The sequence below is a fragment of the Populus nigra genome, chromosome 1 (assembly GCF_951802175.1).
Source record: "Populus nigra chromosome 1, ddPopNigr1.1, whole genome shotgun sequence".
Classification (NCBI taxonomy): domain Eukaryota; kingdom Viridiplantae; phylum Streptophyta; class Magnoliopsida; order Malpighiales; family Salicaceae; genus Populus; species Populus nigra.
Window position 1 is genome coordinate 2487598 of NC_084852.1, and position 64365 is coordinate 2551962.

Here is a 64365-nt window from a genome sequence, read left to right on the forward strand (position 1 = left end):
TTGGGAATAATATATCGAAGTTTTTAGTGATTGGTGGGGCTGTTGCTCTTGCTTGTACTCTTGACCGGGGGCTCGCAACTAAGGCACTTATATTTGGAGTCGCCAGAAGGTTTGCAATTGGAAGGAGGATGTGATACATGATTTTTTTCTAACTTCATTCCGAAAGCACTGGACATAGATGATTGCTGAAGCAGTGAAGTGAGAAATAGTCCATTGCTGATCTCCTTACCCTTTCAGAAGGAACATGAACTTCCATTCTTTTTTCCCTATTTGAGCTTAAGCGCAGCTTCAGAACGGAAAACGACAAAAGTTCTTTAAACTGTTGTATTCACTAAGTTTAGCAATTCAATGTCATCAAAGAATCTCAAGCTGCAGAAATAACAAGATTCAGGGTTCTTTTCTTGTTCATTTAAAATGCCATGATTCATTCAGTAATTCTGTTTTTTTTTACCTTATATTTTTGGTTCCATTTTGCTGGAAGTAGGGGCAAAACAAATTGACCCACCATGTTATTTTATGTTTGGAAATTAGTATATTGGTGTAAAAATACTTTATGCTGGAAAATATATTAAAAATATTATTTTTTTTTGTAGATTTTTTATTTTTTACATAAGCATAAAAATGTAATAAAGTGATGCTTTTTAAAGTAAAATGTATTTTTAAAATACATTCAAAAACAAAAACAGCAGCAATTCCAAATAAGCTAGGCCTTTTCTGCTAACAAAACCTAGTTCAAGGAGAAGTTTCGCTAATAACCAGGCCAAAAACAAAATCCTCCTGCATAACTAGCATGGTTGTCATTGCATGTATGGCAATCTGGAGACGTTTCTCTCGTTGATGACTGGGATATTTCTCCCCTTTGCCCAGAATTCAACAAACATGGAGGTTATCGGCAAGTCTTACGACTGAAATAGACAAGGCAGTGCAGAAAGCAATTTTCTATGATAGACAAGGCAGTGCAGAAAGCAATTTTCTAAGTCAGCAAAACCCTGCCAACAACTGCCTTTGACTTTTTAATTTTGGACCAAAATGAGTTCACACATCCGTCCACACACCCGTCCATGTTGTTTTTGAAGAGACAGACATTTTGATCAATGCCTTTTCGTTTAAATAAAAAGAATACAGAGTCGGTGATAATCCTCTGCTTAGAAGAGCAAGGTTCGACATACTCCCATCAGAAATAATTTAAGCCTCGGAGAGAAAGGGTGGTTGTGGATGCGCATGGCATATGTTAGAAACACAGGCGACTAATAGTCAGATTACCTTTTGAGGGCTCAAGGGACATATTCGGATTCCTAAGTGAATAATATCAGGCAAGAGTTCTATAATTCTATGATGTCTTTTCCAGGCAAGTGATGCAGCTCACTCGAGATTCCTCGTCAAAGAATCTGTAATGCCTGAGCTAGAATTTTGGATGTCAAGCGTTTAAACTGGTCTTCAATCTTCACTGCCCATGCGTTGTTCTTCTGGCCCTAGAAATGATCATTCTCCTCTCGGTAGGTGGAGGCTTAAATAAATAAATAAATATACTTGCATTGGGTCAACAATTCTACAATAACTGTTTGATTAGTTGAGGCATTATTTTTAACGAGTTTCAGCCATTGCACGAGTTTGACATTTTCCGTTTGTCCACCGGATATAATCTCTCCTTTAAAATGCTTGTAGATACCACCACTATTATACTATACTTTAAAAGACATGGGAAAAAACATTTTACATATACTGTTGATATAGACTTAATGCATTATAAACTATACTATAGATATAGAGTATTTTTATTATGGACAACACTGTAGCACCATACATGCATTTACAGGTCTCCACAGTGCATTTATTATACTAAATTTGCTTTCTACATGGAGATGGAATTTACATGTGGAATTGGTAAAAGTTGTGATTTTTCAATACTTATTTTACATGCTTTGAATGGGGTGCTAAATAAAATATTACTTTATCATTTCTCTAATGGAAATGATATTTCTATATATCTTGTAAAAATATCAAAATATTATTTATTGCAATAATGTTTTTGTCATTTGATTTTTAAAAAAATCTATGTTTTTTTTTTAGAGATTGTCCTGGTCTTATTATCTATTTCATGGGTTTGGCAAATTCATCATAGTTGACTTGGGTCAATTTTTTTGTCTTCTTTAATTATTATTATTTTTAATTTTATCATTTAATATTAAATTGATTTAGAATTTCTGATTTGTTTTTAGATCCATCAAGTCATTCCGGACATATCTAATTATTAAAATAGTTGTCTATTAAATATATTAAAATACAATTTACTTTTCTAAATGAATTTTTACCATTACAATACACATAAATAAGAAAACTATATTTACATTATTAAAAAGTCATATTACTAATTTCCTCTTCTACGTATAATCTCTCCTTTAAAATGCTTATAAATCCCACCAATATTATACTATACTTTAAAAGGTATGGGAAACAACTTTGTGCATGTACTATTGATATAGACACAACGCACTATGAACTACTATGTAGATATAAAGTATTTTCACTATAGATAACATTGTAGTGCTATAGGGGCATTGTCTTTACTATTTTTAGTTAAAAAGTATTGCTAGGGTCATTGTCTTTTGTGTTTTATGTGTCAAAAATTGTTAGGTCTGGCTTAGAAGCAAGACTCAAATCGCTTCCAAGAGATGTTGGGTCTGACGAGGCAACCGGACCCAACACTAGTGGGCTTGGATAGCCGCCAAATATTTTCAATTTTTTTTTTTTGCCTCTTTAAATTTTTTATTTTTTCTCTTATTGAATTTTTTTTCATATAGTAAAGAAAAAATAAATTGATGTGACTTTTTTATATATTGTATAAAAGTTAGATGATGATATTTTTTTTCATTTGTGGTTGGGTTGAATTTTCTTATTAAAACATGTTTGTTTTTGCATTTAAAAAATGCTTTTAAAACAATTTATTTTATTTTTATTTTTTTCTTTACTTGAAAGTACTTTTGATTTATGTTTTTGTATTATTTTGATGTGATGACAAACCCAATGAGCCAGACCTGCATAGCAGAGTAGTACCCAATACACCGACAACTATTTTTTTTCCTTTAATTTTTTTCTTTTAAGATATTTCAAATTTTATTTTTTTTCTCTTTAATTTTTTTTCTTTTCTCTTATTGATTTTTCTTTTCATTATGTAAAGAGAAAATAAATTGATGTGACTTTTTTTATATTATACAAAAGTTGGGTGATGATAATATTTTTTTTATTTGAGGTTGATTTGAATTTTCTTATCAAAGCATATTTGTTTTTGCATTTTAAAAATGCTTACAAAAAAATTTTCAAATTTTTTATTTTTTTCCTTAATTCAAATTAATATTTTTTTGATGTTTTTGTATTATTTTGATGTGATAATATAAAAAATAAAATTTAAAAAATAAAAATATATGATCTCAATATATTTTTTTAAAAAAATATTTTTAAAAAATAATTGTTATATAATAATATAATAACTAGCATATTAGTCCGCGCTCCGTAACGAGTCAATAAGAATGTTTTTTCTCAAATGAAAAAATGATGAGTCGGGTTAAAAGTACGGGGTGTATTTGCATTATTCTCATCTTCAAATAAAGTATTTTCTACAGTTGCACCATGAATAGCGCATAGCAAAGCAACGCCAAATACAATGACAACTAATTTCTTTCCCTTTAGTTTTTTTCTTTTTAAGATATTTGCAATTTTATGTTTTTTTACTCTTTAATTTTTCTTTTCTTTTCTCGTATTGAGTTTTTTTTTCATACTACAAAGAGTGATATTTGATTTTTTTTCTCTTTAATTTTACAAAAGAACCTAAAATAAAAAAAAATAACAATAAAAATAATGAGGATCAAATTAAAAATTAAAACAAATGAGAGGTCATTTTACATCTTTGGATTGAAGGCTTACATTGAAAAAAAAATTAATTTCATAAAAGGATAAAGAAAATAGCATTAAAAAAATAAGGACTAATTTTTTTGTTAAAAATAAGAGAATAACCTGCAATTTTTTAATTAAATGAAAAAATTAAAAATAATTTTAAATCATCCTGCATGTGACATCCCGTGTGAAGGGGAATGACGTGCCACATTAAGAGACACTGTAAAAGGTTGAATTTTTGCCACTGAAGATAGTCGCATGCACCGCCAGAGTGTTTCATCCTTCCTTGCTCTCTGGCACATATACTTCATGACCCAACCAAACGTGCACTACTCGTTAACTACAACCTCTCATATTTGTTTAAGAATCTAATTTGGTCGTCGAATCTCTAATTGTTCTAAATCAACATGATTCAAATATATTTTTACAAACTGAGTATCGACCGAGCATCACACCTTTCCCTCAATATTACGAGACCTTCTATATCTAGGTAACCAAAATAAATAATTAAGTCAATTTCTAAAAAAACTTGAGAGGATCAATTTGAGAGAGAGAGGGAGTACCCAAAAAAAAAAAGAGAAATTATTTGCCTTCACCGTGCAACCCAGGCCCTAAAAGTATAAAATTAAAGAGGCTCAATGTTTATCGATTCTCAAATTCGTTAATCAAATCTTTAATTGCTATAAACCAATATGCATGGAAATATTTGAAAGGAGATGAACCAAAGTTAATGGTCTGGTGTATAAAGCCAATAATGTCTCTGAATAAGTTCACACCTCAAGAATCTGGCCGAGTAGCCAAGTTGTTAAATTGCAGAGTGCTCAGGCCCAATCTAGTTGTTGAATGCCACTGAGGAACAGAAATCTACCAGGAGAAATAAAATTCGAATGATGACATAATGCTTTAACTGTAGTATCAAGGATACGAGACTAACTGGCAGTTTCAAGGAGTCTACATGCCTCCAGTTTGTCCCTGTCAACATGTCCTCTGGTCTATGAAATACAGCTTGTCTGCATAAATGCACTTTCAGAGGCCAAATTGGATTGACCGAAAGCCCGATAGACTCAACTTCACTGGTCAAGTTTTGAACTAAAAGCTTATTTGGTTATTTATTTTTAGGGTATCGGAGAATTTAAAGTGTTTGTAAGCTGGCCGGACATCCATAGTTAAAAAAAAAAAAATAGAGAAACAGAAGCGGAAACGGACAATGCCTATACTACTGAGAAATAGGAAAGGATGCATCGTAATGAAACTCAGAAAATTAATTTGAAATGTTGTGACAGGAAAGCTCCAAGTGCCCGCTGAAACAAATGAGAAGAGCACCGAGAGCAGTTCTAGTTGTAACTTGTGTGTGAAATGCCGTCTGCATGTTTGCCAATAATCAATGCTTGCAGACAGGCTAATGGTCAGTCCTTCCAAAGATTAATCAAATAATTTCCTACCTAGTTAAGCAAACAACAACAACAAAAACAAAGGTTGATGACATGAAACGTACAACAGTTTCTTTATATCAGACATGGGAAGAAACTACTGTCAAAATTCTGCAGCCTTGCTGGCTTTAAACCAATTAAACAGTAATCTAAAAGGCGTGAAGAAAATACTGTTTTGGATGCCATTGTTTATCAAAAAAACAAATAATTGTAAATTGCCATGATGATTCGTTTTTTTTTTAGCATCTCTTCTTCTTCTTTTTTTATTGCACTCTTATAGATTAAAATTAAAAACAATTATTAAAGGCCAATTAAAACATATTTGTTAAAAAAGAGCAATATTCAAAGATAGAAAACTAAAATGAAAAACATGATAAAAAAAGATAGTTTTGCTAACATTGAGGCTAAACGTATACTATAGTTCTCTAACTTTTCAGATTATAATCTTTCACTCCCTAACAATTTATAAAATTAAATTTTAATCCCAAATTTTATTTTTCTTATTTTTTGATCCTTAAGTTGAGAGATAAGAGAGAGAGTGGGCGGATTCTGGTGATAGAGAGAAAATCTTGGTTAAGAGCTATTCCAGCCATGAAAATGTATGATTTTGGTTTCAATAAGTTCCTTTTGATGAATAAAGTTTAGACAAGGTGTTTTTTCTTAAATTTGCTTGAAATGGTAGATTTGAACCTAAAACCAATCTTGGTTTTCAAGTTTATTGTGGGTTTTAGAGATAATTTTTGTTTTTTAAAGGCTATACATACGTTTTACAAGGTATTTAGAGTGTTTTATGGTTTTTTCGGGTTGAAACATAGTTAAAAATGAGTTTTTCTTGGTAAAAAACAGACTATTCTAATTTTTCAGTAACTGCAGATCGGCGGAATCTAGGCAATTGAGGCAACGTGTTGCCTCTATTTTTTCCAAATTATTAAGGGCCAGACGAGGAGTGTTGGGCCTTCCTAGCCTGAGAGACTAGGCTTTTTTGTTTTTTTATCCATTAAATTCTTTTATTTTTTTTTATCTTAATTAATTGAGTAAATTTGTTTTTTTTTTAAAAGAGAAGGTAATAGTCAATAAGGAGAGGGAGGATGATGAAGGTGAGTAATGATATTAAAAAAAGAAGAAAGGAAAGTTAATAACAACGACTCAAGTAGTGAAAAGACTAAATTGGTTGAAATAAATTTTCAATTTTGGAAAATTATATTTAATTGATTGAAAAAAAAAAGTTTCGTTTGATAGAATCAATAATTTAAAAAGTTCTTTTGATGAGTTGATGAAAACTTAGAGGACAAATAATGAGTTTAGCCAAAAATTACATCGTTTTCAAGGAAAACCTGGGATGAGCAAGGAACCTTGTGTAGAAAGAGCATCCAGTTCATTCTCTAGTTTTGGATCCCCAAATGTTGTCCCTTCCATGAGGGCCAATCCCAAAGCCCATAGGGACCATAAGGACCAGAGAAAACCTAGACACAGCTAGTTATAGGTGGAAGCAGCCCTGCATTGGCAAATTCCACTAATTGCAATTCCATGCCATAAGGACCATGGAAACAAGTAAATCTTTTTTTTTTTTTAGTGACTTGAGGTATTCGGACCAATTTATATGTACTATAACTAATTCTTAAACTCACTGAACACCCTGCAAACTCAATAAACAAGTAAAATATCACGAGAGTAACAAGTATATACCCTAAGACTCGAACTTAAAAGACAGAGACAAGGAAAACCTTTCCTCTACCATGGGCCAAAGCCTCGGTGCAACAAGTAAATCTTAATTAATGGAGTGATCGAAGGGCACCGATGGAGGAGAAGATCTATGCAAGACGGGTTTAAGTGCATAAATCCAATTGATAAGGAGAATTTTATTGTATCAAGATTCAATAATCTTAGTAAATTAGTGAAAAAACTCCATTTTTTTTTATACTAAAATAATATCATTGATTAATCTGATTACCAATTTATGCTCGAAAAGGGTATTATAATTATGCATTATGTTGATTTTTTACGCCAAAGGTGAAGTTAAGCAAAAGCACGGATACATATGGGCTAACCATCCACTAGGCCTTAATTGCGATGATCTCATTATGGCTTTGGCACTAGCTGTGCGTCTCCATGTATTCACCAGACATAGAAACACTAGAGGCTAACCATGATGATCTTGATTCTTGTTTATAGCACCATAACTAACTAGGAAATTCTGCAAATTTGATACCAAAGAGAATAGCTATGAAGTTAGAGCCTTGGCGAATTTTGAGTGTATTTGTTTTAATAATTATGATTGAGGTTAGATATAGCTTAATTATACACAAAACTTAAATATAAAAATTAATTTTCATTTTTTTTAATTTTTTTTTATAAATTTTATATACAAACTCAACCTCAACCACAAAAATTAATGAGAGAGGAGATTAGAGCTGCTATGTACAGGGGATCTTGGCTCTGATGAATGTAACCGAATAACATGATTGCCATGATTACCTATCACCCTCGCAAGACCATAGCTTTGAGTATGTTTTGAGAATTTAATCCATCAATTAATAAAAACTCAAAATTATTTCAAGAAGATGAACAAAAAGAATATTCTAGTCATACAATAGTATATTAGAATCACATTTTAACATTACATCACCACTCCAGATAGATCAATCAAAGAATAATTCCTACCTTTTTCTTTCTCTACATATCCCTATAAATAAAAACACAACTTCATTGCGTCATGTCATCGAATCTCAATAGTTAACAATGGTCTCGAAGCAGTTGAGTCCATCAAGCTCTGGTGCAAACCTTGGCACCTTCTTCTCTTGTTTCCTAGCAAACGATCTCGAGGAGCTTCCTTCTCGATTCTTGATCAACTTATCTTCTGCCACCTTACTATCATCACCAGCAGTCAAAACCCTCTTGGTATTGCAATCCATGGTTGTAAGAGCGAGTGAAGACCTCACTTTTTGACCCAATAACTCAGCACAGAAAGCATCAAATGAACTGAACATAGAATTCATGGTCTCTTCAAGAAAATCTTGATCGCCCCAAATCTAAAGTAGTAGAAGACCCTTTGAAAGCTAGAGAGGAAGATTCTAGTTTGCCTTTCTTGGTGTGTTTAGGTATTTGACGAGGAGCAATTTCAAGAAAAACTATATATAAGGAAGGAACCTTGACATCCTTTGGAGAGGGGGAAACCTCTTTAATTTCCAAGTTGTTTCCTTTTCGCTGTAGGAATGGGTTGGGGCTCAAAAGCGTGTGGACGCCAGCTTGTGGGGGCAGCTAGCGGAGACCAACTAACCATGTGACCATGTTCAACGATCAAAGGGCATTGTCTCGCCTAAGCATGTAGACTTGCTTGGGATTTGGAGATGCTTAGCTACGACTTGGTCCCAATCTCAATTCTCAAATTTTCTTTTGACCCGGAAAATATAAAAGAAGAAAATATGCCCTTACCACTTTTACAGGTTGTGGATTATTTTGTTCATTATATTATTGTTATTGTTTTGCTAGTGATGCTCGGTAGAGGTTAGTGAATTTCTATTTTATTTAATACTGATGCAATAATATGCATGCCAACATGATATATTAATATATTAAATAAGTAGCTTGATTTATGGTACATATTAGGTCAATTTTTTTTAATGATAAAAATTGATTTAGGTGATGTTAACATTTTTTTTTAAAAAAAAAAAATAGAATATGAGTAATTGATTCGAATAAGTTCAATAAATTCAATCAATTTAATAATATGATTATAAAAAAATTAATAACAAAAAAACAGTAATAACTAATTTAAAAAAAATAAAAGCTTGCCAATATTTAAAAAATATCCTTTAAGTATTTTTTAAAAATATCAATAAATATGTTGTAGGATTGGGTTGGGGCTCAAAGATTTTCAAGATGTAAGGAAGACTTCCTATAGAGATGATGATGGTTGCCTATGAGTTGAGTTTCTTTAACATACAAAAAAAAATAGCAATTATAAGTTAAAAAAGTATTCAAGGCTACTCAGGCCAACCTATTTAACCTACGTGTTAGGTTATGATATCAAGATAACCTGAAAAAAAGAAGTAAAACGAAGAAAATATTAAAATCTATTTTTTTTTTAAAAAATGTTAAATGTTGAATCATGAGATGTAAAGGATTAGAAAAATAGCAACTATAAGCAAAAAAAAAAAGCTCGAGCCCACCTGGATTAACTTGTCAAATCCATGAGTCAGGTCGTGAGATTATAATAACCTTACAATGAAAGGAAAATGAAGAAAAACATGAAAGCTATTTAAAAAAAAAAACAAGTGTTGAATTATGATATTGAACAAAAATAAGAAAAAAAAAACGATGCAAACACTTGTTAGCTTATAAAACCTGTGCTTCAGGTAATTTAATCGGAAGCACTAGATATGGAAAAACCACGAAGATCATTTTTCAATAAATTAAATATTGAAAAATGAAATATAAAAAGATCAATAACTCAAAAGGGTATAAAAGAGAAAAATTAGATAGTAAAAGGCAAAAAAAAAAAGGGTAGAACTATATAAGTTAACTTGTTAAACTCATGGAAGGTAATGGAATCAGGATAACTCAATAAAAAAACAAAGAAAATCATGAAGTCATTTTTTTTTTAATAATAAAAAAACAACATTTAGTAATGAGATTGAAAAAGAAAAAGAAAAGTCTTCAAAAAATATAGGAACCCATACTTGCTTTTAAAACTGTGACCTGGGTCATTTGATTGGAGGTACCAAATCCATAAAAACTATAATTCTCAATTTGTTTTAAATAAAAAATTAATTGTTGAAGGATAAAATTTAAAAAAAACCACAAAAAATTAAAAAAAAATATAAATTAAAAAAGAAGGATAAAATTTGAAAGAAAAACATTGAGGTGGTGAATAATTTTTTATTGAATGACTAAATTGTAAAGAAAAATAAATTTCACAAAATAATTAAAAGAAAAAACCACCAAAAAAATAAGAAATAAATTTAAAAAGATCAACAAATTAAAAATCTTAATTCAAGAATAAAATTGGTAACAAGTGTACGTGCGCTTGACAACTTTTATTTTTGTAATTTTTAATCTCTTTAAAAGACAAATCTACCCCTCAAATAACCTGCTGATAACTAAAAAAACCCACATGAAAACAGGAAGTTGCGCCTAAAACAAGCCTAAATAAATTATGAGATAAAGTTTAATTTCATGATTTCACTATGTAAGAATAATGAAAATACACAAATGCCTCCAAAATAAGGCTTAATTAATTCTGACATAAACGATAAGGTAGTAATTAAATTGTGAAAAAAAAAATGAAATCTCAAAAAAGCTCATGGCAACAAAATATTGAAGTATTTTCTTTTAAGGACAATGAAGGTTTTTAATTGTTAAAAAAATGAAAATATGATTGTACCCCCACTGAAAATGAAAATGATAAATGAATCACTTTACCCTTGAACTTAGTCTTGCGATCTAATTTAAGGAAGGAAAAAAAAATCATTTTACTATTATAATTCAAAGTAAATTCTCTCTTATAATACAATAAATATCTTACTTATAACTCCACAAAATATATATATATATATATATATATATATATATATTATAAAATACTCTAAAACGCGTGGGTTTTTCACTGTAGCAGCAAGTTTTTTTTTCGCTTTTGCTTTTTCTGTTTTTTACATATAATGTATAACTGTGCACACAGTGCACAGTGAAACACTTGACTTTTTCTTTTCTTTTTTTTTCGCCTATGGGTTTTTTTTTTTTGCTTTTTTCTTTGTGTTTTTTTTTCCTTTAATGAATTTTTTTTTGTTTAATTTAGTTTGTTAATGTGATTTTTTTTTATTTAGTTAGCATATTTTTATTACACGGATCTCGGGTTTGACGAGTTAACCTGAATTTTTTTTTGTTTTTTTCCTTTTTAATCAATTTTTTTCGTTTGACCCATCGATTTTTTTTCTATTTAGTTATCAAACTTTCATGACGTGAATCCCAGGTTTGACGGGTTAACCTGATTTGACGAGTTAACTCAGTTAATTCAGATTTTTTTTCTTTTTCCTCATTGGTAATATGCTTGTCTTTTGTTTGTTTTTGTTTTTTTTTAATTAATTTTTTTCGTTTAGTTTAGGTTGTTAATGTTCACTTTTTTTTTATTTCTTTTAATGATTTTTTTTTGTTTAATTTAGTTTGTTAATGTGAAAAAAAAATTTTATTTAGTTATCATACTTTCATGACATGGATATCGGGTTTGACGGATTAACCTGGTTTAACAAGGTAACCTGATTTTTTTTTTGTTTTTTTTCCTTTTTAATCATTTTTTTCATTTAGTTTAGTTTGTTATTATTTTTTTCATTTGACCTATCGATTTTTTTTTTATTTAGTTATCAAACTTTCATGACATGAATCCTAGGTTTGACGGATTAACCTGATTTGACGGGTTAACTCAGTTGATTCAGATTTTTTTTCTTTTTCCTCATTAGTAACAGGCTTATGTCTTTTGTTTGTTTTTGTTTTTTATTATTTTTAATTAATTTTTTTCGTTTAGTTTAGGTTGCTAATGTTCAATTTTTTTCTATTTAATTATCAGACTTTCATGACACGGATCCCGGGTTTGACAGGTAACCTGGTTTGACGGGTTAACCCGGTTAATTCTGGGTTAACCCATCAATTTTTTTCTTTTTTTAATTAATTTATTTAATTATCATACTTTTATGACATGACCTTGTAGTTAAATCCATATCCAATGCTATTGGGTCTGGTATTAGAGCTAGACCTAGACCTACTGGGTCATGCAAGTTTAATATTATTATTATTATTATAAATATTACTTTTGGGTCAGGCGTTATAAACAAACACAAGATTCTTAGATATAACTTTGTAGAAAGACCTAACACTTTTAGATCTTAGTTTTTTTTTTGTATTTTTTATATAAAAAAAACCCGCAGCATCGCGCAGGTTATGTGAGTAGTGTGTGTCTCTATGTATATATATATATATATATATATCTTGTGGAGTTACAAGTTGAATTTTGAAATATCGGTACTCTTTTCATTACCAATCAAATAAAATATTCATAAAGAAAAAAAACCCAAACCTATCCAGGTAAGTTCATGTCGGGGGATGCTAGAGGACAACAGCTGACCATGTGATCATGTTCAGAGATCAAAGGCATGTGCCTTGTCAAAGTATGTTTACCTGCTCGGGAATTGGATATGCTTAGCTAAGACATGGTCTCGACCTCAATTCTCGAATCTTCTTTTGACTTGGAACATATAAAAGATGAAAATGTGCCCGTGATTATGCCACTAATTATGTCGGTGGAGAATATTTGATAGTGTGATAACGGTTATTTTTTAAATAAATTTTTATGTTAAAATACATGTTAATAATTTTTTTTATTTTTTAAAAATTATTTTTGATATGAACACATCAAAACAATTCAAAAGATACAAATCATATTAAATTTTAACAAAAATTTCCAAACGCATTTGATATACAATTGGATTTGGAACTGCGTTGGGCACTTAAAGAAAGCATTTCACCTCCCTTCTGGCGGAAAGTCCTTTTATCAGTCGAGGATTAGAGAATTGAGAATAAGATCAACTCGGCTTCCAATAATATTTTAATATATTTTTAATTAAAATATACTTTTAGTAAATGCCATGAATCACGTAGGTATTTCCAGGGTGTATTCTTTGTTTATTTTAAGGATTTTTATATCATTTAAAGGATAAGTGAATGACGCAACAACACTGGATTTCAATTGTTTAAATTGAATTTTCAACCATTAAAATTGATTATTTCTTTCTTGCAACGTGCTTAATGACCTTAGCACCTTGCTGTGTTCAAATTCTCATCTTATCCCATATTTATTTATTTATTTTTGGCAGGACTTGTAATTTTTTTTACATGTATACCCTTTGGGCCTGCTTGAATTTTTTAATTGAGTCCAGGCAGAAATTTAAAAAACAACCTACCAAATTATCCCTCATGAGACGAGCCAATTGGCTAACTGAACTAGCAAACCATTTTAGATAGAGTTGTATAAAGGAAGAATGAACTGTCATCATATGCCAACTCATTTAATGGAAGATTCCAACTAATGACAGTTGATATGCCAAGATTATTGCAAGCTAGAATCAAGGATTGGTTTTGTATTTATTTTATTTATAGACTTTCCATACTTAGTGACTCTGTTTTTTTTATATAAATCACTTTTTGATAATTGAATAAAATTGTACAAGATTCAAACCGGTGCTTGTTATCTTTTAAGTTGTAAGCAATGAGAGGAGCCGAGGAGCCTTGGATAAAGGAGAGCAAGCTTTGAGTGAGTTTGCTTCACTACATTGGAAGCCCCACATCTAAAAAAAACAATTATTTTAAAATACGGATTAACTTGTGATTCAAGTAACTCTTGACTTATACCGACCTGTGTTTTAAAATAAATAGAGGAGATTTGATGTAGTGTAAGATGGTCAAAACTCGGGTTGACCCATGCTTCAGTTAACTATGAGAAAATTCAGTCACAATCCGTTGATTATTTTTTTTTTTTAAATAATATCATTTTGACTTTCTTATAAAACAAAAAGATTTGATTGACTTGAATTAACTTAAGTTAACCCACTTACCCACGACCCGATAATTGTCATGGATTGACTTTAGGGTGGCTTAGAAACAAATATGAGAATAAAAACCTCATTTGAAATAGAAAAATCAAATGATAGGATTAAATTGAAAAAAAAATAAAGAAAACTTGATACAAATAAACAAACGACCAAATGTGATTAACTTAACAAATCACACACCCTTTCTCTAATTTTATGCAAGGGCTGCAAATTTTTCAAGGTTAAAGAGAGAGAAAAAAGAGAGGAAAAAATTATTGTCAAAGCTTCACCATGCATTGAGCGGAGACGTGTGCCTGTCCATCATGATAGGGGTGGTAAATGCATTGAAAATCGTCTTGTAATGTGATGTTCAGCCATTGGGAGGTGTTACATGCACTGCCCAAAAGACACAGACGCCTCTAACTTGTTGGCGCGTCCAAGACACGCGTCAACAAATTTTTTTTTTCTTTTAATTTTATTTATGCAAATACCAAATTTCCCTTTACCCACACAATATTAATGAAAAAACATTATAAAAAACCAAAAATTATCTAAAGCTTAGCTATCGATTATTTGACTTTAAAGGTATGTTAGTGACTATAGTGTGCAAAAAAGAATGAAAAATAAAAAAACACCCCCATTCTTATTATTAAGGGAATTCAACTTTTGAGGGTATTTGAGATATTATACTCTGCAAATATAATAGTAAAAGACTCATTTACCTTTATTGAATCTTGTAATAGCAAACGTATCCCATTGAAAATACAATGCTACCCTTGCAAGCAAGCTATAAAACTTAAACTATCAAGGGCAAAATGATAATTTTACTTTAAAAATCCAAAGTAAATTATGAGTGTGTGCACAGTGAAAAGCTAAATTCTTTTAATTTTTTTTGTAATATGATTTTGAACCCTTTTCTTGACCATCAATTAAAATTTTGAGACTTTAGGAGGTACACGATAACATTAACAAGGCCTACCTAATGAGGAGCATAGTTTCCAGAACTAGTTTAAGAACTGACATGATTTAGAACTCACATCACTAAATTATTGGGTTAACATATGGATCACCTGACTAACTAGGTATATCATTTTTCTCTAAAATACCAACGTTTTAATTTTTTAATAATTTTTTAATAAAATATTCTTTGAAGTTGACTTGACTGGGTCTCATTCAAATTTAACTGGGCCAATTGGATTGTGAATGAATTATTTAGGTCAATTAGATATAATCAGGTTAATATTCAAAATGATTTAAATCAAAACCCACCCAAATTAGGTTCCTTGCCATCAACTTTCTAGATTGACTTGTCGAGTTTAATAAGTATGATCAGGAGAAACAGGGTAAAAAGACAATCTACAAACCATGATCAGTAAAGAAAAATTATTATACAATTCGAAAACAACGAAAATTCCACATCGAAAGGAGAAAACAAAAACAATTAGTGAGACTAAACCAATGTTCAAGCCACTCTAATAGATATCATTCAAGGAGCCGTCGTTTCAAAGATGGAGAGTCCATCCATGAAGGGTGCAAGAGCTGGTGGCACACGCTGCTCTTTATTATTTTGACATTGTTGATAGCATATTATCACCATTATTCTCGTTCTTCTTGCTAGCAGATGACATTGTGTCACAAAAAGCTATAGATCAATTGTCGAGTATTTGTAACAAAAACTCAGTGAGTGACAAAAGAATGGGATTAGATATTGGACAGTCAGGAGAAGACAAAAGTTGTCTTCTCCTGCACTCCTTCGGAAATTTCATTGAATGAAACTCCACAGTGAAAATTACGTGTCTTAACATAACTCCTATTAGCAAGTACACACTAAATTTTGTAAGAAAAAAAGAAGAGTATATCCTACATTTTCTTGTTATGTTGATTAATTTACCCTTCTAAGGAAGATATTATGTCACTGTTATAAGACTCGTTGATCCACCGAACTACGGCTAGCCTCAAGTGAAGTGAGTGAAAAAAACTCTTTTTTTTTTTATTAAAACATTAATTTAGGATTATTTTTTAAGAAAAAAATCAAAGTTTGAATTGAACTAAGTGAATTGAACTATGCATTATGTTGATTTGTGATGCCATAGCTGAAGTTACTGTGTGGATTGATATCAAAGCAAAAAAGAAAAACACAGATATACATGGGCTAACCATCCACTTGGCCTAAATTGGGATGATCTCTCTGTGGTTTTGGCACCAGCTGTGCATCGCCATGTATTCACCAGACATAAAAGCACTGGAGGCTAACAGTTTAATCCTTATTCTTGTTTATAGCATCATTAATAATTAGGAAATGATGCAAATTTGCCAAATCTGATATAATGGAGAATAGCTAGCAAGTTGACCAGAGGAGATCCCTAAGCCTAGGATTAAGTTGTTAATCTGAATTTAGATTGACCACCATGCTAAGTGAACTACTAATAATTATTCTCTTAATGAGGGTTTAAACTACAAAGACAGGGAGATTAGAGCTGCTATGTACAGGGGATCTTGGCTCTGATAAAAGTAGCCGAATAACATGATTGCAACATCATAGCTTTGAGTATGGTTTTGAGAATTTAATCCATCAATTAATAAAAACTCAAAATTATTTCAAGTTGTTGACCATTGGAGAACCTTAAGCCTAGACAGGGAGATTAGAGCTGAAATATACAGGGGATCTTGGCTCTGATAAAGTAGCCGAATAACATGATTGCCATGATCACCTAGCACCCCCCGAAACACCATAGCTTTGAGTGTGGTTTTGAGAATTCAATCTATCAATTAATAAAAACTCAAAATTATTTCAAGAAGATGAACAAAAAGAATATATTCATATAATAGTTTATTAGAATTACATTTTAACATTACCATCACCACTCCAGATAGATCAATCAAAGAATAATTCCTAGCTTTTTCTTTCTCTACATATCCCTATAAATAAAAACACAACTTCATTGCGTCATGTCATCGAATCTCAATAGTTAACAATGGTCTCGAAGCAGTTGAGTCCATCAAGCTCTGGTGCAAACCTGGGCACCTTCTTCTCTTGTTTCCTAGCAAACGATCTCGAGGAGCTTCCTTCTCGATTCTTGATCAACTTATCTTCTGTCACCTTACTGTTATCACCAGCAGTCAAAACCCTCTTGGTATTGCAATCCATGGTTGTAAGAGCGAGTGAAGACCTCACTTTTTGACCCAATAACTCAGCACACAAAGCATCAAAAGAACTGAAAATAGAATTCATGGTCTCTTCAAGAATATCTTGATCGCCCCAAATCTCAAGTAGTAGAAGACCCTTTGAAAGCTAGAGAGCAAGATTCTAGTTTGCTCTTGCTGTGTTTAGGACTATATATAAGGAAGGAACCTTGACATCCTTTGGAGAGTGGGAAGCCTTTTAAGTTCCAAGTTGTTTCCTTTTCTCTGTAGGAAAGGGGTTGGGGCTCAAAGGCGGTAAGGACCGCTTCTTGTGGGGTAGCTGCTAGCCTGCTAGGGGAGACCAGCTGACCATGTTCAACGATCAAAGGCGCGTGTCTTGTCAAAGTATGTTTACTTGCTCGGGAAGTGGAGATGCTAAGCTCAAATCTCAATTCTCAAATTATCTTTTGACTTGGAAAATATAAAAGATGAAAATATGTTCTTGCCACTTTTATTGGTCGAGGATTAGTTTGTTCATTATATTATTGTTGTCGTTCTTAGGACATGATTGCTGACAAGTTACCATAGTTTTCAAATCCTACCATGATTGACGCGGGGTAAATCTAAGATAATAAGTCAGATGGGTTTGCATGAGTTAATTTCAATCAATTTATTTTTTATTCGGTAAGAAAATATATATATTGATATTATTTTTAAAAATATTTTTTTTAAAAAATCAATAAATTTTAATCGGGTTTTTATAATGTTTTTCTTGGGTTGATCAGCTATCTAGTTAACCTAAGTTTTTTCTTAAAAAAATAATAATTTTCTCTTTATTTTTCCTAAAATCAGCCTGTCCTAAACCTAGAATACACATTAATACACCAATAATGAAGCTGGGTAGAGTTCGGTAAATTTATATTTTATTCGTATGCACGTGATACTTATCAATAATTATGTTCACATATTTATTGATATGATAATTAATATATTGATTTTATATTATCATATTAACAAATTTGCACTCATGGACGTCTTGAAATATCTATGTCAAAACTGTAGTGTTTTAGAATCGACATCTTTAAACATTATCATTTTTTCTATTAACAGCTTTTAGTGTTCGTGAGACAACTTTTCTTTATTGAAATTATTTTTTCCCCTAAATCTTTAGCAAATCATGTTTGTTGGTCGATTGTCGGTCCAAGATATCCTTTGCTTGGTTTTTGGAAAGGTTAAATGATCTAGGACAAATGATGGCATAAATCAGCTCGGTTTGTGGGTTGCAAGAATTTAGAGAATTAAGAATAAGATCAAATTAACTTTCAATGAAAAAAAAAATAGTATCATATATGAAGAAAGTGTAACCGCAATTTAACTCCTGATTTGAATCACATTACTTGTTAAAAATTAATTTTAGTTTTTTAAAATTTTAATATTCTCTATTAAGTTTAAATTGGACTTTCAAACTTAATTTTTTACCAATTAAGCCCGTAATAAAATTAATTTGACTAATTTAAAGTAAATTAAATTCTTACATCTAATTAAATCTTTTATTTGGGCCCAAATTAATTCTTAAATATAATTCAACTTTAATTTGACGCATGATTAATCAAAATGACCTATTAAAAATCTAATTATGTCCTTATACTTAATTTGTTTTCAGATTTGTTCAATAATGATTTAATTTGAATTTGAATCTGCATTGTCTCTCTTGTTTTGGGTAAAATATGGTACAATTAGAGTTTCAATTCCATCTGAAATTGCAACTTGATTTTTTCTATATTTAAAGTCCTCCCAGTTTGCTTTTTCTAAAATATTAGTCTTTATTTTATTTTATTATTTTATTATTTTGGAAAGGAAGAAGATAATTTTGGGAAGTAACCCATAAATAGGTTATGACAACTTGGGTGACCCTTGGCTTAGACCGACCCGAGTTTCAAAAGAAATTGAAAGAGAATTGATGTGATAAGACCGGGTTGACCTATGCTTCAGTTAACCCAAGAAAAATCAAGTCAAAACCAATTAACTATCTTTGTTTTTTTTTTCAAAATAGTATCATTTTGACTTATAAAAATATTTTTTTGTTGACTTGAGTGAACAAAAGTCAACCCATTCAACCCGTGACCTGAAATTGACTCCCGGGTGGGGCATAGAAACAATCATGAGAATAAGGGCCTCATTTGAAAAACAAAATTGAGAGGATAAACACAAATTTGAATTGAAGGGAAAAATTGAAAAAAAAATCAAATTAACAAATTAATCCAAAATAAAAAAATAAAAATCAAGATTATGGATCTAAAGATGAAATTGAAAACAAATTAAAATTTGATAAAAAAAGTTAAGAATGAAAATTAGAAATCAAACCATTAAGGGTCGAACCATAAATATCATCAAATACTGAATTAAATGGCAAAATTGAAAAGAAAAATCAAATTCATAAGAGAATCCAAAAAAAAAATCAAAATCAAAAGAATGAGAATAAGAATGAGGACCAAACATAAAAAAAAAAATCATGGATCCAATGATGAAATTGAAAAGAAATTAAAATTTGATGAAAGAGCCTAGAATCGAAATTAGAAATCAAAATATCAAGATTCAAACTTAAAACATTATAAAATAATACGACATATTCGATAGAAAAATCAAATGACAAAGAATCAAATTGAAAATAAAATAAATAAAACTTGATACAAACAAACAAACGACAAAACATTATTAACTTAACAAATCACACACTCTTTCTAAGTTTTTTACAAGGACTACATATTTTTCAAGGTTAAAAAGAGGGGAAAGAGAGGGGGAAAGAAAATACATTGTTAGAGCTCCACCATGCATGGGGCAGAGACATGCGTCGGTCCATCATGATGGGGGCGATGAGAAGCATCGAAAGTCGTCCCGTAATGTGACCACTAGGAGGTATCGCAAGCATTGTCTAAAGAGACCATGCGCCTCCCACTTGTTTGCTTATCCAAGAAACACGCCAATAACTTTTCTTTTCTTTTTAATTTTATTTATGCAAATGGTAAATTGCCCTACATCCACACAATATTAATGGAAAAATATGATAAAAAGACCAAAAAATCCTAAAGAATGAAAAATAAAATACACCCCTGGTTTTATTGTTAAGGAAATTCAACTTTTAAAGGTATTTTAGATATTATACTATGCAAATCTAATAGTAAAAGACTCATTTACCCCTAATGAATCTTGTAATAACAAATCTGTCTCATTAAAAATACAATGCTACCCTTGCAAGCAAACTATAAAACTTAAACCATCATGGGCAAAATGGTAACTTTTATTTAGAAATTCATAGTAAATTGTGAGTGTATGTACAATAAAAGGCTTTTTAGTATTTTTTTTTGTAATAGAATTTTGAACCGTTTTCTTGACCCATAACTAAAATTCTAAGACTTTAGTAGGTACACAATAATAATAACAAGGTCTACCTAACGAGGAGCATAGTTTTAGAACCGTTTTAAGATATGACATAATTTAGAACTTGCACCACTAAATTATTGGGTCAACATATGGATCATATGGTTAACCAGGTATATCTTTTTTTCTCTAAAACAACAACATTTCAATTTTTTAATAAAAATATTCTTTGAAGTTGACTTGGCTGGTTTCATTTGAGTTCGACTGGACCAATCACATCGTAAATCAATTTTTTAAATCAATTGGATTTAATCAGGTCAATATTCAAAATAATTTGAATCAAAATCCAATCATATAAGGTTCATTGTCTTCAGCTCTCTAGATTAACCTGCCGAGTTCGCCAAAGTTTAATAAGGATGATAAGGAGTAACGGGGTAATAAAACAATCTGCGAACCTTGATGAGTAAAGAAAAATTATTATTGATCAACCAACAAGAATTAAGAAAAAAACACAAAAAACTCAAATATACATAGCTTCAATCCCCAATTTAAAGATTACACAATTCAAAAACAACGAAAATTCCAGATCGAAAGGAAAAAAACAAAAACAATTAGTGATGTCGCACCCGACATCGCGGCGCCCCCACAAATAATCTTGATTAGGGAAAAAGAACAGATTTCTGGCATCTTGTTCTTTTAGGGGAAAAGGTCTTGTTTAAGGAGTCGCCACCTAGTATTATGGTCACTAGGAACCCTAACTGGTCAACAGAGATTCTATGGCTCGGGATTGGTTACGTAAAAGGAAAGATATTATCACCCCTTAAACGTTGCTTAAGGCAGACTGCATTGCTGATTTTGTCTTAAATTGCTAAACATTTATTCGCTTATGCTATGATGATTTGTTTATAATATTCCTGACTCTAGCGCCAGTGAATATTCGATCACGAATAATTCCAACTCTGGCGTTGGTAAAAATTCCACCCCGAATAATTCCAAATCTGGCGTTGGTAAAAATTCCACCACAAATAATTCTAATTCTGGCGTCGGTAAAAATTCGTAGCTATCAAAAAAACAGTATATTTTCTTCTCTCTTTTTTATTCCTGATTCTGATATTAGTGAATAAATTGACAAGTATATATTTTTTCTAAGACATGCAAAATTTTTATTTCTACACTTTCTATTTTTTTATTTTTTATTATTTTTTGGGGCTGGGCCCAGCTCAGCCCATGTGGGCTGGGCTGGACCCAGCCAGCCCGGCTGGGCAAAGCAACACGCGTGTTGCTCACTGTTCAATGTGCTAATTATTTGGAGAATGAAGCAAAGCGTGAGGAGAACGATTGCTTACCTGATCTGCTGGAGGCGATGAAGACGACGGTGAAGTTGATGTTAGACTATGTGTTTTCTGCTTGCGTTTTTCCTTTTGCTTTCCTTGTATTTCTGTCTGAGTTTATTCCTCTGTTTCCTTCCCCCCCCCCCCCCCCCCCCGAATTCTCTCCGTTTTTGGTCTCTCTCTCGCTGTAAGTTCCCCTGCTCGTCGTCTCCTCTCTTTATGCTCACTTCTGTGAATTTGTTTTGACTGATTCTGGGTCTTTCTTTGTCTGCAGGAACGAAGGCAATGGTTGTTCCTCTGCTTTTCTCTTCTCTGTGTATATTTTTTTTTTGCTCTGTTCTTGTTCGTGCTCTGCCTCTCCCTTTCTTTCTCCCTGTTTGCGTCTTCCTTTCTGTCCCCTGCGTCTTCTGCCTCTCCCCTTTTGCTGGTTTTGCCTTTTTTCCTCCTGTTCTGGGTCTCCTTTTCTCTCAGTTTTTCCCCAGTTTTTCTTCAGTTTTTCTTCCCCTGTTTCTGTTTCGTTTTCTGCCGTTCATGGTTTTTTGTTTTCCTATCCCCTTTTCGTCCAAATCCCCCCTGGCCCTCCAGTCGTTTTTTTTCCTGGTTTTATCCTCTCTTGGAATGCCATGCGGTCCCATGCTCTCTGTTTTAATGCAGGAATAAAGGCAGCAGTTTTCTTTTTTTCGGGTGAAGAAGATGAACAGTGTTGAGGTCATTTTGCATTTTGGTCCTTGATGTTTTGAACGTTTTGTAATCAAGCCCTTGGATAAACTGTAATTGGATCCTTGCTTTTCCGCTCCATTTTCATGCTGGTCCTTAGATTTTAATTTTGTTGCAATTTAGACCCCAATTAAACCCCAAACTTTGATATTTCTTTAATTAAGTCCAGGATTTCATTAATTAAATTAATTCCAAGCCAATTAAGTCCAAAAACTTATCAATTCTCCAATTAAAACCTTGATTGGATTAATTAAATTAATGTCAAGCTTAATTAAGTCTCAAAACTTATCAATTTTCAAATTGGATTAATTAGATTAATTTCAAAGTTTAATTAAATTCCAAAACTTCCAATCATGTTGCCCTTAACCCAAATTTTAATTCATTCTTTATTTATTTTATTTTCACTTGTTTTTCATCATTTTTATTTTTTTATCATCATTTTTTATCATTTTCAGTAAATAAAATAATAATAATAATTAAAATAAAAATGGTTAAAAATTGAGTTACGACAAGTGAGACTAAAACAATGTTCAAGCCACTCTAATAGAAATCATTCGAAGAGCCATCGTTTCAAAGATGGATAGTCAATCCATGAAGGGTGCGAGAGCTGGTGGCACACGCTGCTCTTTATTATTATTGGCCCTTGACATTGTTGATGGCATATTATCACCATTATGCTCGTTCTTCTTGCTAGCAGACGACATCGTGTCACAAAAAGCTATAGATCAATTGTTGAGTATTTGTAACCAGAACTCAGTGAGTGACAAAAGAATGGGATTAGATATTAGACAGTCAGGAGAAGAGACAAAAGTTGTCTTCTCCTGCACTCCTTCGGAAATTTCATTGAATGAAACTCCACAGTGAAAATTACGTGTCCTAACTCCTATGAGCAAGTACACACTAAATTATGTAAGAAAAAAAGAAGAGTATATCCTAGATTTTCTTGTTATGTTGATTAATTTACCCTTCTAAGGAAGATATTATGTCACTGTTATAAGAATCGTTGATCCACCGAACTAGGGCTAGCCTCAAGTGAAATGAGTGAAAAAAACTCATTTTTTATTATTAAAACATTATTTTTGGATTTGTTTTAAAAAAAATCAAAGCTTGAATTCAACAAAGTGAATTCACCAAACTCGCAAGCTGGACTTGAATCAGGTCGGCTCTTATATCTATGCATTGTGTTGAATTGTGATGCCATAGCTGAAGTTACTGTGTGGATTGATATCAAAGCAAGAAAGAAAAACACAGATATACATGGGCTAACGATCCACTTGGCCTAAATTGGGATGATCTCTCTATGGTTTTGGCACCAGCTGTGCATCGCCATGTATTCACCAGACTGTTATCATGAAGAATAGCTAGCAAGTTAGAGCCTGGGTGGTTTGCAAGTTGTTGACCAGAGGAGATCCTTAAGCTTAGGATTAAGTTGTTAATCTGAATTTAGATTGACCACCATGCTAAGTGTACTGCTTATAATTGTTCTCTTAATGAGGGTTTAAACTACAGAGACAGGGAGATTAGAGCTGCTATGTACAGGGGATCTTGGCTCTGATAGAAGTAACCGAATAACATGATTGCATTTTAACATTCCATCACCACTACAGATGGATAGATCAATCAAAGAATAATTCCTAGCTTTTTCTTTCTCTACATATCCCTATAAATAAAAACACAACTTCATTGCGTCATGTCATCGAATCTCAATAGTTAACAATGGTCTCGAAGCAGTTGAGTCCGTCAAGCTCTGGTGCAAACCTCGGCACCTTCTTCTCTTGTTTCCTAGCCAACGATCTCGAGGAGCTTCGCTCTCGATTCTTGATCAACTTATCTTCTGCCACCTTACTGTTATCACCAGCAGTCAAAACCCTCTTGTTATTGCAATCCATGGTTGTAAGAGCGAGTGAAGACCTCACTTTTTGGCCCAATAACTCAGCACACAAAGCATCAAAAGAACTAAACATAGAATTCATGGTCTCTTCAAGAATTTCTTGATCGCCCCAAATCTAAAGTAGTAGAAGACCCTTTGAAAGCTAGAGAGGAAGATTAGTTTGCTTTTCTTGCTGTGTTTAGGTATTTGACGAGGAGCAATTTCAAGAAAAACTATATATAAGGAAGGAACCTTGGCATCCTTTGGAGAGTGGGAAGCCATTAACTTCCAAGTTGTTTCCTTTTCGCTGTAGGAATGGGTTCGGGCTCAAAGGCAGTAAGGACCGCTTCTTGTGGGGTAGCTGCTAGCCTGCTAGGGGAGACCAGCTGACCATGTTCCACGATCAAAGGCGCGTGTCTTGTCAAAGTATGTTTACTTGCTCGGGAAGTGGAGATGCTAAGCTCAAATCTCAATTCTCAAATTATCTTTTTGACTCGGAAAATATAAAAGATGAAAATATGCTCTTGCCACTTTTATTGGTCGAGGATTAGTTTGTTCATTATATTATTGTTGTTGTTCTTAGGACATCGATCATTGATGACAAGTTACCATAGTTTTTAAATCCAACCATGATTGATGCGGGGTAAATCTAAGATAATAAGTTAGATGGGTTTGCATGAGTTAATTTTAGTCAATTTATTTTTTATTCTATAAGAAAAAATATATATTGATATTATTTTGAAAAATATTTTTTAAAAAAAAATCAATAAATTTTATTCGAGTTTTTATAATGTTTTTCTTAGATTGATCAGTTATCTAATTAACTTAAGTTTTTTCCCGAGTTAAAAAAATAATAATTTTCTCCATATTTTTTCTAAAATCAGCCTGTCCTAGACCTAGAATACACATTAATACACCAATAATGATGCTGGGCAGAGTTCGGTAAATTTATATTTTATTCGTATGCACGTGATACTAATCAATAATTATGTTCACATATTTATTGATATGATAATTAATATATTGATTTTATATTATCATATTAACAAAACTGTAGTGTTTTAGAATCGACATCTTTAAACATTATCATTTTTTCTATTAACAGCTTTTAGTATTCGGGAGACAACTTTTCTTTATTGAAATTATTTTTTTTCCTAAATCCTTAGCAAATCATGTTTGTTGGTCGATTGTCGGTCCAAGATGTCCTTTGCTTTGTTTTTGGAAAGGTTAAATGATCTAGGACAAATGATGGCATAAATCAGCTCGGTTGGTGGGTTGCAAGAATTTAGAGAATTAAGAATAAGATCAAATTAACTTCCAATGAAAAAACAATAGTATCATATATTATGAAGAAAATATAATTGATTTTGTCCTACATAATTGGAATTGATGAGGTAAAGTTTATATAAAGTTTATGTATTGGATAACAGATTAATCTATTGTTCTAACAATCTGATTCATTTTTTTTTTTAACAAAGGTGATTAATACATGTTTAAATAAGTATATTTTTAGAAAAAGAAAGTGCAGTTATATTTTAAAAAGATGAACTCTAAAACTATTGAGAATGAAGAGATTGTAAACCTAGAGCTTGAAGGATTCATAGCGTATTTATAGCTCACGAGTCTTATACTTTTGTGTAGATGAGGGGTAGAAAAGTCATTTCATCCATATGATATTCTGAGTTGTATTCCACTAAAAATAATACGTATAATATAAAATATTGAGGGACTGGCATGAAGGTCCTGAAAATTTACCAAGAAAGTGTTGGGCTTATGCGAGTTGCTTAAGCCTATTAGAGGCAAAAAAGAGGCCTAGGCACGTTGCCCAAGGCCCATGGTCATTGGTTCTAGGCAGTGTCTAGATGCATTCTTTTTAGGCTATTGGGGTTTTTGAGCCCGTAAAATTAGATTCATCAATAGCCCCAATTTTTTATGATTTTAATACACAAAGACTTGTAAAAATACCTAGTTATCATGACGAGTTTTGTTGATTTTTTTTTATGAGAAGAGGAGTGGAAATCATGGGTAATATACTGAAGAGCCCGTGTATAGGGGCATGTACCATGGTTCAAAAAAGAAGGAATCATGGAGGAATTCATACTTCAAATTTTTTTCAAAAGGATAAGGTGAAACCATGAAAGAATCTATACTTAAAAAATGTTTCTAGTGGCTAGGATGAACCTATACGAGGAACTCATTTCATTGGAGGAACTCAATGGAGGAAACCGATGGAGGAACTCATCCCATTTAAGGAACTCAATGGAGGAAACCCAATGGAGGAACTTATTCCATTGAAGGGACTTAATGGAGAGAACTAATTTCATTGGAGGAACTCAATAAAGGAATCCAATTGAGGAAACCTAATGAAGAAACTTATTTGTGAAAAGGCATCTCTGACTGGCGAGTTCGAGAAGAAATATAAGCATAAGTTTTAATTTTTGTTGTCTTGATTGAATCTTGTATGCTTGTCTTTGTTAAATAATATTTATGTAGTCTTATTTATTAATGGTAGAACACAAAAAAAATTTGGAGTGATTTTGTCTTCCGCTTCTGCAAAATTTGGTATTTTGTCTTTCCTTCAGCTTCTGCAATTTGATATTTGCGTTCAGTTTATGCAATTATTTTGGTATTTTGCCTTCCCTTCAGCTTCTGTAATTTGGTATTTGCGTTCAGTTTTTACAAAAAAATTTTGTGTTTTGGTGTGATCGTATAACTTCAAGAAGATATTTGTTTAGTTTTTGCAATCTTTGTTCAGTTTTTGCAATTTGGTATTTTGTTTTCCACTGTTTTTACATTATGGTTCTCTGTGATTGTTTTATTATGGCTACTAAAAGAGATGATTCACTTCAATCTGTGAGTGTGAGGTTGGATAGGAAGAACTATTTGTATTGGAGCTATGTAATGAGAAATTTTCTTAAGGGTAAAAATATGTAGGGATATGTCAAGGGAACCTATGTGGTCTCTAAAAATACTGAAGAAGGGGATGTTGCTTTGATAGATGCATGGGAAGCAAACAATGTAAAGATCATTACTTGGATCAACAAATTCTGTTGAGCATTCCATAGGTATGCAGCTAGCGAAGTATGAGATAATTGGCGAAGTATGAAACAACAAAGGAGGTTTAGGATCATCTATAGAGGTTATTCATGCAATCAAATTTTACAAAGCACTATCAGTTAGAGAATGACATACGAGCTCTTCACCAGAAGAATATGAGTATTCAAGAGTTCTATTTTGCCATGATAGATCTTTAGGATCAATTGGCTCTTATAGAATCGGCAGAATTAAAGGCATATGGTGTTATATTGAGTATAGAGAGCAACAACGATTGGTACGTTTTTAACAGCACTTCGCAGTGATTTCGAAGGACTTAGAGGTTCAATACTGCATCGTTCTCCACTACCTTCTGTTGACTCGGTTGTCAATGAGTTATTGGTTGAAGAAATACGTCTTCAGTCGTATTCTGAAAAGGGTATTCTTTCTATTTTGAATTCTTCTGTATTAGCAGTACCCTTTAAGCAATTCTCCAATCACCACCATAAGCCTTGCACAAGGGTTGACTTTGATGAGTACAGTTTATGCAAGCAGAAAGGTCATTAGAATGCTCAGTATACTAAGTTGAGACAACATAATCAAACTTGAAAACCTGACAGTCAATCACAATCTAATGCTCATAAACCACCTCAGAGTTATAAACCACCATACCATAATATCGCAACAGTAGCTTCCTCAGGCTCTATTATTGATTCTAGTACTTTGGCTAAGCAATTTCAAAAGTTTCTCTCTTTGCAGCCACAAGTAATGTTCGTTTCTTCTTCCATAGGTTAGTTGCCTCATAGTTCCTCAGATGTCACATTCTGAATGGGTTTTGGATTCTGGTGTTTCACATCATATGTCTCTAGATTCATCATCTTTTACCTATGTTTCCCCTTCGCCCTCCATTTTTGTTATGACTGCTGATGGCACTCTCATGCCCTTAGCAAGTGTTGGTTCTGTTGTCACACCTCACTTGTCTCTTTCTAATGTCTATCTTATTTCGAACCTTAAATTGAATATTGCTTCTGTTGGTCAATTATATGATTCTAGTGATTATTTAGTCATTTTTTCCTCTTTGTTTTGTTATGTACAGGATCTGCAGTCTTAGAAGATGATTAGGATAGGTCATAAAGAGAATGAACTATACATTTTGGATGAATTAAAAGTGCCAGTTCCCGCTGCTGCTGCTATTATTGTTGATTTGTCTTCTTTTCATTTAAGTCCTTCATCTTCTAGTTTTTTTATGGCATTCTTGTCTAGGACATGTTTCGTCTTCTTGTTTGAGATTTTTGGCATCCACATAAGCTTTAGAAAATTTAAAAACTTGTGATATTTCTGATTGTAGTGGATGTAAACAGGCAAAATTTTTCGCTTTACCTTTTAATCGAAGCATTTCTGTTTCTTCTTCACCATTTGACTTGATTCATTCTGATGTATGAGACCTTCTCCTGTTGCCACAAAAGGAAGGTCTCGATATTATGTCTCTTTTATTGATGATCATACTCGTTATTGTTAGGTTTATTTAATGAAACATCGTTCTAAATTCTTTGAGATATATGCAGCTTTTCGAGCTCTTATCAAAACTCAACATTCTACTGTGATCAAATGCTTTAGGTGTGATTTGGGTGGGGAATACACCTTTAATAAATTTTGTCAATTGCTTGCCCTAGATGGAACCATCCACTAAACTTCATGTACAGATGCTCCTGAGCAAAATGGTGTTGCTGAAAAAAAACATAGGCACATTGTTGAAACTGCTCGTTCTCTCTTGTTGTTTGCTTTTATTCCTAGTGAGTTTTAGGGAGAAGTTATTCTTACTACTGTAAGTTTGATTAATACAATTCTATCTTCTCATAGTGAGTTTTAGGCAATTCTTGATCTGTTTTGACAGCAAGTTATGGATGAGAAACTTTATCCTTTATATTTAGGTTAATGCTATGCACTCATATTAAGCAAATCATTGATAATTCTAGTTTTCTTTTTATGTTTAATCTTAATTATTTTCACAGTATGGATTGGTTTTATGGCATGGAAGTTATTAATTTATTTTTGTATTTTTCAAGCAATATCTGGTGAATTGTGCCATGTCGTCGTGTTATGAAAGCAGTAAGCTTAGCATTTCAAGCAACAAACATGCTCAGTGTTCCATCATTTTGTTCATCAATGGCTAATTATTAATATTGTGATTGTTTTGATTGTTAGAATTAATTTTCAAGCATCATGCATCCTGATGATCATCTTCTTGAAATTTCAATACTGTAGTAGGATTTGTTTTGCTTCTTTTGCAATATTGTTGTTTTCTTACAAGTATGTCAATAGGAACAAATCAACAGAAACATTATTGTTGATCTAGACCGAGTTTCTAATTTTTTATTATCATTTTAATGTACCAAATATTGAACATAATGAAATTCTAGAAATATAAAATCTCAGTGTTGCATGTTTATATGTAATTTTCAAGACTAGTTGGGACTTACTAATATATGGGATTGGGATGGATTAGAGATTGTTTACCATCGATCAAACAATTTAAAACTTTGTACAAAATAAGGAATTAACCCTTCTATTATCTTTATTACAAGTTTTATCTGTCTAGGTATTATTCTCTTATGTTGATTCTCTTTTTTGTTGATTGTTAGATGTTATAATCTATGAAAAAGATGAAGAATTTCTTTTATGCTGGTTGTGAGATGCTAAAAAAAAACACCGACGAAATATTCTTTTTATTAGCGATTTCATCAATGTTTGTTCCGTCAGCACCTTTCTAATGCTAAGGGATTGTTTGACAAAAAATGGATTGTAAAAGCTTATTTTGACAACAAAATATTCTGCCAATGATTCTGTCGGAATTAGAAATCATCGACCAAATAAAATCACCAATGATTAACTTTTTGATGACAATATTCTGCTGGCAATTCTGTCGGGAAATTCTAATACCAATGAAATATTCCATTGTCATTCTTCAATTTTTAGGAAGTGGAAAGAAGGCAAAAAAAAACCGTCTGTGGGGAACGTTTGAGGAGGGTTGTTTACAATGATATCCTTTGTAGCGTTAGACAAGATATTTCTAACAGAACTTGTGCTTGTGGTTGCCTCTGCTTTGATAGTTCGTCCTACTTCTCAATTTCATCATGGATAGGGTTCATACTAAGCTGGCAACTTGGAAATAGAGAATGTTGAATAGGGCAAAGAGGGTCACACTTGTTAAATCGATGATTAATGAAATCCCCATATGCAGATTTTGTGGCTTCCTCGAGTGATATGCAATGGTATTGATAAAATCATTCGAGATTTCATTTAGAGCAGCTCTGACACAGGTCGTGGTTTCAATCTTGTGAATTGGGATACTATTTAACGCCCTTATCATGGTTGTCCCTATTCCAGCTACTCCACGTCCAGATGACAGGATTATTTGGGAGGCTAATGATGTTCGTGTTTACAATTCTAAGTTTGCCTTTCATTGGCTACTGGACAGATCTACAACGCTGCAAGGAAATCCAATTTGGATCTAGGTTTGGAAGATAAAAGATTATGAGAAAGTTGGGGTGATGGTTTGACAGATTATTCCTGATCGTCTTCCTACAAATCTTTTACACTACAAACAACACATTGCTAGAATCATATGGACAAATACTCCCATCTATAGCTGCTGCAACCAGAAGGAGGAAAGTGTTTTGCATTGCCTGTAGGACTATCACTTTGCTGTAATCATATGGACAAATATGGGAATAGTAAATGCTCACGGGTTTTGGAACATAAATGTTATGGAATGGTGTAGACATATGGTTAATTTCTTCTAATGATTCGTTCCTTTTTCTTTCGGGTGTTTGGTGGATCTGGAGGTGTAGGAACATCATTGCTTATGGGGAGAATTGTGCAGGTAACAATTGGCTCATAAAGCAAATTCATCTTTTTAATGAGGGTCTTCGCAATGCTTGGGTGAAGCAAGCGATCAGGCTTTGGAGGAATTGGCATTAACCTGCTTTCAGAGCTTCTCGCAATTAAACATGGGTTGGTTCTAGCTTGGAACCAAGGCTACAGGAAGATCATCTGCAATTCGAACGCCATAAATGCCTTGAGACTAATTCATGATGGAGATTTAATTTTTCATAAGCCTGGGGCTGTTATCGTGGATATCAAGGAGCTTTTTTGAAAAGAGTGGGAGGTTCATCTTCTTCATGCATTGAGAGAAGCCAAATCATGTGCTGACTTCATGACAGCCTAGGTTTAAGAGCTCATCTTCTAGGTTTAAGAGCTTGCAGATTCAATGGACACTAAATATCGTAGAGGAGATTAGTTTTTGTTTCTTTTATTTCCACTATATATACCAAAAAAAACAAGCATGTAGTGATAATTATTTGGACTCATGCTAATTCATCCACCCCAAACACTCTTGGCGAGTCTTTCTCAACTTTGATATATAATCTCTTTTATTGATTTGCATTTCAAACACTCTTATGGGTAAAGAGATTATATATATATAAATCGACCAACAAGAAATTGAAAAATGTGAATCTAGATTGCTTGATTAATCTTAATTCTATGAAAGAGATGTAATTTTCAAAATCCAAGAGAATTTTGTATTAAAAATAATGATTATTAAACTTTGCTTAATTTGTCAGGTTGATTCAAGACCTAACCAAGTTTTTTTAAATTGGGTTGGAAATTAACTTGATTAAATTTAAATAATTTGGTGAATATATATATAAAAAATACCCAATTAAATCTTAGCAAAATAAACTCCAAGATTTTTTTTTAAAAAATCTTATCTAAAAACTACATTGTTTGATATTTGAAAAGAATTATTCAAAAACATTGTTATTTTATATGAATGATAGTCTTGGAACTATTATTGGTGAGACTAAAACTATGTTGAACTGCTAGAAATCCCAACTAGAAATTAATCTCAAAGAACATGTGTAATCCATCCAAGAAGGTAACAGGTGCTGGTGACACATGCTCCTCTTTATTATTAGCCCATGGCATCATTGATGGCTTGCTGTCACCATTCTTGCTCTTGCTTGCAAGGTGACCTATTCTTTCTGAATTCTCCGACTCCTTTGCTGTGTGACCACCTGTCTTCTTGATCGTGGAAGAGAGCAGAGGCACCCCATATTCATCACCAAAGTAATCAGCACAAATTGCACTTGCTGAACCAAAAACAGACGACATTATGTCACAAAGGCTATAATTTCCAAGCTCTTCGAACAAAATTTAGCGTGTGTGACAAAACATTGGAATTATGTGACCTTATATAGAAGGTACCTTGTCCGAAAAGAAATAAGATTAATTTGCCGCAGGGGAAAACTTAAGGTCGGTCATGTACTTGTCAAGCACTCTTTCTTACAATATTCCTGAATTACTTGGGAAATTTCCTTGAATGAACTTCCTGGCAAGCACATGGTTGCCAACTCGATCCCGTAGCTAATTAGAACAACCTAAATTTACTTTTATTCGTTTAGGGTTTAAAAAATTTCCCACTTGGGTATAATCAAGCAAGACTAAACTAGCAAGAAACTACAAAATTTCTCGATCTATTTAATTGAAGTCAATTCATTTTTTTAGAATGTGATTTTGCTCGTACTTGAAGAATAATAGAGATCAAACGTGAAAAGAATAATTAATCTGATGAAGAAAAAGGTTAATTTTGTGTCCAAAATAATTGATTTTAGCCTTGAAAATGGCTAGAACGTGTGGATCATGTTATTCCATGAATATCATGATGTCTTTTTCTTCTTCTTTTTTGGAATCCTGCTTTTCACTTTGATGGAAGTAAGCTTTTAAAAACATCATGGATGTCAAAATTATTTTTCATGGGTATGTTCCAAAATTCAAAGCTCTCTTGAAATCTGGATTTGCAAATCTTTCAGGTTAACAATCCAAAAGTACAACAAAAACTATGAGAAATCTCAGTTTAGTTATAGATAGACACATAGAGACTTATTCTCAATTGCATCGAAATTTATAAAATTTTATCAATTAGGTGTCAAACGATTTCTATATTTTTTTAGTAATTTATGTGTGATGTGTATACTTGATGCACTTGATTTAAAGAAAGATTAATAAAAAAAAATTAATGAACATTGGTACGGGGTCCTCATGGTGTCAATAAAAAAAATATGTTTGGTTGATGCTTTGTTTGGAAAAATCAAATTAGATTTTGTTGAATTTTTTTTCTAATTAAATCCTTTCAGGTTTTTTTGTCACTTAATTTTTTTTTCAATTTGATCCTTTTTTATTATATTGATATAGCATTAGATTTGGTGATTTGTTTTAGTTTACTTGGTATAGGGGTTTTTGTGGTGTCAGGAAACAAATATGACACTCTTGATTTGGCAAAATCAAGTTTGGTTTTGTTGATTTTTTCTAATTAAAATCTTTTGTGGCCAATTTAATGAGTTATTGGTGGAATTTATAATAGAAAAACAAAATACAAAGAAAAAAAACCAAATTAAAAAAAAAAAAGCAAGGAAACGAGCATGTTTAATCTAAAAATCACACAAAAGATCATTTAAGTTCAAAAACTTATTTTATTTTATTTTTAATTTCTAGGTTGAGAAAGGAAAGAAAATCTCATTAAAAAATAAAAAATAAATAAAAAAAAAAGTTGTTGGTTGGTCACTTTCCAGCAACCAAAACCAATGATTTTAGTGCTGTTGATATATATTTATACTAATTCTTTTTGTATATTAATAAGAAATGGAGGAAAACCATACTAGAATATCTTTTTGATAGAGTTTAAATTATTATTTATCTATAACAAAAAATAATTTTATTACTTTATAACTAAAAAAAATAAAGCGGAACATGAGATTAGATAGCTCAATATATATTTTTATCTTATCTTTTTTATTTTATTTTCAGTTTAAATTAATAAAATATATATAATTTTATTCAACTCGTATTAAATTTTTAATTTGCAGTTAAGATTTTTGTTGATAATAATAATAAAAAAAATCATTGTTTTGTGTTGAAAAAAATAGCTTCATCCCGCTCGGAGAATCAAACTAATTTACTTATAAAACATGAAAGAGAAAGAGGCAAACACCAAGAATGTTTGTATAATAAAATATACAAATAACATCCCTTTTTACGGCAATGCATCATCGTAGTCGTTATTATATCACAGAGCTCTCCTTCCAATTAATAGGGAAAAAAAAAACTTGGGAGAATCTAAATTGAACGGCATCGAGCTTAGGCAAAACCATCACCCTTTCCAACTGCCAACATGTCAGCAACCGCACCTTTATCTCCAATCAAAGCCATCCTCCTCCTTTTTTTAAAAAAAAAAAAAAAAAAAAAAAAAAAAAAAAAAAAAACAAAGCCAATAAAATCACAAATCTCCTCCTTACTTACCCACTAATTCCCTACACCACCTAACTCTCTAATCCCTTCTCAGATCTTTAGTCGAAGACTGACCCAAGAAAGGGTCTGGAACACTGCCCGATCGTTATTGCATTTTTACCTGTTTTTTTACTGGATTTTAAAAGTATACTTGGTTTAGAAAAATATTAAAATGATAATTTTTTAATGTTTTAAATAATTTTAACGTGTTAAAAACTCAAAAAATATATTTTAATATTTTTTCAAGTAAAAAATACTCTTCATCACAATATCAAATATATAATAAATTATTGAGTTAACAAGTAAGTTATTTGGTCGGTTTGGATTAATTATTTTTATTAATATGATTTTATTTTATTTTTATTTTTATTTTTATTTGATATTGACCAGATTAAATTTGGATTAGATTAATTAATGGTTAATATTTGATTGTTTTTTAGATTAACGTTAATATATGAACCAGCTCGAGTATACCTTGATTAATCCTATAAGTAAAGTTAACAACTATATAAATCTTCAATGGTCATGAGATTTATAAAATTTAAATTGATAACCTTTAAAAACAAATTCAAAATATAAGTTGAGTTTCACCCTTGGATTTCAATTATCTTATTCACTAGAAAATTAGCCTGTATCAAACCTCATCGCATTTTTTATGATGCCACGTCGACAATCTCATGGATTATGGTAGGTAGTAGGAGCAGGAGATAAGACCTATTAAAATAAGAAATTAATATTAACTTAGAGCTAATAAATTTACATTAAAAATCCACGTGAGACGGATCTTAAAGCAAAATTAAATTCCATTAACCTGGGATACCCTCCACCGCTGTATAAAAAGGCCAAAAACATTGAAAACGAAGGTCACAAAACTCAAGAAACACAATTTCTCTCGACGTCTGGTTGTGGTAGAGATCCGGCGAGAACGACTCGTCGGATTTCGCCCATTTTAAGCCTTAAAATCTCTTCTTTACTCAAATCCCACATTAAAAAGAAAAACCCCTCAAGAAAACATGAAGGGTTCGTGCACTCTTGTTGCTTCTGTTCTTACTGTCTCCACTGTAGCTTTATCATCATCAGCCCCACCTTCTTCTCCTGTGGTTGAGGTTCTTTTTCTTTCTTCTGGGAAGACGATATTGTAGCATTTGATGTTTAACTCGATGTAAATCCTGACCGTTGATATGTTTGTTGTTTTGAAGGGTTCATCAAGATCATCCTCAATGGAGAAAAGTGGTGGGTCTAATAAGGAGAAATTTGCGCCGAGATTTGATGGATTAAGGTTTATCGAGACCCTTGTCACGGCTCACAGATAATTACTGAGTTAAACATTATAATCTCTGTTAATTTTGTTATTTTGAGGGATTAAGATGTGATTAAAGAGAGAAGGATTTTTATTTTTATTTTTATTTTTTATTTTATTTTTGTGGAATGGTGTTTACTCGGTGACTTTGTGTTTTTCTCTTTAATGTCATTGTGCTCTTGTTATTTTGGATTTTTTTTTATTTTGTAATCTGACTTATAATTATTATTGTTTTTGTTGCTAATTTGGTATAAAAAGAATTAATCAGGGGTCTTGCGTGTTTTATTTATTTATTTATTATTATTATTATTATTATTTTGGGTTCCCTTTATGTTTCCTGGCATTGATTTGTCGTGCATGGGAAACAGCTGCCTGTGGGTTGGGATGTGCTGTGTGTCTTAAAGAGAGTTAAACTGGTTGTTAGATTTTGTTTTGTTTATGAGCTGTCAAATTAGGTTTCTGTAAAGAAAAAGGATGGAGATCAGCTGTGTGTGAAATGATATGCTTTAAAGGGGAAGGAAACATTTTTTACATTGGATGGTTAAGTTTAGATTAAGAGATCGTTTGAAGTGATGCTTTTGATCTTGGAAACATTGTTGCAAGTGTTCCCAAATAAATTCTAAAGGGTGATTGGCATTGTGTTGACTTGAAAAAAAAATTAAATTGATATTTTTTTATAATTTTAATTTATTGATATTAAAAATACAAAAAAATAAAAATTTAGTTGTGTTTTTAAATAAAAAAATATTTTTAAAAGTATCCAAAATCATAAGTTATTGTAAATCTGGATGTTTTGTGTTTTAAAAAAACTTTTTTAAAAAAATTAAAATATTTTTTTGTATTTTTCTTTAAATTATTTTATGTTGTGTTTTTATATTATTTTAATTCACTGATATAAAAAAAATTAAAAAATATTTTTTCAATATATTTTTTTAAAAAAAACATTTTAAAAGGTAATTGTTATTATAATATTAAATAGATATTAATATTATAGTAGTTTTTGTGATTATGATTTATAATTTTTTTGTTTTTTTTAAATCCAAGTTTTCATTTTAATTTCGTGGTATTAAAGAAAAGGTTATAAATTTTAGTTTTTTTTTATCCAAATTTTCACTGAGAAGCATAAAAATCAAAAAAAGCATCTCCAATACAATTAGTTGTGCAAATAGTGGACGGAGAACGACCCAAAAAAGGCAATCTAACAACCAAATTCGTGATTTCAAGCTAGCCGGAGAGCTTCATCAAATTAGGCATGTCTTTGTCGTGTGGGTTCATGCTGGTGTTGGGCGGTTGCTGCTTTAGTGTGTGTGTGAAGGACATAAACAGCTGCTGCTGTGATGGATTCGTGGCCATCTTTAGCCCATTGCTGTTGATATTTCTTTCTTCTTACACAAACCTTAACAGAAATGGTTAAAGTGTTGCCACGAATGGTAGATATTGAAAGAATCTATAATTGTTTGGTAAACTTGGTTAGAAAGTAATAGATGGTTAGGTACAACATGCTTGTCTTGTCTGCCTTGTGAAGGACTACCATACATAAATCGTTCTTATTAAACCTAACACCATGTCAACTTATTTTTTTTTAATTAACATAAATATCCGGACTAATTTATATACGCATCGATTAATTTTATAGGTATTGAAATTAACGACTATATAAATTTCTAGTGACTATTATATTAACAATTACATGACTCGAATTTAAGATTACAAGGGAAGCAAACCCTTTAGAGTTATTTTCTTACCATGTAAACTCTTTCTTGGTTGAGTTGAGTGAAAAAATTATGAACTTAAAGTTAATTAAGTTAATTGGCTAAGTTGATATTTAAAAAAATTAAAATAATATTATTTTAATTTAAAAAAATACTTGTAATTTAAATGAATAAACATAACCTCTGTTATGTTGCAAGTCTTTTTCATACTATGGTTTAGTTTGTTTTTATTTTAAAAATATTTTAAAAAAATTAAATTTTATTTATTTATTTATTTATTGTTTTTATATCATTATAATTTGTTAGTGTTAAAATAATTGTTTTAAAAAATTATTATAATATATTTTTAATCAAAAATTAATTTGAGAAGCATCCGTTAAAAAATTGTCGGTCACATTTTCATTGTTGCAGACTGACACTGTGGTCATGCTATAACTACATCAGGAAATAGACAGGTGAAGATTTCCGAGCTGAGATTTTTCTTAAAATTCACCTTTGCATTTATGGCTCAAGCACATGGCATGATATTTGAAGCCGCACGTCTAGACCCGTGGCCCATGCATGGTTCAGGCCATTGCTGATGTCCCCTTCCAAGTTCGTGGTCTCTATTAAAATAGTGCGTACATAGTTGTTGAACCTGCCAGTTCGGCAGATTGATCAGAGAATATTTGGATTTAGAGTATAATTTGTATCATTTTTTAGTTAAATTGAATAAAATATATACTCACTCAGTTGATTTTATTTAATTTTTAATGATTTAATTAACCTGTTAATCAATGCTTAGGAAAAAAATTTAAATAAAATAATGTTATTTTTAATAAAAATAATTGATTTATTACTCACAGTTTGATTCAATAACTTTGTGACCCAAACTCTTTTCTAGACCAATTCAGAAATCAAGTAAAATACGAAAACTATATTTACGTGGATTGTCGTCCACCTGTGGTTTAACAGACAACAATTGACCTCAAATATGATTTTTGTAATTTGAAATAATACTGCATATTTGGGTTCATAAAATCGTACTTGATACTTCATTATCTTACAGCTGAAACTTAAATGCTAAAATTGTGGATTTTACTGTAAATTTTATCACAGAGCACTATTAATTTAAATAATGTTTTTTTAATTTATATTTTTTTTAATTTCAATTTATTTTTGAAGATCAAACTTTATAATTTCTTTAATTTGTTTTTATAATGTTATTCTAATCTTATAATTATGACCGTGAGTTTAACCGGTTTACTCGAGTTTTTTTTCTCAACTTCATTATTCTATAATAGGTTAATTGAAAATTAGATTTTGTGATTTGTTTCGATTTGTTTTGTATAAGATTATTTCTATCTCATAACGAGGATCATGGGTTTGACAAGTTAACCTTGATTTAATACAGTTTTTTTTTGTCCTTTATTAATCAATTTTTTAATTTTAAATGCATCGTTTAACATTAGATTTATTGAGGATTAAACTTCATAATTTAATTTTTATTGGTTTGTCCCGGTCTCATAACTCGGGTCGCGAGTTTAGCAGGTTAACTCGGGTCATTTTTTTATCATTTTCTTAATTGATTTTTTAAAATTTTATCATTCAATATTAAGTTGATTTGAAATTGAGTTTTATAATTTATTTTGATTTGATTTATACGAGGTTATCATAATTTCATGACCCAACATGCAAATTAGCAAAGTTAACCTAACTTGACCCGAATCAATCTAATATGTTCTCGTCTCAATATTTTAAAAAAATATGTCATCTTAAATATTTATTTTTAGTAAAACTATATTTTTACTAATCATCCAAGTTATTTTTTGATCTGTCAAGTTAACCAAATCATATCAAATCCATCCCCACATGGTTTTAAATTTTTTATCTACTAAAACAAATATTACAAATAATTAAATATTTTTTTATATTAAAAAAAATTTTCTGTCACGCAGCTTAGCCATGCATAAATAATCTAGTATTTACTATTTACAGTTTTTTTGTTGGCAAAGTGCCATTGCCATTCATGAATAATGCTGCAATATTTTTTTAATTTGTTTTTCTAGTTCTAAGCAAAATTCCACTGTTTTCCTGGGCAACTTGCAAGATTCATGTGAATAGTTTGGAAGTTCAGAGTTTCGGAGCTTGTAGTTGAGACACTTGCCACCCCTGTGACCGACACCGACAACATTGATTTGCTAAAAAAAATGAGTGAATGTTATTTTAACTAGCATTTGATTTACTTCTAACTATGGAGCTTATACTTTTCTTGATCTAATTTTTCTTAATTGGTTTTAAGAACTCTTTCAAGTTAAGTTCAATATCCCAGAAATAAAATTCTATATATTTCTTTGGTTGTTATGTTGCTAATTTGTTATAATATTCTCAAAATCTAAATTTTCCTAATTGATTGTTGTTAGGTGCCATACGTAGAGAATTAGAGATGCAAAATGCCAAAATCTAGTTTTTTTTTTCTTGCAATTATTTGTTTTTTTTTAATCCTTAGAAGATTTAGTGGGTTTTGAACTATATTATTAGGATAATTTTTTCTCATTCTTGAAATAAATTACCATTTGATCTAAAAAATCATTCGAGATGACAAGCAGCTAACTTATATATCATTTTAGCCATGTTAATCATAATTGTTAGGACCAATTTAAAGAATAATTTAGGAAAGGATATGGGTCCTCGGGTTACTCAGTTAATCATTTTTATTAAAATAACAATGTATTTTTTTATTATTGACTTGACTATGTTTAGATTGAGTTTAATTAAATTAATCATGTTATTAAAAATCTAATTAGATCAATTCTTATCAAATTAAATTTTAAAAGATAAAATTAAAAAAATAATTATAATTTTTAAAAAGTAAAAAAACCCAACCCAAACACATTTAAGTTAGTATATTAAATCTATAACTTGGTCGTAATATTAGAATAACTTTGTAAAAAATAAATTGAATAAAATTATGAAACTCAATTATCAAATAACTCAATATTAAAGAGTAAAACTAAAAAAAATCAATTTAAAAAAAACAATGAAAAAAAACTTCATATCAAGACAAAAAAAAAAAAAGAAGCTACCAACTGAAATCTTAAATTAAGCAAATGAGAAGGAATCAAATTGAAATAAAAAGTTGAGAGATTGAAATTAAAAAAAGAAACATGAATTTTTATCTGACCGTGTAAATCAATCCTTAATGTTAAAAAAAAAAACTAAATATTTCTAAGAACTTTAAATTCGGTCTCTAGAGCTTTAATTATATTAAATTAATAAAATTAAATTTTATTTTATCAAACTAATAATTAACCGAGCGATGAAGCACCTCGAGATCTTCACATGCACGTATGGAAAACAAATCACTTAGAAATCAAACCAATTTGAAAGGATCAAAGAAAAAGACAAAGATATTAAGGGATGAAAGTATAACAATCCTAGGGATAAAGAAAAAAAAGAAAAAGATGTCCGAATGAACAGTGCATCCCCTCAAAGTCTACAGTGAACGATGACTGAGGGGACTTAGTTGTTTTTTATATATATAATTATAATTTATAATAATTATCACAGCTAAGAGCAAAACAACTTCTCTTACCCTCAGATTCTTAGCCATTCAAGTTACAACTATAAGACAATGAAAAGTATTCAAGTCTGAAACCCAATGGGCAGGATTATTTCAAAAAAATAAAATAAAATTGAGGCCAATAGTTGTCTTTTAAAAAATACCATGGAATAATGAGGGTCACAAAGACTCACAGGCAGACATCAGTTCATGCAAGGGCATTTTAACGGAGACCACAAGCTTGCTAGAGGACATCAGCTATGGCCTCAACCTTTCATGGGCCATGGAGCTCGATGTGACTTCAAATCAAGCCATATGCTTGAGGCACAAATGCAAGGGTGGTTTTTAAGAAAATCCCAGCTGGAAATTTTGACCTTTCCATATCAGTATAGAACAATAATTTCATTAAATAATTTTGATGGATATAGTTAGAATTGATTAGGTTATATAATTACTATTTAAATTTTATAAATATCAGGATTACTTAAGACTTACATGGTTATTAATTTTAAAACCTGTAAAATTAGTTAAGCTGCGAGTAAGGTAGCCCAAATATCTATATTATTCTAAAAAATTTAATCTTAATGATCATCTTCAGTAAATCATCCATGTTTGTTTTATTCTGTTCTATTGTTAATTAATCTTGCATCTTCCTTCACTATTGATGAAAACAACGTATTCTTGCCTTGCAGCTTATTCTTTCAAACAAACACATTGATTATTAATTGATCTCTTTGACAAAAAATAAATTATGGTTCTTCTAAATGGTTAAGAACTTAAGCAACTAAAGAACATTGGTTTAGCCCATACATGCTTTACTTAGGTATTATTTGTATTTGCGGTTACATCATATTTTTGAAAAAAAACATTTTTTTTAAAATTAATTTTTTGAATTATTTTGATGTATTGATATCAAAAATAATTTTAAAAAAATAAAAATATTTATTATTTTAATATATTTTTAAATAAAAAATATTTTTTAAAAAATCACGGCTACTAAAACACTATCTTAGATTGTTAATCCTTAACCCCTTTCTAATTATAAGACGGGTAGTGTTTGTCTCAAGATGAGGATGTGAGTACTCTTCTGTAAGAATGGCCACACGAAGAGGAGGAATAAAAAAGCAAAGTAAAAGAAGCATAAATATGTGTCCTTTGAATATGTTTACGTGCATGGTGATACCTCACTTTTAAGAAGTAAGAAGATGTAAAAGATGTATACGTGTTTGGTATTGCGGTAGCTGTTGTGGTTATGTTTTAAATTTTTTTTTTTATAAAAAGTACTTTAGTTGAGGTTGGGTTGAAAAAATATATATTTGGTTAAAACTGTGGTTGAAATTGAGGTTGAACAAAAAATAGTTTAATGTGTTTGGTTAAAAATGCTTTTGAAATTGAGGTTATAAAATAATTTTAAAAAATATATATTAATATTTATGGTTTTTAATTTAAATATTGTAGATTTAACTATTGCTATTATATCATGAAATAAATCATACTTTATATATAAAAAATTTTATTGTTCCATTAAACTATCTACAATTTCATTACGTACAAAATTCATCCGACAAGAATTACAAAATTAAGAAAAATATTATCAAGAATAAAATTACGATTACAGTACGAGTAAATTTAATTCACCTTAAACTAATTTATTTAAAAAACAAAAAAAATTGTTGTTCGCGTTCACGTGAACAGTGCGAGTGAAATCAATTAACTACACTGTTTTTTTTATAAAAAAAAAACTGTTCACGTTAACAGTGCGATAGTGGAGCCATGCTCCACTGTTCATTAGAAATCCCCACGAGAAGCATCTTGAAAACTTGTGGCACAGCTGCAAAGTTGGTGGGTCCTACCAAGCAAAATCATTTTTTTTCTTTACCAAACGTTGATATGTGTGGCTGCGGGGAACCTCACCCGCAGCCACATTACCAAACAGTCTCATGTAAGAATTAGGAAAGAGATTGATGGGGAATGGTCTGATTTTTTTTTAACGTGGGTGTTCGGGTCAATTTACACTATATAAGTTTCTAGTGGTTATCATATTAATAATCATAGGGTTCGAACCTGAGACCACGGGAGAAGTAAACCCTTTAGTTTTAAATTTTTATTACTAAACCACCTACTAGATGGTTTTAAGTCTTTGAAACTTGATGTTAAAGATGAACTTTTGAATAATTTTTTTGGTTCTTTTTTTTGCAAGGAAATGATTAGAGCTAGATTATTCGGATGAAGAAGATAGTTATAATCCTTGACAATGCATCATTAGCTACTTCACCAAGTGTATCAGATTTTGGAATTTTTTTTTATGAAGTGCATGATTTTTCTTTTTTCGATAGCTTCAGTGAAATTCTTTTTCTTGATGATGTAGCTCAGAGAACATGATGGGGTCATATGCATAGTTCAAGATTTAGGTTGAAAATTGGATAGATAACTTATATTGACTTGGGTATATTAAATTTTTAATAAAAATATATCTTTTTAGATAAAAAATTAAAAACAACAATATTTTGAACAAAAGTTTTTTGATAAAAACTCAAATGATCAATCAGGCTGATATATTAAGTTATTTAAGTTTAATCAAATCAACTTTACAAATATTTTAAAAACAAACATAACTCAAGTTAAGTCAAGGTTCAGCGGGTTATTAGATAAATTTATTCATTCAAATCAGGTTTAATAATTATTGTAGTACTGTAATACGTATCGGATGAGAAACTTACTGTAATGATAGATTTCATAATTTGTTATCATATAATCCAAACACCAAAGATTTAATTGAGTGCTTATTTAATTACAAATCATTAGAGATATGTTATTTTGTAAGAGAAAAAACAAATAATAATATAGATTATATATATAAAAGAAAATCAAGAACCGTTAAATTAGTCAGTCGATCCATAAATTGATCCCACCATACAATGGTTCAAGAATTCTATTGAACATGGAATTTAAATCCTCATAATAAATACCATTTTTCGCAGATGAAATGAAATTTAGGTCCTTACAATAAGTTAATGGACAGACTTTCTCCTAAGATACTGTTCTTCAATTCCCTTTATTACATGAATGAAATGACATATTATTTATTGTACTCCTAAGTAGACAAACAAGAATGTTTCACCTAACCGTCAATTACCCTCTAACCAAGTTTACCAGACAATTATAGATTCTTTCAATATCTACCATTCGTGGCAACACTTTAACCATTTTTGTTAAGGTTTGTGTAAGAAGATAGAAATATTAACAGTAACAGGCTAAACATGATCATGAATCCATCACCAGCTGTTTGATCTCAGCTTGGTATCTTCTTTTCCGAGGATATTTAAGAGTTTAATAATGATTATTTGTTAAGGTATTTTTTATTTAGAAATATATTAAAATAATAATTTTTAAAAGTATTTTTTATTTAGAAATACCAAAAAAAATTAATTTTAACACCCCTGGAAAAGTATCCTAATTTTGGTATTCCACTCACTATTGATTTTCTTCATTTGCATAAGAAAACATACCAAAGCAGCAACTACCCAACACCAACATTACCGTTGTAACCAGGCAAAAGAACAGACTATAGGCAGAGCCTGTTACCATTCTGGTGAAAACATATGATTTTGATGAAGTTTTGCAGCAAGCATGAAATCACAAATTGGGTTGTTAGATTGCTTATTTTAGTGCAGTGATTATAATTGTGGTAAGGTAATGATCGGTTTTTTTCTAAGATAAATTTGTTTGAAAATATATTAAAATTATTTTTATTTATTTTTTAAAATATATTTTTAAAACATTAAAATAATTTAAAATCATAAAAAATTATTTTTTGAAAATACTTTTTAAGAACAACAGCAAACAAGTTTCATGTCACACTCCCTCCATTAAGTGCCATAAACTAATGTAACACCCAACTCAACAACCACAATTCTAAAAAACTTCTTGTTGTTCTTCACATTTATTAAAAAAGAATCATCATGCATACATCAAATCTCGAACCACATTCGATGCCTTAAACAGGAAAGTCAAAGCGGCCCCCACCCCCAAATGTTTAAAAATGATTATTTTTTTTGAAAAATTTCAATTTGATTTTTTAATTTTTCATTTATATAATTAAGCTCTTTTTAAGCTCAAATAGAAATCCAATTACATATGTTTTGGATGTGAGGGTTGAATTGAAAAACAGATAAAAAAACACAAGTAATATAGATTGTGACTTTAAAATTTATTTTAAAAGTTTATTTTCATCCTTCATCTTTTTTAGTTATTAGGTGAATGATTTCTATAATTTTAAAAACATACATTTTGATACTAAATTTTTTTAGTCCTTTTTTGAGTGGAAAACAACGAAGAAATTGTTGAATTCTGGCTTAGAGAGAAAATTGTCATTAGAGAAAGATTTAGACTACCAATACAGTCTATTTTTATGTCAAAATATTCCAAATAATGAGGAGGGTTAAGATTAAGTGTTTTTTTTACCTTGAAAACACCTAAAAAAAATATTTGAACTTGAAAAGTTTTTTTAGTTTTGGGTTGATTTCGGGTTTTGGGGTGATTTTTTGGTATTTTTGGAGGCCATTGATTGATTCAACAAGGTTTTTAGAGTGTTTTCTAAGTGTTTTAGATAAAAAAAAATGGATTGAAAATGAATTTTTGGATAAAAAAATCATGTTTTTTGGCCACACCAGTTATTATATGATTATTAATTTATTTTGATTAGATAATTGTATGAGTTTTTTGATATATACTTTGAATTATTTTTTTTAAAAAAACAACATGCATACCCATGATTGTTTTTTAACCGAAAAATTTATTACCGGTGGTGGTGCGTGGATAAAATAGCTAATAATAACTCTTATTGTAATATTAAATATCTTGATCTATATCCATCTCTCAATTTTTTTAGTTTCTTTTTGTTATTATTAACTATTTTGTTATTTATAAAAATAATTATTAATTAGATACTTGTATGGTTTTTTAATTTATATTTTGAATTAAAAAAAAACAATGTGCAAACCCATTGTTTTTTAAAAGAAAAATTTACGACCCATGGCAGCACGTGGATAAAATAGCTAGTGTGTGTATATATAATGTTGTTAATTTGTTATAATACTCTCTGTTGTTGTTAGGTATCAGGTACCATCTATAGAGAATTCGAGATACAAAATGTCAAAATCGAGTTTTTTTCCCCTTTCAATTATATGTTTTCAATTCCCTTGGATTCGTTAGAAGATTGAGTGAGTGGATCTTGACATTAAAAAAATGAAGAAAATAATTGTAAGCTAAGGCATAAAAAAAGAACTGTAACCAAAGAACGCCAAGGAATGATTACAATCCCAACGTGAACCACATTTTTTTTTTCCTGTTTTTTGTATTTTTTTCTTTTTATTAGAAGATTTTAGCCCTTCTGTATTTCATAAATATTTTTTAAAAATTAAATTATTTATTTATTTTTTAAAAATTAATATTTTTTAAGTGTTTTTAGACCATTTTGATACGCTAATATCAAAAATAATTTTTAAAAAATAAAAAAATATTATTTTAATATATTTTTAAATAAAATACATTTTAGAAAAATAATTACAACTACACTTCTAAACAAACCCTTTTCGCACAGTTTTCTCTTACCCTCATATTTTTTTTATTTGATTTAAGATTTAATTTTCCCCTCGATTTCTCTACCGTCCATTTCGTAATTTTTTAATACAATAAAATCTGACTGAAAGCAACATTGATGGACACCAGGTTTGGAAAATGTTGACACTAACAGGCAGAAACTGTAAGACCCACTAGCCAAGACATGACACACTTCAATGTCGTTTCTGCCACTTGATTCCAACCCTTCCAAAAAATCTAACACTGTAACCACTAAGGACCCCAAATTTGTAGCATATTCTTCTTGAATCAAAATAATCATGCTTCCATGGTGGGTCCAAGTTTTCAAGTGAATTATAGACCGTGAAATCAATCTCAAGGTTCCTGGTGATTTGGAAGTGACCGTAACCAGTACCATGATGCCATGTGTCGTGGCACGAGTTACTATGCAAATGCTACAAAAGCTCTTGTCTTTGGTCACAGAATATTCAATGAATCACTCATTCACTTCTAAACTTAGCTGACCTCAGACCACTCTATCATTCTAGTAACAAACTTCTCTTGTTGATCTTGTAAGTTGTTGATTTGCTTAACGTTTGCATATGTTTCTGATTTTGTTAACAACTTTTTGAGATTTTTAATGAACTGGTTTTCTTATGGTTTCAAAACAAAATCAAAGTCTAGAGATTTTCTTGCTAGTTTGTTATTGTTTGATTCACAAAGGTTGTAACTTGTATGATGGCTAGTACTATATATCTTGATCATTCTTTGACCTTAGTGTCACCATTTTTTACTTCTTTGTAATTCTTTCAGGTTTAAATTTCTTAGCTTGATCAATTTGTAGCTTTTTTTTCAAGCACCCCAGAATTGTTTTCCCTTTTGGGATGATCAACTTGGAGTGTTTAAAGAATTTGACAGGAATTTGGTTTTTGTTTTTCGGTTTGGATTTGCAGAGCAAGAGAGAACCATGGCAAGCCTGACTGCTTCACACTTTGCGCCAGGGAACTCATATGTGAGCAGCCATGGATCAGAAACAACGGAAAATTTTGGTCAAATTGGGTTAAGGAGCCAAAGCATGACTCACAGTGGTTTAAGGTCACTGAACATGGTGGACAAGCTGCAATTTAAGACTCAAGCATTTGCAAGGAAGTCTGTCAAAAAGGCCTATGCTACTGGGAATGACACTTCTGGAAAAATTGTTTGTCTACAAGGAGGAATGACTGTGGTCTTTGTTGCCACTGAGGTAGCTCCTTGGAGCAAAACTGGTGGTCTTGGTGATGTTCTTGGTGGACTCCCCCCAGCAATGGCTGTGAGTAGAGGGTTTCTGATACTTAGTTTCATCTTTGAAAAATGTCAGGCACGGCTTGTGTTTGATCAGTTTTACTGTGGTATTGTTGTGCAGGCAAGAGGCCACCGGGTTATGACAATCTCTCCACGATTTGACCAGTACAAAGATGCTTGGGACACTTGTGAAGTGGCGCAGGTAATTTGTCATAGTTTTTCTGTGTTTAAGAGGGCTCAGCTTTACTTTCTGTCTGTGCTTTGTCTCCTTGCCTGTGAAGATTGTAATTTTTTAGGTTGTTTACTAAAATGATGAGCTTCTTATGGGCAGATTCTGGTTGGAGACACAGTTGAAACTGTTCGGTACTTCCACTGCTACAAGCGTGGAGTTGATCGCGTGTTTGTGGATCATCCCATGTTCCTAGAGAAGGTTTAAATTTCTGCTGATTGCTGATTCTTGTGTCTAAAGGCTGTAGTTCTTGCAAATTCAGATATTTGGTTGTCTTTTCTCTTGTTTGCTGTTTCTGATTCTAAATTAACTGGATGTTTAAGGTTTGGGGCAAAACTGGATCCAAAATCTATGGTCCTGCAGCTGGAGAGGATTTCCAGGATAATCAACTGCGGTTCAGCTTGTTCTGCCTGGTAATTTTCCGTTCCTTTTTCATGGTTAAAATGTTTCATGACTTGCATTATAAATATAAACTAGCACCATATCTTTCATAATTCATCTTGTTAAGCTGTGTAGAAGCTGGATAATGTGTAGACATAATCAAAGCATGTGTCTTCTAGTACAAACTTTCACCCAAGTAGGCCTGACTATGTGCAAGTTTCCCCATGCTATAAAGTTATTAACAACGAGTTAAAATGAATTGCTGAACAAAATTCATGGTAGTTTCCATCCAGTAAAGGTAGTAGATCAGCATCGTTATTGTGATAATTTTTGTTTTAGTGGATAGGTAAGTATATCGCAAATGAATTCGTTTGATTGTTTTTCAGGCTGCTCTTGAAGCACCAAGGGTTCTGAGCTTGAACAGTAGCAAACATTTCTCTGGACCATATGGTTTGTACCTCTTTACGAAGTTGTGAGAATTCATTTTCCTATGAATAAATTTCTCCAATGCATGTTCTTTTCTCACATAATGCAGGAGAGGATGTTGTCTTTGTTGCCAATGATTGGCACACTGGTCTCCTCCCATGTTACTTGAAATCAATGTACCAATCCAGGGGAATTTACATGACTGCAAAGGTATGGCCATTGAATTGAGACATTTAGAGTTCTGCTTGGCTTGGATGTCCGACTGCACAGTAGCTGACATTGTTGTCAATTCAATCATGACAGGTTGCCTTGTGCATCCATAACATTGCTTATCAGGGCAGATTTTCCTTCTCAGATTTCCCACTCCTAAATTTGCCAGATGAGTACAAGAGCTCTTTTGACTTCATGGATGGGTGAGGATTCTTAGCAGTTGATGCTTTTAGATGAATTGAAATGTAGTTTTATACATGTTTTGTGTGTCTCTCCCCTTTCCAAAAACTGAAGGATTTTATGTTGGCAGGTATAACAAGCCTGTGAAGGGAAGGAAAATCAATTGGTTGAAGGCTGGTATATTGGAAGCACACAGAGTTTTGACTGTAAGCCCTTACTATGCCCAGGAACTTGTTTCTGGAGTTGACAAGGGTGTGGAATTGGATAACTACCTCCGTACAACTGGCATTACTGGGATAGTAAATGGTATGGATGTTCAAGAATGGAATCCTGCAACAGATAAATACCTAAGCACCAAATATGAGATCACAACTGTAAGTGCTTTATAATATGTTTTAGTACCAAAGAATGCAAATCTGAAAGATCAAGTGGGTGATTTTCGGGATCTTCTTGTTCAGGTCTTATCTGCAAAGCCATTATTGAAGGAAGAACTTCAAGCAGAAGTTGGATTGCCTGTTGACAGAGATATTCCTGTAATAGGCTTTATTGGTAGACTGGAAGAGCAAAAAGGTTCAGATATTCTTGCTGCTGCCATTCCAATGCTGGTTAAAAACAATGTGCAGATAATAGTCCTTGTAAGTGTAAACTTCAACATCCTTTTCTCCTAATTTATGATGCTGTGATTGTCTACAATGTTTAATGATGAGATCTGTTGTTTCCTTCAGGGTACTGGCAAAAAATACATGGAAAAACAGATTGCCGAGCTTGAGAAAAAGTATCCTGATAAGGTCAGAGGAGTGGCAAAGTTCAATGTCCCCCTGGCCCATATTATCATTGCTGGTGCTGACTTTATGATGATCCCCAGTAGATTTGAACCTTGTGGTCTCATTCAGTTGCATGCTATGCGATACGGAACAGTAATTCCCTTTCTCTTTATGGAGCTACTGTCTTGATTCACTCCACAATTTTAGCATGACTTAGAAACTTCTAGCTACTTGTATTCGTGAAATATGACAGCAAATAACTGATAACTTTGCTGCAGGTATGCATTGTTTCCTCCACTGGTGGACTTGTTGACACTGTCAAAGAAGGTTACACAGGATTCCATATGGGAGCCTTCAATGTTGAGGTAAAAGCACAGTGGCAATTACTCTGTTTGATTTATTCGTTTCCTCTATCCTTGATTCTAAAACAAGATATTTTGCAGTGTGATGTAGTTGATCAAGCAGATGTGGCTGCAATTGTTAAGACTGCCGGAAGAGCTCTTGCAGTCTACGGCACTGCTGCCTTCAAAGAAATGATCAAGAATTGCATGTCCCAAGATCTTTCATGGAAGGTTAGTGACTAATAAGAATACAAGAGCCTCACTCACCTGCAGCAGTAATCGTTTTTAGTTCCTGGGATCAAAATAATGAAAAAATGAATTTCGGTTTGATACATGCAGGGACCAGCCAGACTCTGGGAGAAGATTCTGTTAAACCTAAATGTTACCGGCAGCAAAGCTGGAACCGAAGGAGAGGAGATTGCTCCACTTGCCAAGGAGAATGTCGCCACTCCTTGATCAACGTGGATAATACTTAATGGTGTCTATTTGACTACGTAAATGCATATTGATAAATTCCTACAATGTACAAGACAGTGACAGCCATGCCAATTGAGAACTTGCTGGGATTCTAGGCAGTCTGGCAATGGATGGTTTTTTGGGGAAGGCCAGATGGTGTTTGAGTCTGTATAAATAGAATTTGTAACTAACATCTGTAATGCCAGTTTGAGAAACCAGAAAAGGTTTATCAGGTTGCCATGCTTTATGGGGTAAATAAATATTTATCTTCTGATAAAGGTGCTTTTGCTTCGGGGATAAATTGATAATGTCCACTAACAAATGTAAGCTTGTAAATCATTACAAGTCTTGGAATTAGGCTGCGTTTGTTAACGCAACAATGTATTTGGTATTGTATTGCGGGGTTTATTAAAAAATTGAGTTTGAAACTCAATTTTTATAAAACAGTTTTTACAAGGTTTTTTAATTGAGTTTTGTAAAATTTTATTTACTTTTGCATTTCAAAAATATTTTAAAAAAAATTTAAATTTTTTTTATTTTTTATTTTAAATTGATATTTTTAATATTTTTAAATTCTAATATTAAAAATAATTTTCAAACAATAAGTAAGTATTTTAAAAAGCAATTATAATTAAATTTCTATCCAATATTTTTTATTATAGATCTAATCACGAATAACTATATCTTTTTAAAATCATAATTATAAAAACTAAAACAAACCCACATTTGCTTGCGGAAAGAAATCTTCTTTATTAATGAATTGCAGAAATCTAGATGAGCTGGCGAAAATCCCTGGACATGGCATGTGAATGCAACGAACCTTACGGATAAATCAGCCAATACTACAGCACAAGAACATGGTATCTCAGCAACAAGCCACACACTAAGCCTGGAAACTTTGGGTCTTATAGTCTAAGCTAATATAATGGCATATAATCTGAGAGGTAAATGGGATTTTCTCAGCCATGGTTGATGGATAAATAGTTTACAGGCGTGAACATGTTCACATTTAGGCTTACACAGCAGAAAATGGACAAAACGATACATCCAATCTAAATTGGAGCTGTGTCTTAGCATGCAAAAACTAGTCCAAAGATGTTATTTGGCCATAAAAACTAGTAAGAAAAATTCGAATATCAGAGCAAAAGGATTAGCAGAGAGTCATAATTCCGGTCGAAGAAATTTTGTGCCATCAAAACTTTATAATGGAACTATGCATTGAATTAGATCCTGTTTTATTTCCAGTGATAAATTACTAATGCACGCAAAATTCATTAGGAACCCACCAAACTTATATTACAGATGGAGAATGCAACTATGCAAGCCTGTGATTTAGAGGTTTAGAGCTAGTTCAGTTGCTTCAATATATCATTGGAATTGCAATTCCTATTGTTAGTACGGTTGGTTACCACCCAAAGTGTTAGGTTGGTTGCCATTAATGTGCAACAACCATTGACTATTGGCAGCCACCTTTGTTGAAGAAGAAGAGGAGTTGGCAGCCACCTTTGTTGAAGAAGAGTAGGAGTTGGCAGCCATCAATGTTGACAACAAAGCAAGAAGGTTGCCATGAAATGCCTATAAAAGAGGCATGATTTTAGAGAGCAAAATTGTGAGAGTTGTAAGAAATGTAGAGAAGAAGAGAGAAAGTGAGGGGCTGCAATGGCAGCAACCTTGCTGCCATTGCAGCAGCTGCAAATGCAGCAAGAGAGTTGATGAGTTGAGTAGAGTGGATGTAATCCTCCTCCTCTACATGTATTTATTGTATCATTTCCCTATCTATAATAAAATGAACCTCTCCCGTGGATGTAGGCGGATTTGCCGAACCACGTTAAATATTGTGTCAGTGTGCTTAAGCCTCCTATGAGCAACTATCAGTACATCACCGGTCGGAATTCCCAACAATTGGTATCAGAGCTGATGGTTTAAAGTGGTGTTTGATTTTTGCTCAAAAATGAAAGTTGTCAAAATTGTGTTTTGACCATACCACTGTGTAGAGGAGGCCGAGACGAAGCCACTGGTGAAAACGGCGTCAAAATCGGACGTCGGAAAATGGCCGCACGAGTCGGCGAAGAGACTGCCCAGTCAGCGTGCCACGTCAGCGCCAGTCAACAGACACGTCAGCGAACGTCAGCAGACACTTCAGCGACGGTTAACAGACACATCATCGACCAGTCAGCAGACACGCCAGCAAAGTGGGACCCACCTGCCACATCATCAGTCACGAGCCGAGCCGAGCCGAGTGAGCCGAGCCGAATTGGAGCCGAGCCGCGAGCCGAGGGACAGGATTCAGTGTAGCTGATCCTATGTGCAACCGGAGCTGAGATTGAATCTGAGCCGTTGATCAGGCCAGAATTGTTTTGATCAAATCTTAGTCGTCTGAAGTGCGATTTGGACGATTTCAGACTTGTTTCCAGCTAATTTGATCGTTCCGGATGCAATGGTACGGTCCGATCGTTGAGATTTGAGACCGAAAGTGGTGGTGGTGAATTATTAAAGAGAGATTGCCCAATCAGGAGGCATCTGAAGGTCATCATGGTGGTCGTTGAAGAGAAGAAGAAGAAGGTGCACATGTTTACCCAATTACATGTGCTAAACTGCTAAGTGGGGAGAATTTTAACTGACTTGAGGGAAGGCAAAATTGGGACACTCTGGACACCCGGTTATGTGGACAATTTGAGGTGAAGAGTGAAAATTGACGAAGACCGATCTTGACGAATCTAAGACCTTGTAGTCTCGCAGATGTTGAGAAATCATGTATTAAACCAGTATATTCCAGATCACTTGTAAAGGAAAGCCGCAACAAAGCTAGCAAATGGTTGTATATACGGAAAGACAGTACGATGGATAGATATGGCCTGAGAAGTTCTGTCTATGAGATTGGGTTTTAAGCGGGACCAGTGTGACCCCTCCAATCTTTCCTGGGAACTTGCTTAGTGGAAGGATTATCCATACGGTACTATTTTCGTATATATAGCAGTTTGTAATGAAACAGTTGAAGACTAGCAGGATGACGGCACAAGGGAACAGTTGGGTTCCGAAGGTTCAAGGATCTGATGGAGTGGTGATTTCTCCAATGAAGTTAGATTCGGTGATTGTGATTTCTCGAGGGGAGAATTGATGAAGACCCTGATAATGGAAGAGAAATACAACAATGGGATAAAGATTGACACCCTATTTTGAGTTGGACAAGTGTTGTGACAGGATGAGCTGCTGTCAAACATAAGCAAGGAATAGGAAGAAACCTGGAGAACAGAAATTGCACGAGGGCACACGGAGATTGTGCAGGAGTACCCGTAGGATCCAACGAGGTATTGTAATGAGACAACAGGTGTAAGGAGAAGAAGAGTTCCCAGATGAAGCTCAGAGCAGAGACTGTTAAAGTTTGTACAACAGAAAGTCTCTTATGCTCTTGATGAAGACAACAGGCGAAGACCTTTCCAATGCATGCAAGGATGGAAAGAGAGCTGTTGTAGAGGCACCTAATTAAAGGGGTGCAAACGCTTGTGATAAAAGGCGACCGCCTATGACGAAAGGCGAAGACACCAAAGAGAGTTGGTGTAGGTGGAGCTGTCAAGCAAAAAGGCATAGAAGCTCCAAACATAGAAATCGAGGTGGAGGATTGCGAGGAGTATACCGCAAGTTTTTCTTTCTATGTGATTAGTGGCAGCTATCTCTCCCATAGTGCACATGGTGGTAGAGAATTTTGAAGCCACTTTGAAGCATCTCAGCTGAAGGAGGATGCGACCGCCACATGCCAACGGGCGAAGACACCTTACAAAAGGTGTGAGGGCCATGATAGGAGCCTGGATCAGACCGCCCTATGACAACAGGCGAAGACGCCTTAGAGAAGGTGTGAGGGCCATGATAGAAGCCCCAGTTCAGACCGCCGCATGACGACGAGCGGAGACACCTAAGGAGAAGGTGTGTGGGCCATGATATGAGCCCAGTTCAGAACAACCCCAGAGCCGATGTGATGGCTAGATATAAGTGGACAGGTGTATAGATAGCCAATGAAGTGGCTATGATGAGTATGGAGACAAATGCAGGATTGACTTTCATGGATATTGCCCCCATGCTAAAGATCAATGAGCTAGAAGACATTTGCCTTGGACAATAAGTGTGTGACTTGTGGAGCACTAAGACGCGACTGCTATGAAAAAGCAGAAGGGCATGCGCAGGTTCCGAGAACGAGTTGACTCTTGTCAAGGTGGTGAGCTCGGTAATGGCATTGTAATACTCAGAGTATGAAGACAGATATGGATCAACCTTTAATGGGCTGCCCCCATGGTTGAAGGTAGAGAGCTACCTGGACTCTTACGACTAAGAGCGAGAGACTCACGGAGAAGTAAGGCGTGGTTCCTAGGGTGGAACAGAGGGCAGGCGCAACTCCTGGATGAGTAGACTCTTGGAAGAGTGAGCTCGTGATCATATTGAGATACTCAGATAATGACTGTCGCACTTGGAAAAAGAAATTTCCGTTTGAGGGGGTGTTGTAAGCCTTGGTGTAAGGCTTGATGAATTATTCCGGACCGAGCATGGTTGATACGCTCGAAGGGGAATGTTGTGTTCCAGAGACAAGCGTTAACACTTTTCAGATGTGAAGTGGCAGACCATCTGGTTGTAGTGATCCTTTTGTGTGAGAAAAGGTGTGCTTTGGTAACTCTGATGATTGAAAGGTTTGGCGAGTACCTATAAACTCGGCCACAGACGCTCTCAGAATGGTAAGCTTGGAAGAGCTGCAAGATGCAAGCCTGTGCTGAAGAAGCAAGAGGACAGTTGCCCCACATGAATGGCAAAGGGGGTGATTGTTAGGTTGGTTGCCATTAATGTGCAACAACCATTGACTATTGGCAGCCACCTTTGTTGAAGAAGAAGAGGAGTTGGCAGCCACCTTTGTTGAAGAAGAGTAGGAGTTGGCAGCCATCAATGTTGACAACACAGCAAGAAGGTTGCCATGAAATGCCTATAAAAGAGGCATGATTTTAGAGAGCAAAATTGTGAGAGTTGTAAGAAATGTAGAGAAGAAGAGAGAAAGTGAGGGGCTGCAATGACAGCAACCTTGCTGCCATTGCAGCAGCTGCAAATGCAGCAAGAGAGTTGATGAGTTGAGTAGAGTGGATGTAATCCTCCTCCTCTACATGTATTTATTGTATCATTTCCCTATCTCTAATAAAATGAACCTCTCCCGTGGATGTAGGCGGATTTGCCGAACCACGTTAAATATTGTGTCAGTGTGCTTAAGCCTCCTATGAGCAACTATCAGTACATCACCGGTCGGAATTCCCAACACAAAGGAGGCAGATGGATATTGCAATAAGTCCTGACCAAACATATACAACTGTTGATGTCCTCTCGTGTCTTCCCATAAGTCCTTTAGCAAAAGGATAGAGGTGAGCTAAGACCCAAAAACTGAAGAACACCCCTCCTAACAATTGACCCCATTGTGGATTGGCGCCATATATAGTCCTACAAACCCCAACAGCTATGCCAATCAAGTTAAGGATGATAACTGTGATTGGTGGTATCATCAGAAATGACCATTTGATAGTGTAGAGATCGGCGAAATCATCATCTTCATCACTGGCTGATTTCGATGTCATAGTAAAAGAGATCTCAATTCCTGCAATGACCTTTAGTAGTCCTTGAAGCACAGCAACTATGTGGGAGCTTGTACCACCGATCAACCAAAACTGTTCATTTCACCACCAGTCTTGGAGTTTGATGCCTGCCCACTTGATTTCAAGCCAGGCAAGCATGTTGTGTGTAATGGCAATGACTAGGAGGTATAGTAGGAATTCTATGTTCATAGTCTTAACAATGAAGTAACCAGATAAAAGGGAAAATGCAGGAAGGAAACAGTAAGCTATAAGGAAAATGGAAGTGAAAGGGTATAGTCCAACATTGATGTAAGCAACTCGCTGCAAAAAATTCATCCTGGGACCAGCTAGAAGAGGATTGTTGCGTGAGAAGAATATCTCAACAGAACCAGTAGCCCACCTCAGAACTTGGTGTAGCCTATCAGTGAGATTAATTGGTGCTGTCCCGCGAAAGGCATCCCCACGTTCACTTGCGTAGTAGACTGATCGCCAACCTCTATTGTGCATCTTGTAGCCAGTGACTACATCTTCGGTGACTGAGCCATATATCCATCCAATCTGTTGGCCCCACTCAGTTTTATCCTCGCACCAGCATGAGAATGCATCTATTGCCTCTGAAATTCTAGTTGCATCAGCTGGTTGTCCCGGAATGCTTCTAATATAACCATTTGCTTGTCTATCCTTGACATCTCGAAGATCATCCAGCAGTTGGATTGGAAATTCGGACCCTGGAATTGAATCTACGAAAGAGCCTGAATGTCCGAATATCTTTGGAAGTATATCATGGTTGCTTGTTTCTTCATTACTGTCAGTGTCTTCTGTGGTCTTCTCTACAGCAACAAGGAGAGGATCAAAACCATAGAGAGCAATCCTGCGAAAGAGGCATCCTGTGCCAACATAAACTGGACCCTGAAGGCCATCAAGTGCGGTCATGTTAATGTCAAAGAAAACTGTGTTGTGATTAGCATAGCTATCTGACAGGTCGATTCCTTCAAATCTCTGAGGAAACTGGACATAACAAATTCTGTCACCTCCACTATCCATCATGAAACATATTCCTTCTTTCATAGCTTGGGAATTATAGACGTAGTGGTCACAGTCAAGGTTAAGAATGAAGGACCCGTTGGATATGATGGCCGAGGCTCGAAGAAGGGCATTCATGGCCCCAGCCTTCTTGTTGTGATCATAACCAAGACGCTTTTCAAACTAGCATGGGAAGACGAGAATCCACTTCACTAAAATCAAACAGATTATCAAAATCAGTTGCAATTCTGTGTACTAGTTTATCTGCTGGGGGTTCTAACAACACCTGCAATGAAGGAGCTCAGTTTTAGCCAGCAGTATCATGCATCAGCTAATTTATAGCTAGTTTGCAATGGACTTTCTTGTATGATACTGGCATGATCTCCTCTAGAATGCTCAGGTGCAGAAACCATCCAAGTTCCTGGCCACGGGGACAAAATCTCTTCATCAACCACCATCCAAGTAACCTTCTCAGATAACGCCGAACTTTCCATTTCGCTCTCTTTATAATGCCTGATGCATCTGCTCTCCTCCTCAGAATTACAGACATCAGAACGTCGCTGAATTATGTAAGGAAGGGCATCGATCTGAACTTTGAACTCATCGTACTCTCGCTTCATGTGCCTGTGCTCCCTTACGAAATCTTGACGCAGCTTAGTCTTACAAGTTTCTCGCTTCATGTTGAAGTAAGATTCAGGGTTCCTTGGACAGATATCATGTTTCCGGAAAAAAGGGACCCACATTTTCGCAAATTTCGCTGCTCTGGCCATAGCCTCAAAGGTTAGAAGAGCACCTCCATCATCAGAAATGTAATAAGAAATTTTCTCTACAGGGTTGCAAGAATGGATAAGATAGTGTTTGCAGTAACAAGAGGTGGTTCTTTCTCAGGATCTGCAGTAGAAACAAAGACATCAATCCCTGGAAGATCAGATTTCTTCAAGACTTCAATATTAGCTGACCGATTAACAGGAAAGAGCTTGGGAAGCTGGTCAAGTAACCAAGTGAAAGCAAACCAGGTTTCACAGATGACAGACATATTATACATCCAAATTGCATCATCATTTGGGTGGTTGATCCTCCACCCCCAAAAACAATCCAAGAGACACCATCCGAAGAATGCTTGGGAGCCTGGAGGATTAGTTTATCAGTCAAGAGAGAGGTTAAAAAACCAAGATACTACATAGCAGAAAAACAGATTAATGTGAAGCCTCTGCAAGTTCTGATACATAAATGGTAAGACTAGAAAATCAATATATTGCATCAGAATTTAGCAACATATCCAATGTTTCAGAAACATTAGATATTGTATTCCAGAAATCTCAGTATCTGTAAATTTTGCATTAAAACTTGCCAAGCTTTCTGGTGCCCCACATTTGTACTGCCAAGCAAGCCTTAAATTCTTTTCTTACGAGTAAAGCATCATCATGCATGGTGATAAGAGCAGTGAAAGCTACTGCTTAGATTGACTTGCTATTTGGCACACATTAAACATGTTTAGCTTTCCCAGGACATCTAACCATAGTCTGTATTGCAATATCTTCATGATTATCTAGCCATGTTGAGGCTAGCCCCAATGAAATCTCAGTTTTCCATGTCAAGATTCTGTTCAAAGTACAGCACCTCGTTCTAATAACAATTAGCTTCTAATTGCTACTCGTTGTAGGATGATTTTGTTCACGATTTGCACATATACAGACAAGTGAACCTGATCAAAATCAAACTCATTAAGAAATCAAATTTTGAACATTAGAGGACACTAGATCATAAAAATCATCTGGACAATCCTCTGCCCAAACTCTTTCCTCAAACATGTTGTGTCTAAGAACATGTTAAACTTGTAAAGGAGAAAAATATTTTTTAGATCATCATTATTCCGTGCATTTAGCATGTGAAATAGGTGCCAAATGAGTAAACACACACATACAAAAATAAAAATATATAGAAAACATACACAAAGTTTGGAAAGTAATTTTATCACTTTTCGTTAAATAAACTGGCCTTAATTAATGTTATTAATTTCTGGAGTATTAATTTATCAAAGTTATATATATAATAATTGTTTTTTACAAATTCAAATACAAAACCTACCCTAACGGCCCTTTACGACCTGAAGAAAAAGCTTACATGTGTTTAATGGAATTTTGTTAAACGAACGAATCATCAGAAGCTGAAATGTCACCTTCAATAAATTTGACTGATGAAAGCAATGTTTTACCTCTCTACCACTTGTATTATGAACCACATATACCTCATAATATTAGCTGGCTTCTTAATGAATGGCTACCTCATAAAAATTATCTCAAAAAACAAAAAATCGGTTCTTACTTATCTATCAAAATGATCATAAAGCCTTTCTTTTTAATTCTTTGTGAGTCATAAAATAATATAATAGAGTTTACTAGCTCTTATACATTATGGGGTAAGATTCCAAGTTAATTTAAAAGTAACGTTTATGTTTAATAAAATAGATTAAAAAAATATAAAAAGTGATAAATCAAATAAGAATTGTTAACGGTGATTAAAAAGTGAAAAGTTGATTTTCTCTTTAAGAAGAAAAGGATAGATATAAATACAAATATTTCATCTAGGTTATTATTTTTATTTTTTTAATTTATTTTTTAGGTTAATTCTACCCATCAGGTATATATGATTTTTATTTTTATAAATAAAATGTGTCAATATAACATATTTATCTAATATTTAAGATGAAAAAACTTTAAAATAAGTTAAAATAATCTGTTTAAAGTATTATAAAATCATAGAAATATATAATTGAGAATATCAATTGATATTTTTAAAATAAAGTCTAAAAGAACAAATAAAAATTTAAAGAGAAAGTCATTCTCAAATGGATCTTGAAGGTCAGGCCGAGGCAATTACTTTTTTTTTTCTAAGAGCGAACCAAGCGTCATTTGCTTTTTTTTTTTTTCTTTTTTCTTTTTTTAATAGATGTCATGTTATCTAGAATGGCTGATGACTTGTCATCCATGTCAACAATTTTTTGTCACTTTTAGTGAGAAAAATTAATGTGCAAGTATTTTGATATCAAAAATCTATTTTTAAACATGTTTTTATTTAAAAACACCTTAGAAATATTATAAAAAACCTTAATAAACAGATATTAAAACCTAAAACACCCTTTATTCACTTTAAACACCTAAAACCAAAGCTAATAAAAAAACTAAATATTAGATCCTAATCTATTTATGATGATTCTAAAAAATAATTTAATTTAAATATGTGAAAATATATTGGAGAAATCAAAATATCTATATCTTTTCTTCTTGTGTTTGTGCAACATATTTTATTGGTGATAATCTAGTTTATTGTTGGTAAACCTTTTTTTTTTCTTCTCTCTCCCCCCATCAAAAATTATAGTTTGAATCTCTTGGTTGTTGGTATTTTAACTTCAGTCTCTATTATTTTGATTTCTTATTTTTTATTCTGATACTTTTGTAGATTTTTTTTTCAATTTCATCATTGAATCTTAGTTTATCAAATATTATATTCTCTAATTTGGTCCTTATACTTTGAATTTTTAATTTTTTTTTCTTAACTATTTTATAAAAGTTGTATTGGTTTTCAATTTCATTATTCAATTCAAATTGATGGTATTATATTTTCCAATTTATTTGTCATTGTTTTGATTTTTATTTTTTCTTATTGACTCTTTTATAAAAGTTATTGTTCTTTTCAATTTCACCTTTTAATTATAATATTATTTTAATTTTTTATGTCAATTTTAATACTCATTCTTTTTAGTTTATTTTGTCATTTCACTAAATTGATTTGTTTTTCAATTTCACCATTCATTTAAATATAAAATTTATTTTTTATTTTAGTTTTGATCCTCATTCTTTTAATTGCTATTTTCTGAAATCCTTCTGTATAGTTGAAATTCTTTTTTCAGTTTTCTTCTTTAATATATAATTGATTAAGAATTTAATTTCAGAGTCTTTTCAAATCGGGTATTTCAAGTCTAATGACTCGGGTTACTGGATTTGAAAAATTCACATGAATTTTTTAAAAAAAACTTTATAATTTTTTTTATTTTTTTATCAGATTATTCTAATAGCATGAATTGAGTAACGAGTTTAGTGGGATATCTCAAATTAACTCGGCTATATAATTACTTATTTATCATGACTAGCTTTTTTTATATTTTTTTTACCCCATCTCAAAACTTGAACATCATTTTTTACATAAAAATAACCTGTTCTCACAGTGAAATACGAGCATAATTACAAACTACATCAACGGTCATTTCAAAAAAAAAAAAAAGTGAACTGCAATCATGGAATGGTGACTAACATTGACAAGAGAAATCATTGAATTCTAGCTATAAAAATTACAGTCCACTTTGATTGTTTTATTGGACAATGCGTCACCTTGCTTTGTTTGAACTACAAGCATTGTGTAAAAAGGATAAAAAGAAAGCCTAGACGGTCAGGCCATGTGAACAGCATGGATGGACATCAAAAGGCAATAATTTTTCAATTAAAGCAAGAAAAAAAGTGCTAAATAAAGAGGTAAATCCCCAAGTTCCTTCTTTTTTCAAAAAAAAATAAATTCTAACGGGCTTGGATTCTTAATGAAGCAGCAATTTCAAATCCTTTAGCTCCACGCCAGATATTTCATGCTGTGACTTTTCTCCAAAATATTTTATATGTAAAAGAACAATATTAATTTAAATATAACTTTTCTCCAATAATACAAATACAAGAGCAGCCCATTGGAGATTCTTGTCAATGAAAGCATCAAATTAATGACATTAGGGTTAGGTTTACATGATTGCTCGAATCATTAACATCGTAACTTGATGGCTACGCTTTTGTCTTCACTCCAATCATACAAATTATTCTTCGATTTCAATGATATTGGTCCATGCACAAATTAATAATCCTACACTGTAAATTATGAAAAACACAATGATGCTGTCCATCTAAAACATCTAGGGTTCCTTCTTCTTTTTCTCAAGTTCTTTTCCTATCAATTACTATTCTTTTCTAGCCTAATTACATTATATGATGTTTGAAATTATAGTATAAATGCCAAATTGCTTTTTTTTTTTTGGGTGTTTTTATTTCTTTTTCCAATTCCATCTTTTAATGTGGGGTTTTTACTTATTCTTTTTCAATCTTATCATTTAATCTTGGGTTTATTTTGAATTGGTTTTTTTATCCTACAGTTAAATAAAATAAAAATTAATTAAACCCAGTGAAATTCATAACCTGGTTCATAGATTTGATAGACTAACACGAGTTAACCTGGGTTGTATTGTTTTTTGTTACTTTGATTTTGATTTTCTTTGAACCTATCAAGTCAACAAAGTCATGTAGGAGGGACTCTCAAACGATTAAAATTAAAATTTGATTTAGAGAAAGATTCAGGTTGCGAGTGCTAATGCCGGACCCGTTAAACCAAGTTTAATGATAATATCAAAAAGTTTTCTACGAACTAGATACACTTTTTTATTTTCAAAATAATTTTGGTTCATCCCGCAGCGTATCGCAAGAAACTAATCTAAAATAATAATCATGATAACATCCAATATTAGTTACACATTTAAGTATCTTATAAACTTTAGATTTTACTTTAATCTTTGAGAGACACTTTTCCAATAAAACCCATCATAAAACTATGAATCTAAATATATAATAACATCCCTTGAAAAATCAATAATAGCATGAGATGAATATAGTTATTAAACTCAACTTGACTATATTGGTTGATCTAGTGCCCGATCTTAACCATGTTTTATTTTGAATCATCTTGAATATTGATTTGGTTAAATTTTAGTGATTTGATGGGCTAATTCATGATTTAGTTAACCCGATCAAATCTAGATAAAACTCGACTGAATCAACTTTAGGAGATTATAAAAATAAAAACTAAAACAATTTTATTTTAGATAAAATAACCAGCCCCAATCCACGTGATAATCCCCGCATACCTTACAATTCCCGAGCAATATCCAACAACTATGGACATGGGACAGCATCGAAAATGCATAGGGTGTTCGGTATGGGTAGGCAACATGTTACCGAGGAATAGAAGAATAGGAAAGATAAGATCCAGTCAGTAACCGAAAGGCACTAAAGAATACTTTCCATTTGCTTTGCATGAATGCCAGCCATGTTATCTTCTTCCATCGTTCCTTTCCTTCGTGTGTTCTTAGCTCTTAGGGAAGAACAAGAACAAAAACAAAAACAAAAACAAGACAGGAAAATGGAGAAAAAGCTATCTGTTTTAGCTGAAAAAGGCTCCCCAATTCAGAATGTTATGCATGTGAGGCCTGTCGGCCAAGCACTCTTTGGACCCACACCCTCCCTTCCTTCATTCACAGTATCTATCAAATCATTTTGTCATACACAGTGCATTATTCCCTTGGTTTCGAGGGTGAAGATTTTTTTTTTGTTTGATTTGATTTTTATTTAAAATATAATTAAATTAATTTTAAAAAAATAAAATTAGTTTAAGTTAATCGGTTTCGGCTCGATTCGGTTATTTTAGAATAAAAACTGAAACTTAATTGACTGATTTTGGTTCAATTCAGTTATTTTATATTAAAAACCAAAAACTATATTGTTTTTTTGGGTTTTTTTTGTAATTTCTAATGGGTTTGATTTTGGTTTGATTTTGGTTTGA

At 32.5% G+C, this 64365-nt stretch overlaps 3 protein-coding genes, 1 long non-coding RNA gene and 1 pseudogene across 4 annotated transcripts in view; 4 read left to right on the forward strand and 1 right to left on the reverse strand.

Annotated features, from left to right (window-relative positions):
• The window catches only part of LOC133706262 (uncharacterized), a 2859-nt gene extending 2444 nt beyond the window's left edge, over positions 1–415 (forward strand). The window contains exon 6 of the mRNA XM_062131761.1: positions 1–415. This exon is cut by the window's left edge and continues 309 nt beyond it. Within this exon, the coding sequence (XP_061987745.1) occupies positions 1–134 (134 nt within the window). The 3' untranslated portion in view covers positions 135–415.
• A 21463-nt stretch (positions 416–21878) lies between these two features.
• Positions 21879–22527, forward strand: LOC133685813 (uncharacterized). The gene is made up of 2 exons (XR_009839254.1): positions 21879–21916; positions 22004–22527. It is a non-coding gene; the product is annotated as an uncharacterized LOC133685813 (long non-coding RNA).
• Positions 22528–35539: 13012 nt separating this feature from the next.
• Positions 35540–36263, forward strand: LOC133698380 (uncharacterized). The gene is made up of 2 exons (XM_062121283.1): positions 35540–35802; positions 35923–36263. Exons 1-2 carry the CDS (start codon positions 35710–35712, stop codon positions 36007–36009), a joined length of 180 nt encoding a protein of 59 aa, XP_061977267.1. The 5' UTR covers positions 35540–35709; the 3' UTR covers positions 36010–36263.
• Positions 36264–47240: 10977 nt separating this feature from the next.
• On the forward strand, positions 47241–51375 carry LOC133667995 (granule-bound starch synthase 1, chloroplastic/amyloplastic-like). The gene is made up of 14 exons (XM_062087722.1): positions 47241–47401; positions 47783–48138; positions 48232–48312; positions 48442–48540; positions 48663–48752; positions 49107–49170; positions 49256–49356; positions 49450–49559; positions 49667–49910; positions 49995–50171; positions 50262–50453; positions 50579–50665; positions 50744–50872; positions 50981–51375. The coding sequence occupies exons 2-14, from the start codon at positions 47797–47799 to the stop codon at positions 51095–51097; spliced, it is 1833 nt and encodes a 610-aa protein (XP_061943706.1). The 5' UTR covers positions 47241–47401; positions 47783–47796; the 3' UTR covers positions 51098–51375.
• Positions 51376–56364: 4989 nt separating this feature from the next.
• Positions 56365–59260, reverse strand: LOC133672935 (cellulose synthase-like protein D2; annotated as a pseudogene).
• Between the last annotated feature and the right edge of the window lie 5105 nt (positions 59261–64365).

What these genes read in the sequence shown, in the direction of transcription:
- LOC133698380 (XM_062121283.1), top strand. Translation starts at nt 35,710, where the DNA reads ATGAAGGGTTCGTGCACTCTTGTTGCTTCTGTTCTTACTGTCTCCACT. An exon ending in CTTCTTCTCCTGTGGTTGAG is followed by an intron (nt 35,803 to 35,922) that starts GTTCTTTTTCTT and finishes TCCTCAATGGAG; the next exon opens with AAAAGTGGTGGGTCTAATAA.
- LOC133667995 (XM_062087722.1), top strand. Translation starts at nt 47,797, where the DNA reads ATGGCAAGCCTGACTGCTTCACACTTTGCGCCAGGGAACTCATATGTG. An exon ending in GGTTCAGCTTGTTCTGCCTG is followed by an intron (nt 48,753 to 49,106) that starts GTAATTTTCCGT and finishes ATTGTTTTTCAG; the next exon opens with GCTGCTCTTGAAGCACCAAG. An exon ending in TGGGAGCCTTCAATGTTGAG is followed by an intron (nt 50,666 to 50,743) that starts GTAAAAGCACAG and finishes GATATTTTGCAG; the next exon opens with TGTGATGTAGTTGATCAAGC.